Source organism: Dendrobates tinctorius, unplaced genomic scaffold, assembly GCF_039654945.1.
Source record: "Dendrobates tinctorius isolate UK_male_01 unplaced genomic scaffold, ASM3965494v1 ptg000001l, whole genome shotgun sequence".
In the NCBI taxonomy this organism is placed as follows: domain Eukaryota; kingdom Metazoa; phylum Chordata; class Amphibia; order Anura; family Dendrobatidae; genus Dendrobates; species Dendrobates tinctorius.
The window spans coordinates 4,015,783-4,087,871 of NW_027361669.1; the positions used below are offsets into that span (position 1 = coordinate 4,015,783).

At 48.1% G+C, this 72,089-nt stretch overlaps 1 protein-coding gene across 2 annotated transcripts; it reads right to left on the reverse strand.

Annotated features, from left to right (window-relative positions):
- Nucleotides 1–315: 315 nt before the first annotated feature.
- Nucleotides 316–40,172, reverse strand: HSPA4 (heat shock protein family A (Hsp70) member 4). Of its 2 annotated transcripts, none has more exons than XM_073547000.1 (19): nucleotides 40,115–40,172; nucleotides 24,807–24,864; nucleotides 24,416–24,556; nucleotides 23,764–23,886; nucleotides 23,047–23,146; nucleotides 22,809–22,942; nucleotides 14,581–14,825; nucleotides 13,659–13,735; nucleotides 11,499–11,650; nucleotides 11,149–11,255; nucleotides 10,876–11,009; nucleotides 8,378–8,559; nucleotides 8,209–8,295; nucleotides 7,495–7,647; nucleotides 6,383–6,508; nucleotides 5,227–5,334; nucleotides 4,918–5,037; nucleotides 3,567–3,728; nucleotides 316–1,751 (listed from the first exon to the last, which is right to left on the reverse strand). In XM_073547000.1, the coding sequence occupies exons 4-19, from the start codon at nucleotides 23,881–23,883 to the stop codon at nucleotides 1,551–1,553; spliced, it is 2,208 nt and encodes a 735-aa protein (XP_073403101.1). In that variant the 5' UTR covers nucleotides 23,884–23,886; nucleotides 24,416–24,556; nucleotides 24,807–24,864; nucleotides 40,115–40,172; the 3' UTR covers nucleotides 316–1,550. The 2 variants fall into 2 exon arrangements, with proteins under 2 accessions (XP_073403101.1, XP_073402350.1); XM_073546249.1 differs by lacking the exon at nucleotides 40,115–40,172 and adding an exon at nucleotides 39,821–40,098.
- Nucleotides 40,173–72,089: the final 31,917 nt, after the last annotated feature.

Genomic DNA, 72,089 nt, shown 5'->3' on the forward strand with positions numbered 1-72,089 from the left:
TCTTGTATCCCCCCAATGAGACGACAGATAAAGCATTTTTTTTTTTTAATGTGTGAAATACATGCAGGAAAAAAAACGCAGTGTGTTAACAAGTCCTAAAGCAACGGAGTCACTCTGCTTAGGTTTGCATCAGTTAGCAAACGAGGCTTTAACTCCATTTCTCTGCTCCTAAAATGGAACTGGAGGAGAATGCCACACAAACATGTGAACAGAGTGGGAGACAGGGGGCACATGCTTGTCTGTGTAGGGTGACAAAGTATCATAAGACATTCATCATGGTGGAGTAACAAAGCTTCCAATGAATAACGCCACAACTGCAACCCAGCAAGTTTATTTTGTTTTTTCTTTTTCAGACAGGATTCGCTGCAGGTGTTAAAGAGATTTAGTTATAACAACATTAACAATAATAATAAAAAAAAATACAAGTTGTCTTTTCTCCTATCGGATATGAGCTTTAACAAACATAAAAATTATGCTTAAATGTTGCACTAAAGTGTTCTGGAGGGAATCCCCATGTACAACATCGCTACACAATCCTCATGTGCTTCGTACAGGATCCAGTTTTCTCCTGGGACCGTAATGGTTACTAGAAATGGATACCACAAAACAAACGCAAAATATTGTCCCATGTTTAAAATAACATGAAGGATGATTGACAAAACAAGCTGCATTGCATGGGTGCAAGGAAATCCGCACGTTTCAAGTGAATACCGAATTCATTTGCAATTGTACAGTAATTCCGCTGCACACAGGACGAGATGGGGACGTAACGCGCAACAGTACTGCAAAGGACGATTCTTGGCTATGTATGGGATTCGCATCCACATTAGTAAGTTCTCGTAAAGACAATTCATTCTGAGATAAGAGTAGAATCGTGGACAGAACATACCAAGGCTATAACTTTACATGGATGTATGGAAAAATAGAATAATTCATAGATCAAACCAGTTCCCGCTTTTAGGACAATGCACAGAAACGTTACTATCAGAAGACTGCAGCTAGTACTGGGTTTTAGGACACCCATTTCTTGTTAGCCCCAACAAGCACCCAGGCTTCCATGCAAGAGGCTGAGATTACTGCCAGCAACCAGCTGTCAATGGGGAAGATAACGCAGAATACAGAAACCGATGCAAACCATAGCATCTTCTGAGGAACCGAAAAGCAGATGGTATGGAAGTAATAAAATACTTTTCAGAGCCATTAAATTTATTGGTAGACCTTGAGTACTATTGAAGGTAAGCTACAGACCTGGCGTAACTCCAGACACAAGCCTATCGGAAAATGTGCAAGTTACAGCCTTCGCTAAAACTGTAGTAACAAGGACTTACTCTAAAGCAGCGTACAACAGAAAAAGGACTGTCAAACCAATACAAATGTCAAAGGGAATAGATTTAACAAAAATAAAAAAAATGCAGGAAATCGTAGGGATACTAATAAACTACGAGAAATTTTCAGTCATCACTTTTTCTCTGATCAATGTTCCAAGCCATATGAAGGTAACAACTTAAAGCTTTGTTATACTGTTTGATAATAGAAATTGATTATGGAATTTATTCAATGTCCATTTCTGGAAGTTTCTTTTCTGCATCAGAAGCTGAATCTGCATTTTGTTCTGCGCCCTGCGGCCCCGTGCTGCTGTTTGCGTCACTGTCTACTGGTCCGTTCTGCTCTCCGGCTGGCTGCTCCTCTTTTGGAGGTTCCACTTTGGGTTTTGGTTTGGAGACAACTGGGTTGCATGTGCTCATCAATTCCTAAAATAAATCGATAAAAGAGAGAGAAATAATTTGAAGAACTGGTGGAAAACCATTTTTCCCCCCCCAACACACCCCACTCGCAATTCATCAGTGCTGAACTTTTACGAGTTGGTCACACTATCAATCCACACAAATTCACATTTATAGGTTGAGCAGCTTCTTATGGCCTGTTCTACCTTTTCCCCCTTGCACGAACAAAACCGGAACCCCGGTTCCCCTACCATGAAGCAGGGGCTTTACGATAGTGGACCGTGTGCATGTTTTTTGCTTTGCAGCATTTCCACAGTAAAAAGTGAACAATTCAGGTGATAATATCTAAGAAAGTGGGCTCTGGATGTGATCCCTCTGAATTTGGTCTCTAGCCTACAGGAAACCCATAGGTTTGAATTTGTCTGGAGAGAAGGAAATACAAAAGGGCAAGATATATGAAGCCAAATTCTGGCTTAATACGACCACATCTTGTACCACCTTCATCACGTGTGTAAGACACTATGTGACCCAGTCAACAATTGGCTTTGACAGGAGAGGGTGCTTGTCCCAAAGCAAAATTTGGTGAATGTAATCCTGCCAATGGGTGTAAACTTAAAAGCAGTTTAAAGCCTTTAACCTGCACCATATTCCTGAGAAGGATAAGTAAATCTCTATTCACTCAGTGGTTTACAGCAGTATTTCTCAAACCGCGAGATGGACCTCAATAGCTGTTGATGAGGCAGGTTGTTATGGAAGAGATCATATGTTGCACAGCCTCTTCCACGGCTGCAGTAATATAAAAGTTGAGCAACATCTGTCACCAATTCAAGTCCTAATTTAGGAAATCTACTAAATTCAGGATGTGCAAATTGCCTCTTTAGAGTAAAAGTCCTCTTTCTCTCTGCTGTGCCATCTATTGGTAGTAGCGGATCCTACAAGTCACAATCAACCCTTTAACGAGTCTTGTAATATGACTTAGGATAAAAGTCAAATCAGAATCTCAATTTGCAGACACGGTGTTTCGGGCTATTGGCCCTCGTCAGTGCAAAGTATGAGATCTGATTTGGCTAGGTGAGAGGCTCTGGACTGAGGTCTAAGGGGTAAGGTTTCTCCTTGTGGAGAGTGACATACCAGCTCGTTAAAGGGTTGATTGTGACTTGTAGGATCGCTACTACCAATAGGTGGCGCTCTAGAGTAAAAGTCCTCTTTCTCTCTGAAGAGGCAATTTGCATATTACATTTCCCAGAGGAGCATTGCACGGCGAATAAGCCTCCTTACCTTGACAAGCCAGAGCTGGTATGTCACTCACCACAAGGAGAAACCTTACCCCTTAAATTAAAAATTGCATCCTGAATTTAGGTCTAAGCAAGGTTCCACTGGTAAGATATTGACCACTTTTGTGGCCACTTCTGTGTTTTGTATCTCAGATATTAGAAACTGATGTGATGGAGCTGTGGTGTTCCCGTTTGCACCTGGTAATTGCTGATCAGTGCGGGTGTAGGACTCCCATCGATCTGATATGGATCTGATATGGATCGCCTATTCCTCAAGCTAGGTTATCAATATCATGATTAGCAGAAAATCCCTTTAAATTTTAGTATGGACTTCCACTACTGAAGGTGAGGACCAGATATTATCTTAGTCAGTCTGGTGAGGCCTCAGATAATGGAGAACCTCTGGTTTTAAAAATAAACCTGTGTCTCACTTATTACGCACGTGCAGTCTAACCTCCTAATCCTTGATAATCTACAGGACAGGCATATCCCAATGTCATACATTAGAACCGCTAATCATCATGCATCGTCGATAGACATTCATTAAAAAAAAAAAAAAAGCCCTCACTTTTGTTTTTGCTTGTATCTCCATTGTTTTCACCACTGGATCTACAGTAAGGCTCTGCTTTATCTGCAGGTTCATCTTGTTATTCAGCCACTCCATGGCTTCATTTGTGGTCTTCTCAACCTTCTCCATGTCAGCAGCATCTAAATGGTCATATGCTTCTTCCTGCAGCCAGAAACACAAAATCATACTAATCACACCAATGACCAGGACAAAGGAATTTTGTGTGTCTATGATTTTCCCTACAATTTTGAAGGTATCCTGCTCATAATGTGGAATGATCCTTAAGACCAAGTTCACATGTCTAAGACTTGCTGCATATTAGCAGTGTGGAAATGCACCAAGAACAAAAAAATAATCACAGCAATTCCTCCTCCAATTCCCTCGACCATTGAACCCATTTTGTTTCATATTCAATTTAGAAATCTTGTGTGTCTCCAGGTGGTCAGCCATGTCCTCCCCTCTCCCTTGCTGTCCTGCATCTAGCTGCTAAATAGCTTGCTGCACCAGGAGCCTCCCCCCCACTCTGTTCTGTTATCGGACACAAAGATGGTCAAGTCATGCGCCGTTGATCACTTGGTCACCAACTGGAGATCGATTAGGTCAGAAATATTAATCTAGTATTCCCTGTGATCTTTATAAGTCTTTGCATGTAGCATGTGTTTCTGTATGACTGTGAAACAAATGGTACATTTAATAAATTGTCATTTTTACAATCATTCATTTCTAGGCAACGTCTAACTTTAAAGGGAATCGGTCACCCTTTTATGGCCTTTCAGCTGCCGGCATAGACATCGGGGGCTTATCTACAGCATTCTGTAATGCTGTAGATAAGCCTCCGATGTAACCTGAAAGAGAAGAAAAACACGTTATATTATACTCACCGGGGTGGGCGGTCCAGTGGGCTTTGCGGTCCGGTCCGACGCCTCCCTTGTTCATGCGATGACGTCCTCTTCTCCCGTCCTGTAATGGCTGCGGCACAAGCGCACTGCTCTGCCCTATTGAGGGCAGAGCAGAGTCCTACAGCAGGCGTCGGGAGAGGTCCGGCACCAGCAGACTGCAGAATTCTGCTCTGCCCTCAACAGGGCAGAGCAATGTGCCTGCGCTGGAGCCATTTCAGGACGGGAGAAGAGGACGTCATCGCATGAACAAGGGAGGCGTCGGACCGGACCGCAAAGCCCAGCGGACCGCCCACCCCGGTGAGTATAATATAACGTTTTCCTTCTCTTTCAGGTTACATCGGAGGCTTATCTACGGCATTACAGAATGCTGTAGATAAGCCCCCGATGTTTATTCCGGCAGCTGCAAGCCGAAAAAAAGGGTGACAGATTCCCTTTAAGAGCGGATCACATACCTTATTTTTAAAAGCATTAATAACTTTCAGGTAAAGTTGAATTTGTTTTCCAAGCTCTTCAAAGGCTTTTGGTCTGTCCTCAAACTCATGGTAACGTGTCTGGATGGGCTGGCCTAGATTCTAGAAGTAACAAAGAAATTGACACAAGAGGCGACACTGCTCATGTCCAAGTGAAGGCAAAAGGCTTATTCTGAATGACAAGTTTGACACAACACTAATACGTTTCAGGCTTCAGAAAAGAAGTTGTGATTTTTTTTTTCCTTATAATGAACATGCAAGCTAATGTGGAGCAATATAGTTTAGCATTACCTTTAGATCTGTTATTTTGTCTATGTACACTTGTTTTGACTGATCTTCTCCATCTTCATACAACCAGTTCTCAGTGTCTTCCAGCTTCAGAATGAAACTATTCCGATCCTTAAAAAATAGTAAAGGAGAATGACAGGGATACAAAAGAAAGTGTACAAATAAGACAATAATAATGTTCACAGAGTGACAGATTCAGAGACGCCAGGCCTGTCTATCGGAAACTAAACGCATTAACATTAGAGGTTCCTACTGAAAGCTAGGATTATAATCTGCAGACATATCGCAGACATCTCAGAAGGCAGGAGAAGTTTGAGGAACAGTAGGTTTCAGTCTAGAAAACTAACATTGGCTGCATTGCCAAAAAAAAATTGAAAGGGTTAACTATACCATGTATTCACAATGCACTATGGGGTCAAAGGCCATCATTGTGCAGAGCAAGACTACAAAGGAGGTCCAACCTCTTCAGCGATGAGTGCAGATTTTGTCTTTGATGAAATGATAGCCAGAGATTGGTTTGAAGACCACATAGGCAATGCCAGGTCTTCAAGAGGGAAAGTCACACTAATCCGACTCCCAAGATTATGGTGTGGGGGTGGCATAATGTACGGTAGCAAGACTCCTCTATAGCGATCTTTCCAGGTACAATAACAGCTCGGCGTTACATTGGGTTTGGTGGTGGAACCATTGGTACAGGCATTTCTCTAGAAAAACGCCAGATTGCATTGTGCTATTGTGAGCAGAATGTGTGGCCTAAACGTGATACCATGGCCTGCAGTCTCCAGATTTGTCTCCCATCAAGCACATCGGGGACATTAATGGTTTGCGAAGGTGCATTACAAACCAACAAGCTGTGCATGGATAATGTAGGCACTCCATTAAAACAGTTTTCTTCATGTAGGTATTGCAACAGATATGTAAAATGTATGCTTTATTCTTCCACGTGGCAAGTAAGGTCAGGAAGAGAAAGCTTTTTTTTTTTTGTTTCTTTAAACGTACTGCATTTTGAACACGCATATAGCAACTGCAAACTGTTTTGATAATTGGCTATGGCTGCAAGAAATACGGTAAGCCTTGTGTTACGATAAGTAAAAGGCAAATTATTGGATTATTTCCTGAGGTGAATCATCAGCACTGAGTTATAACTAAAGGCACTTACATCTTCATTGACAAACTTCTCATAAACACTGCACAGTTTGTCCCTCATCTCGTAGACATATTCTTCTACCGCATTCTTTGCATCATTTCGTTCCTTCTCCAATTTATCCTGCATGATCATTTTTCCCTAAGGAAGAGAAAGCAACATTTAGGCTTCCAACATTTCCATTGCCAAGGGTGAAATCCGTGCTGATTTGGCACAAAGAATTGTTAGAATACAGATTTTAAAAAACAAACAAAAATTGGTTTTGAATCCATAAAGTAAAAACATCATGCGGAAGAGATTAATCATCCACTCTGCTAGTACTGGCAAATGCAGTGAATTTCCTATGTATATAATCCACACCATACCCAGCTTTTAAGCAACAGATAAATACTGGTATCTTCTCTCCACAAGATCACAAGAACGTGTGCGTATGGGTGACCACCACCATTTACAGTCTATGGGATCAGCCACCACACATGCACCCCAAAGAATAAGAGCACAGGTCATACTTGCGCACAGTGCTCCATTCACAAAAGCGACTTTGGGGCTGGCATCTGACACTCAATGATCACATGCATTTATAAACCATTCTAAATAAAGCCCCAATAGAGCATATATTACAAATGGAGGCAAGAAAATTGAGGGCCAAATCTTTCCCCGATGCTTAAGGCAAAATAACTACTTATCAGATCGAAAAATTGAACCACTTCAAATCAATATACTGGCAAAAAAAAACAAAAAAAAAACCGAAAACAAGACATTATGTATCATGGACATTTGACACTAAAAAGGGATACAGCTTTTTCTTTCGACCCATTTATTAGCAGCACTTCTGCCTATGTAATGAATATTTCTTGACATCTGCTGGATGTTCAGCATGAGCACCATAAGGTGCAGACCGTGACCAACACATGCTGGTCCCTACGTTCCTATGGAGAGTCACTAGCAGTGTATACAGATATGTGCTCCCAGGCTCTCCAATCCAGGGCGATGATGGCAGAGCTCCTGGGCTCTGAAGAGGATAACCAAGCGTCAGAAACGTGTCCCCAGGTATGCTGAGGAGTCTCAAATCCTCCAGGCACGTTAGGACTCTAAATCATTGCTAGATGAGTATGTGAAGCACAAACCTCATTCTCAATAAAAAGGTTTAGGGAGTCCCTTCCGATCTGCCATGGAGGACAGTGCTCGATGGGCAGGTCAATGGTGCTGGTCTTCACTTTGGGTTTTTTGGCTTGAGGAGGCTGATCATTTTTTTTCTCTTTAGGTGAAGTTTGAGTAGTCTAAGAAAAAGCAAAACAGAAGCTTTAAGCATACAACAATGTATTCACCACCCTTGAATTACCGTATTTCAGTTATGGACTTCATTAAAGACTTTCCAAGATACAATATATACTATCATGTTGCAAGAGAAAGTTTCTCTAAATCATTAACTTCTTTTAATAATCAGTTCTGAACTTCTAATGTACAAGTCTGGAAGCAGAAGATACTGAACTATGAAAGGGTGACAGATGAGTGATCCAGTAATTTAAGGCTAATTTTAACTTTTTGTGTAGGAATCTATTACAAATTCTACTGCGCTGTCCGATCATATCGCGACCTGTGTGTAATATACAAAAGTGATGCACGGCATCAATGACAAGATGACACAAAAGTGGTGGGATCCACTGAAGACCTCAATGGGAAACAAGAGGTGACTTTTCAAAGGCAAGTATAGGACAAACAGTTTAAAATTTTAAACTAGAGATAACTTGCAACATAGGTCTAGGCCTAAGCTACAAATCAACACCAACTACTTGTGTCCCAGGTTTGTGTTTCGTGTAATCTCAAAATGTATTAATCACCTCCATTTCTTCAGAACTAGGCTTGTTTTCAGCTTGTGCCGACTGATTCTCTTCTTGCTTTTGCTCCTCTTGGTCAACCTGCATTTTCTAGCAACAGGTGTGTGAAGCGTTAGTAACGGAAATGTACAACGGACTGTTCTAACTGTAGAAAACTGCACATCAGTAGTACCTCCTCATCTTTCGCAGCTTGTTCTGTATCCATAGGTTCCTCTGAATCGTCCGTTTTGTGGACTTCGACAAGAGATGCACTTGAAACGCTAAATATACCGTGGACATTAACGCGTACTTTCACCTTTACCTTGGAACTGGATCCATCAACCTGAGGAACCACCTTCTGCACATGAAACTGACCTGTTAAAACCAAACAGTTAAAATCAGGGTTTATCAAGTCTTTGATAATCAAGGTTCACAAACAGGCAATATGCATAATTCTTAAATGGGTTGTCGCAACTTACCAAGCCATCACCTATTCAAAAAAATGCGTGATAACTGGACTTCTGTGGGTTCCATTGTTGGAACCCCTACTAATCCCAAGAAAAAGGATCCAAAATGCAGAGCAGTAGTTGAGCAGGTGCACCACTCTAATCATTCTCTATAACCATCTCCTGCAGTCTAACAGGCAATGAATGAGACGAGTGAGGTTGCTCGACCACTGCTCTACTCAGACAACCTATTTAAAAAGGAGTTCTCCAGGCTTCAGCTTTATTTCTGAAATTACTGTGACAACAGGTTGCGAAATCCTAATAGCATGCAATGAGCGCACAGTTAAGGCCCCATCTCACATAGCGAGATCGCTGATGCGTCACCGATTTTGTGACGCAACAGCGATCTCGCTACATGTGACACATAGCGGCGACCGCCCCCCCCGCTGGATATCGCTGATCTGCTCGAATGTCCTGGGCCATTTTTTCATCGTTGGCGTCCAGCATGCATCGCTATGTTTGACGCCGACAAGCGACCTAGTTGGTGACGCAGAACTCAGGGACGCAGGCTGGAATAGTTCGGAATAGCTGCTGTGTGACAACGCACTAGCGATCCTTACCAGGTCGCATCGTTGGTGCGTCGTTGAAGAGATCTGCCTGTTTGGCAGCTTACTAGTGACCATGTAGCGACGCACCTGCGATCCCTACCAGGTCGTATCGTTGTCGGGATCGCTGGTGCGTCGCTATGTGAAATGGGACCCTTAGGCTCTCGTTGTTGCCTGCTCGAGCAAGCAATCCCATTACCACCAGAACGCAATATGCATATCTGCAGTCACGTTCTGATTGACAAATATTCCTGCTTTTCTCAATGTTCTAAGAGAATGGGATAAGGTGGTCCCATAGGGTGAGTAATCAGACATGACCTTATGGATTACCCAGTGCATAGCCTAGATTGTAGGTGCTGCTGACTGCTATCTTGAGAGAAGGAAGAAAAGGACACTGCCCTCAACTCAAACCCTGAACAACCCAGCCCTAGATATTCATGTGCTATGGCAATTTCTTACTGTCAAACTATTACTACTTGCCCCTACAACAGATTTAATTTTATGCCACAGTGGGCCAAGTAGATTCCCCCACAAAGAGATTGATTCCTAATACATCAATTCCTCCTACAACTAATACATTGTACGGCTCACCTTATAGCGCCTGATGCGTTCAATTGTTCCATTATATCTCTGCGCTCCTAAATTGCATCAGCTAACCAGTTGCTAAAATATAAATATGTTCTGTTGAGAATGACGTGAACGCTCTGTCACCCCTACATCACTTCTACAGTACTCATATCATCATATTGAACTATTAGTGTTCATTGTTATTTAACTCCCAACACAGCGCCAATTCACTTCAGATGCCCATCACCAGATGGACCAAGAAAGTTAGTAGTAGTATGTCAAAGACACAAGCCGGTATAGTGAAAGCCCCCGGTATGGTGTGCAGTTTCTCGGCAGAGCTACTTGGGTAGAGGTTGAGCAATGGAGGTCCATAGGGAAAGACAGAAAATCCCAGGTAAAAAGAAAAAGACTTGCAGGGGGAAGTACAGGAGGGAAGTCCTGTTAGTAATGACTGCCAGAAAGGAGGAGAGGGAAGGATAACATACTTCAGGGGCCTCACACACTGGGAATACCAGAACTCTGCTGTGTGATCAGATATGGCATCAAGTGACTGATGTAATAGACATCTGCAGGGAGTTACACTACGTAGAAGTGAACGCTATGTTCTCCCCGGCTTTATATGCCCGTGTAGGAATGGAAGCTTTGTTTATGAACATGGATTCTATGAATTGTTTTTTTTTTTTCCTGAGTTTCCCTACTGTCATACTAACCTTGAATGGCACAAAGATAAGCGATCAAAATTTAAATTCTGCATTAAAGGATACATAAAGCATGGCAAATTTGTAGGAACCCAAAAAGAGTTTTAGGATGGTTTCTACAGATATCCAAAGCCTGATTCAGGGCTACGGCTATGAGATGTAGGTTATAAAGTGAAACACTACTTGTAGATCTTGGGGTGTTCTTTCTTCAAGAGTTTTAGAAAGTGGGGTCCTGGAAACTTTTTAGGAAGAATTTATGATTTTTAAAAATTGTTACAAATTATATAAGAAAAATGCAAAAAGTTAACTTAGCATATCAGTCCCACAACTCAACTATGCACTGCAACTACTAAAGACATAACTAGTAAAACTTGCCTAAAGAAGGGTCAGGATATGGAAGCTCTTTGGGTGCGCTGTAGTAAGCATCCAAACTAAAAGGTTCCTTCCTGTAGAACGTAAGCACTTTGGAGAAGGGAGCAGCATGGTTCTTGGGGAACACCTCACAGTCGCTGAAAAACACAATCAATTACACGTTATTACCAAGAACTATTAAAATCATTTCTGGATTGGATGTACTCAAAAGTCCAAATCAGTTTAGCTTAAGAGTAAGTGGAACAGTATGTCAACAAATGATATCCCTGAGCTTACCTTAATCCTTCCTCAGCTGGAGAATTCCACTTCAGGGATATAGGGTATGGTACCAGATCAGTGATGGAAAACTCTCTAACTTTAAATGCTGGAGACAGAATAGCGCACTACAGAGAAAAAGGAAAAACACAAAAAAAAAAAAAAAAAAAAAAAAAAATTTTTTTTAGAATACTTGGTAGGGGGGAGAAAATAAAAAATTGCTCATTCTGATCTCAGATTGCTACAAAACACAGTTTATATCTAATAATAATTACATTTATCATGACTTGTTCCAAGGTAATCCGATACCCAGTCAGACAAGCTGAGACAGAACTATCCGCAGGTGATGTATCCGGAGGTCGGTCACTCACCTGTAAAGCACAGCCTCGGGCTACTGCCTCGTCAGCATTCAGTGTAGTGCTAACTTCTTTACCGAAGAATCGGTTTATTCGCTCCTTGACGGCTGGGATTCGGGTGCAACCACCAACTATTTCAACAGCATAAATGTCTTCTTTCTTCAGTTCTGCACAAGACAAGAAAAACAAAAAAAAAAAATGCAATCTCTACAACTGTCTTGAAAGGCAGGATGCAAAGATTAGTATAAAAGGTCAGGAGAGCACAGTCAATGTTGAACGACTGCTTGAGAAGCAGAAATAATCAGCTCCTTGGATGAGCGTCAGGGTAGTTGCTCATGATCCAGGACCGGCAGCGCTTTGGATCCAGTACGTGTTTGCGTTTATTAAACGCAAGTGAATCCACATGTGATCATTGAACCGTATAGATTCACCGCATCCAATACATTTTATGGGTGACTTCTCTTTCTTCAAGAAAAATTGACATGCTGTGGTCTGGAGAGACGCACCGCATGTCCGTCTCCGTGGATGATCCGTGGGCGTATCTTGACGTATAGTGGGCATGGGATTTCTTGATATCCCATCCACTATTCTGTAACATCTGGCCGCTGCACAAGTATGCAGCGTCCAACCTGTAGCGTTTACTGATCGTGGGCACGTACCCTCAGACATCAGTTGCTTTCCCCCCCCCCCCCCCCTTTTAAAAAAAGCAGTTTAGATCCACTAAAATTCGGTGTTACATAATAGAACATTAGGTGTTCACCCATGTTTCCGACCATGGCCACTTCAGAGTGTCCTAGGAAGAAAAATCTAACCGGTTGTTTATTCTAAAAACTAGCCAGTATGACTTACAAGTATGGTTACCCCATTTAAAAGTTAAATTGTTGTCCCCACAAAGTACATTTTAATTAATACATCTTGAAATAAGTTCCACAATTGGAAGTGTAAAAAAAATAAATAAATCAATCTCCTGCGCGGCAATAATCTTCTAAGTCTGTCCCTGCTATATACTGTTATTTGCAGTGTTCAACTACGCAGAAGTGCTGCAATTCATAAAATCGGCAAATACCACAGCTCCGGGCCAGAGGAGGTCTGCATAGGCCACTTACCCATAAGAGAACATACAGATGAAACAGCAGGAGCTCACATCTGTTTGTGTAATGGAATATATTTACTGGCTTGTCTGTTTTATCACAGGAGTAAGTGTTTCCGCTGAGTCACTAGTCAGGTGAGTTCATCATAAATCAAGCCAGTGACATAGGGGTTACAGCAGTCGCTGGGCTTAGGTCACACACTTGATTTACAATGAGCTCAAAAAGCTAAAGACATGACAGAAACACTCCCTCCTGTGAGGAAACAGACAGCAAAATACATCATCTGAGAAAGTAGCAGCTGTGGGCCCCTGCTGTTTTGGCACTATACTCACTTAAAATAAGAGATTTATGCTTTTCTCCAGCTGTGTTAAAGAACCTAAAAGTGGATCTTATCAAATTTTACAATATGATCTGCATAAATTAAATTTTAGGCCCAATGAAGCCAGTGCACTGAAGATTCAGGCCAGACTGGTTATAGCATCCTAAAATTAAAATCAAGCGAGGGATTTCATGAGGCCAAATGTAGTCAGTCTCTGCCCATCCAAGCTGCACCTTATACTAATGTGAGAGATCTCAGCAGCTGGGTGGACACACTGAGAAGCTACCAACCAAAATGGGCAGATACTGTAGTGTGTAACTTTCATAAAAAGGGTGATCCAGCCATTCTGACATGAGTTTTCAAGGTAAACACACCAGTCTAATCAGGTCTATTTAATAATGTATGCAGCTTCCATTGTGAAATTAGGTAAAAGATCCACTTTAAAGCAAGCAAGGGACTTGCAGATTCTCCAATGACAAGCTGTATGTCAGATCTTTAAGATCAGGTACTTGCAAAGCAGGAGACATGCATAAATAGAAGATTTCCAGAATACAAACAATTTTGCAAAAAAAAAAAAAAATATTTCTGCATACCCTCACGCATTACAACTAGTAAAAGAGTGACGCAAATTCCAAGTTTGCATAATTTCCTAAAAATTACAGAGAAAAGCTTTATTGCGTGAACAAGCAATGGAGCATGAAACCTTTCATTCATTACAAACAAACCCAAGTTTGTTCTACAGCTATAGGGATCCACGCTACTTACTGGCTTGTTCTAGGACACTGCGGAGTGGAGCCTCAACTCGAGATAAAAGACTATCACACATTTCTTCAAAGTGACCCCTGAAATAGAAGGAGAAAAGTATTGAAGTACGAATCCAAAATTACAACAGCCGAAAGAAATTTTACAATGGAGCCATAAACTAAAAGGTGTCTGTATACATTAGGAAAGGGTCTGCAGAACAAACTGATGACGAGCCTCCTTGTGCTTGGGGTAGTGGAGGAGATTACATTTCTATCAAGTGTATGGGCACCCTAGATGTTATGTGTATGACCACCATAAGAGGCGAAATGGTCAGTAAAACTCAACAACTCTAGCTGGAGCTGCCAACAATCTTAAGATTACGTAATTTCTATCGCAGCTAAAGAGGATCTTAAAACCAACTAAGGCTGGTTTCACATTCGCGCTTTTTAAGCGCGCGCACGCACGGCCGGGGGTAGCTCCGCCCCCGAGCCGGCTCTCTGCCCGGCGTGCCCGCCCCTTCCTTGTAGCGCCGCCTCCTAGCGCACAGCGGCGCCTGCGATCGGCGCACCCTATCTTTAGCATAGGGTGCGCAGATCGTGCGCAGGCCGTGCGCTAGTTGCGCTTTGACCTGCGCTGCGCACTTTTGACGGTGCGCCGTGCGCGCCAAAATCCGAAAAGTTTGATTTTGGCGCGCACGGCGCACCGTCAAAAGTGCGCAGCGCAGGTCAAAGCGCAACTAGCGCACGGCCTGCGCACGATCTGCGCACCCTATGCTAAAGATAGGGTGCGCCGATCGCAGGCGCCACTGTGCGCTAGGAGGCGGCGCTACAAGGAAGGGGCGGGCACGCCGGGCAGAGAACCGGCTCAGGGGCGGAGCTACCCCCGGCCGTGCGTGCGCTTAAAAAGCGCGAATGTGAAACCAGCCTAAGACACGCATCATTACCTGTTCATGGATCCAGAGACATCAATATCATTCATAAAACATTCAATATTCAGCGGCAGCTCGGAAGCATTCGCACTCATCAGCTTTTTGAGTTTCTCGCACTCCTGGGCGAGCCGCAGTAAAGGTCTGATCTTAGACTTTATATCCAGCTTGTACTTCTTGCCAAACTCTTCACAGAAATAATTAACCAAAACATCATCAAATTTCCTTCCGCCCACAACTGGATCAAAGGCAGTCGCTAGAACCTATGCAACAGGAAAAAAAAAAAAAAGAAAACAGAAATTTATGGCTATTCGTTAAAAAGGTTTCCGCCTTCACGTAGAATATATAACCCATTTAAAACTAGAACAAAATTCTTCAAAAGCTTAGCGATGTCATCTGGTACCGCAACGGCACAAATTACAATCAAGCGGCAATTAAACTATAAGGCTATGTGCACACGTGTGGAATTCCCACGGAAATTTCCACGGGAATTATGCGAGAAATCCGCATTTTAATTTCCCGCGTATTTCCCGTGGAAAAACTAGCGATTTGCAAGCGTAATTAGCTTGCAGAATACTAGCGTTTTCCAAGTGATCTGTAGCATCGCTTGGAAGAGGAGATTTTTGTGTACTCACCGTAAAATCTCTTAGCCTCTAATTGGGGGACACAGAACCAAGTGTTATGCTGCTGTCCACTAGGAGGCGACACTATGCATAATCTGAAAAAGATTAACTATGGCTCCTCCTCTGCAGTATACACCCCTGGACGGCGTCAGCCTTCTCCAGTTTTGTGCAAAAGCATTAGGTGGAAGTTACCAGAAATAACATAACCATGCCTGTAATAAGGCCACCATGTACGAGCTCAAAGAATAAGAGTACTCAACCGTAACAACGGCCCATAAGGGCAACAGGGTGGGAGCTGTGTCCCCCAATCAGAGGCTAAGAGAAAGATTTTATGGTGAGTAGACAAAAATCTCCTTTACTCTGTCGCCTCATTGGGGGGGACACAGAACCATGGGATGTCTTAAAGCAGTTCCTGGGTGGGAAGCAATGGACGAATATTGTGCAGACAGGTCCCTAAACTTGGGGCACTGCCGCCTGCAGAACCAGTCTACCCAGGCTCGCATCCGCTGAAGACTGGGTATGAACTTTGTAGTGTTTCGTAAAAGTGTGTAAGCTAGTCCAAGTGGCCGCCTTACACACCTGTTGTGCCGAAGCCTGGTGCCAAATGGCCCAGGAGGCCCCTACCGCCCGTGTAGAGTGTGCCGTGATACCAGCCAGAAGAGAATTGTTGAGGCGGTAAGCCTCTTGTATGGTGGACTTGATCCACCTGGCAAGGGTAGCTTTAGAAGCCAGCAAACACTTGCGAACGCCTTCCGGAAGAAGGAAAAGGGAATCAGACTTCCGAAAGGGTGCAGTCCTAGACACGTATATACGCAATGCCCTGACGAGGTCAAGCGTATGCAGAGCCTTCTCCACTATGAACCGGAACCAGGCAAAGGGATGGCAGTGAAATTTCCTCATTGAGGGGAAAGTTGGACACAACCTTCTGAAGGAAGGATGGGACTGTACGGAGAACCACCTTGTCCTGGTGAAAGGCTAGGAAGGGCCGTCTGCAGGATAGTGCTGACAATTCAGACACCCAGCGAAGCGAGGTGATTGCCACCAGAAAAACCACCTTCTGTGATAGAATGCGGAGTGGGACTTCCTTAAGGGGTTCGAAAGGTGGTGCCTGCAATGCTGTCAGGACCAGGTTGAGGTCCCACGTTTCCAGTGGACGTCTGTAGGCGGAAACCAATTGGGAAACCCCCTGGAGAAAAGTCCTTACTTGCGGCTTGTTAGCGATGCGCCTCTGAAAAAGCACTGAGAGCGCTGACACCTGGCTCTTAAGCGAGCCCAGGCCCGATTGGAGAAAGCCAAGGACTTTTGGGAGGGAATAAGGGAGTGGAATTTGGCCGCGAGATTCGCACCAGATGAAGAAAGCTCTCCAGGTACGGTAATAAATCTTGGCGGAGGCCGGCTTCCGTGCCCTGATCATGGTTCTAATGACGTCCGTTGAGAGTCCTGCCTTGGTTAGAACCCAGGTCTCAAGGGCCTCACCGTCAAATTGAGAGCTCAAGTTCTGGTGGTAGAACGGGCCTTGTGACAGAAGATCAGGACGGTCGGGGAGACGCCAGGGGACGTCTGCTGTAAGTTGTAAGACGTCGGCGTACCATGTACGTCTGGGCCAGTCTTGCACGATCAGGATGGTTGGAACTCCGTGTTTGATCTTCCTCACGACTCTGGATATCAGGGGGAGAGGTGGAAAGATGTACAGAAGCTGGAACTGGGTCCAGTCCTGAACCAGGGCATCAGCTGCGAGCGACCGCCGATCGCGTGTCCTGGCCATGAAGTTGGAGACCTTGGCATGAAGATGGGATGCCATTCGGTCCATGTCCGGGGTCCCCTAGCGATGGCAGATCTGTCGAAAGATTTCGGGATGGAGAGACCACTCTCCCGAGTCCATTCCTTGTCTGCTTAGGAAGTCGGCTTCCCAGTTGTCCACACCCGGAATGTGGACCGCAGAGAGTACCGACCTCGTGTCTTCCGCCCAATGGAGGATATGTGCCACTTCTCTCATCGCCTGTGTAATGCGGGTCCCGCCTTGGTGTTTCACACATGCCACTGTAGTGGCATTGTCCGACTGTACTCGGATATGAGAGGCTGCCAGTAAGTGACGAAAGGCTCTCAATACCAGTAAGATGGCCCAAATTTCCAAGACGTTGATGGGCATGTTCGCTTCCACTGGTGACCACTTGCCCTGTGCCCTGTGATGTAGGTGCACCGCACCCCAATCTGTCAGGCTCGCGTCGGTGGTCAGGACCTTCCATTGACCTGAAAGGATTTTCCCGTTGCCAGTGAGGTTGGCTTGAGCCACCAGTGCAGGGACCTCCCGGTTGCCGATGTTAGCCGGAACTCCCTGACAAGGGAGAAAACTTCTGGGACAGGAATCCTGAGAATGGCTAGTTGAAGAGGCCCGAGATGAAACTGGGCAAGTGGTACCGCCTCCATTGCTGCTGCCATCCTGCCGAGGACTCTCATGGCAAGCCGGAGAGATCGGGGGGGAGGGGGGGGGGGGATTGCGGAGGAGTATGCGAACTTCTAGATGGAGAGCCAGTGCCTTGTCTCTGGGAAGGAGCACCAGACCCCTGGAGGTGTTGAATAGCATCCCAAGGAAGGTCAGAGACTGACTCGGGGTAGTCGATGACTTTTGTAAGTTGACTAACCAGCCCAGGCGACTCAGTGTCAATTGTGATTGAGACACTGACCTCACAGTCCTTGAAGGTGGAAGCCTTGATGAGAAGGTCGTCCAGGTATGGAACTACTACTATGCCTTTTGGAGTGCAGAACGTCCATGGTGGCAGCCATGACCTTGGTAAATGTTCTGGGAGCCGTGGCGAGTCCGAACGGGAGAGCCACGAACTGGTAGTGGTCCTGGTCGATAGCGAACCTGAGAAATCTGATGGGCTGGAGCAAATCGGTATATGCAGGTATGCGTCCTGTATGTCTATGGAGGCGAGATATTGTCCTTGCTCCATGGACGCAACGATGGACAGAAGGGACTCCATGCGAAAATGACGAACTTGTACATACTTGAGTTATTTTAGGTCTAGTATGGGCTGGACGCTGCCTCCTTTCTTGGGGACTACGAATAGATTGGAGTAGAACCCTCAGAAACGTTCGGCCGCGGGAACCGGTACTACGACTCCTGCTTGAAGGAGAGAGGAAACCGATTGGTGGAAAGCAAGAGCCTTTTCTGGCGGTTTTCGGTGGAACAGAGAGGAAGAACCGGTTCGGTGGACTGGAAGTGAACTCCATCTTGTATCCGGAAGACACTATTTCCCTGACCCACCTGTCTTCTGTAATAGGCAGCCAGACTTGCTGAAAGAGTATAAGTCGTCCGCCTACGGGTGGGGTGTCTTCTGGAGTTCGTGAGTCACGATGAGGAGAAATTCTGAGGTTTTCCTCCTTTGGGCTTCGCCTGGCCCATTTTCGACTGCCAGTTCCTGTCTGGCCTCTGCGCCGCCCGTGGGTTGTCCCTGCGTGGAGAGCGGTTACGATTTTGTGCTGGACGCGAGGCGGACCAGCCCGAAGAATTCCGAAAGGATCGGAATCGTGTTTGGTTACGCTGTTTGAACGTGCGTTTAGGTTTTAGTTGAGGGAGAGAGGTACCCTTACCCCCAGTGGCTTTGGATATCATTGTGTCCAACTTTTCACCGAAAAGCCGTCCATTGAGGTACGGGAGATGTGTGAGAGACTTCTTTGAGGCCGCATCCGCTTTCCATTCCCGCAGCCAGAGGATACGCAGAATCGTGATGGCGTTTGATGCTATCCCCGCTGCACCTCTTGCGGAATCCAGGGCTGCATGAAGCATGTAATCTGCTACCACTGCTATTTGAACCGCTTGGTCCGACAGCTCAGGATTTGAAGCTTGGAGGCCAGTTTGCAATTTTTTGGCCCAAGCCAGAATGGCCTTGGCCACCCGTACTGAAGCGAACGCAGGAGCCAGTGAGGCCCATGCCGCTTCGAAAACTGAATGAGCCATGCGCTCTACCTGCCGGTCTGCAGCGCCCCTGAGGGTTGAGCTATCTGGCAGTGATAGGAGGGTCTGTGCTGCTAGCCTAGAGACTGGGGGGTCCACTTCGGGCGGATCTGTCCACTCCTTGGTGTCCTTTTGTGGGAAGGGGTACCTAGCCTACAAATATTTGCGATTGGTGAATTTCTTCTCAGGCTGCGAAAACTGCTTAGTAAGGATCGCCTGAAATTTCGGGTGGTTAGAGAAGACCTTAGGTGGTTTCAGAACACCTTCAAAGCAAATCTTGTGTTCTGGGGCTTCTGGGGTTGGATCGGAAATGTCCAGCACCCGATGGATGGAAGAGATGTCCTCAACTAGCGCTGTATTGCTAGGGGGACAAGGGACCAGAGACCGCTCCGTTTCGTTGTCTGAGTCGGAGTCACAGATGCCTTCCAAACCCTGCGTATCGCTGAGGTGTTCCCTGGTGGGCGAGCTGGGGTGAAGGCCTTCTGTCGTCGGGGATCGCTGTGGAGATCTGCGTTGTCTGTCTCTGGTAGGGGACCTGGAACTACGATGTCTCTCCCTAGAGGGGGATGACAGTGTGCTATGGGATGACGCCGAGGAACGCGACGTGTGGGTGCGCTTACGTCTGGGAGAGCCAGAAACGGCCTGTCCCTGAGTGGAGCTGTCCCTTTGCTGGGTAACGCTCATAGCCGAGACATGACCCTGCAGAGCCTGGAGCAACGTGGGGGGGTTAGGTTATCTATGGACTGCGTCACAGACTGCGACATCTGGGTAGCCCATTCCGGCGTGATAGCAGCCGCTGAAGCATTGGTAGGAGCCTCTTGGGGTTCTGACCCCAGTATTCTGGATACAGTCCCGACAGTGCGGGTACGTGCTGCTACTGGGGAGAGTGGTTTTGCAGGCTGTGCAGAATGCATAAAAGCAGTCTTGCCTGGTTCTCTTGGACCTTGAACCCGGCATAGTGCACAGAGTGCGGAAGGGCTGACTATGAGAGGGCCCTACAGGGGAGGCTATGCAGGGAAAAACCTATAGGAGAGCCTTACAGGGAATCCGAATTCACAGCCGAGTAAAAAACCCGAGCTGTGATCTTACCTCACCAGCATGCCCCTAGGTCCAGCGCCGAAGATCCACAGTCCTGTGCCCCCCGGAGACTGGCTGGCGTGGTGCTGCTGATGCCTGCAGCAGAAATGGCTGCCGAGAGGATGAGGAGGGAGAAGAAGGGGGCGGAGAGCTGAGAAAAAGCACGCAGATGTGTAAAAACATGCCCTGTCTCGATCCGCCCCTTCTATGACACTGTAGAGTGTCATATGTCAGCCGGGGGGCGGAGAGGAGGCGGCGACCTCAGCTAGGCCGAAGCCGCGGCCTAAATTAGTTACCGATGCCCAGAAAGGGCTCCAGGCCGGCGCAGAGGTCCGGGAGGGGGTCAGATCTGAACCGGACCCTCCCGGATTGAAAGGCAGGATAGCGGTGGGGCCACAATCGGAAGCGGGGCCCTGTGATGGGTCACCCTGAAGCGCTATGGAGCTGGTGCTGCCGCAGAGACAGGGGCGCAGGGAGCCCTGTGTCTATGTGCCATGCCTGCCCGCACTCCCCCCACGCCCCGGCCCCGACAGGAGCCCACAGCTGGGCTGGGGGTCCCTGGATACTGTGAGCTGCAGATTGCCGTGGTACAGACCCTACCTGAGGTGTCTCAACCTAATTCCCCCAGAGGGGGATTAGGGAGGGTGCTGCTGTTACCATCAGGGGGCTTCTTCCTCGCCCTCAACCCAAGATCAAACGGAATTGGGGAAGGAGGGGGATCTCTACTTCTAACCAGCACCCGCAGGACTGGGGAAGGAGCGAAATGGGGAACAGCCATCTCAACTTCAACCGGGCACCCCATAATAGGGGCCGAGGAAGGAGCCATGCCGGGAGTCTCACAGTAGACCCACTTTTCTTCATCTGTCATCCGGAAAAGAAAAAACGGGAGTGAAAAAATTTCTTTAGGTGTGCCTCCTATGCGACACTAAGCAAAAACTGGAGAAGGCTGACGCCGTCCAGGGGTGTATACTGCAGAGGAGGAGCCATAGTTAATCTTTTTCAGATTATGCATAGTGTCGCCTCCTAGTGGACAGCAGCATAACACATGGTTCTGTGTCCCCCAATGAGGCGACAGAGTAAACTGATTAACAGGTTGGTCACACTCGTCAGACATAGTGTTTGATGAGTGTGACCAACTTTTTACTATGAGGCTGCCTATGCAGCATCAATAGTAAAAAGATAAAATGTTAAAATAAAATTTAAAAAAATGGTGTTTATCTCACCTTCCGACGTCCCGCGCAGCGTTCCCGATCCTCACGATGCTCCCGGCAAGTCCCGTTCCCAGGGATGCCTTGCGACAATGATCTTTGACGATGTCACGGTCTCGCGAGACTGCTACGGTATCGTGAGACCCCTACGTCATCACAGGTCATTGTCGCAAGGCATCCCTGGGAACGGGACTTACCAGGACCATCGCTGAGGCCTGGTGACGCTGCGGGGGACACCGGAAGGTCAGAATAACATGATTTTTTTTTTTTTTTACAGGGATATGGTACCCAGGGCCTGGAGGACAGTCTCCTCTCCTCCGGACCATGGGTACCATCCGCAAATGTTCTGCTTACTTTTCGCATGGTGGGCATAGCCACATGCAAAGTAAGCGGAACAACGCCTTCCTATGTGGGCGGATTTTCCCACGATTCCACACAAAGAATGAACAAGCTGCGTGTATTTTACCACGATGCAATTCCGCTGCGGAAAAATACGCATAATTAGCACAGCATGTGCGGAATGCCATAGGATTGCATGGGATGCTTTTTTTTTTGCGTTTTCGCGGCAAAATGGTGCATTTAAAAACGCAGCGAAAACGCAAAAAAAAAAAGCTATGTGTGAACTCAGCCTAAAGCGTAGGAGAAAAATATTACTTCATCCATACAAAATGGAATCTGTCACCAGGTTGTTGCTGCCTCACCTAAGAGCAGCATAATGTAGGAAAAGACCCCGATTGTTGACGCAGAGCTCACACAGCTCGCCCCTGCCCTGTACATTTTCTATTGACAATGAGCAGTTTATCACAGGAGACGACAGTCAGACTAGGGCTCACGTGAGCTGTAGTCCATGTGATAATTTCCTGATAAAAAAAAAAAAAAAGAGAATGATTGTATAGTGGCAGCAGCACCCAGCCTAATAAGCGACACATCCCAGAAATCTGTGTCTCGGGACCTAACTCAAGGAGTCCTCAGATTACATAGCAAAAACCTGCTGACAGATTCACTTTACTGGAGCTTAAGTTCAATAAACCCCTTAAAGGGTTTCTACCAAGTATGCAAGATATTCCCCATTCATGGGATAAGGTAGAAATTATGGACTGCTGGGGTCCGGCAGGCGCAGAATGAATGGAGCAGAGGTGCACAAGCTCCACCACCACTCTGCTCAGACAGGGCTCTACATAGTCCCACTCAGGATTGTTGGGATGCCCACTTATTAAGAAGTTACCGCTATCCAGAGGACAGGGGCTACATTCTATAGAATAATTCAGTATTTGCCTTGAAGTATGCAAGCTTGTAATCAGGATGCACCTGCAGCAGAGAAGGAAATCTAAATGATATATAAGAGGCGTTCACACACGCAGAGGGCTGGAGCTTACTTACTTTGAGTTTCCCTTTGTTAAAGGCAGAGACAGACACTTGATACGCAGAGTGCCCCATGTCCACAAACACTACAATCCTTGGCTTCTCCTCTGGGGCAGGAAGATCTTGCTTATAGATTCCATAGGCAAGAGCAACTAAATAAACAGAGAAAAAAACGAAACAAAAAAAAAAATTATCAAATAAAAATCAATCACTACAGATATCGGAGATTGTTAATTTTTATTTTGAGGTTTATTACCTGCCGTAGTCTCATTAATTAATCGTAGACAGTTGAGCCCTGCGATCTGCGTGGCATCCATTACTGACCTCCTCTCTGCATCAGTGAAGAAGCATGGAACCTGAACCAACAAACAGGCTTTAGCAACCGTTCTACTCCTGTTATATTGACCCAGAGCCACATCTTGGGTTAAGGTTGAGAACTACAGTCACAATTGTTTGCTTTTACACCTAAACCTCATGGCTTGTCTGGTTAGATTTACATTCTGGGCTTTACACCTCTTGTAACAAGATGGTCACAATCCATACATGCAACACTCAAGAGTTGAGGACACAAATCAACAAGACAGAGATATAGTACTCCGCCAAAGTGAGTGTAGCTAGGGTAGGACAGGGCTCCTTTGGGGTGCGACTACACAGGTAGACTATAATTCATCACAAACTGTGGCGTCCTTTAAGCCAGAAATCTCACTACAGTCCCTGACTGGCATAAGGCACCTCTTCATGAATCAGAAGCGTCTAACTCCAGCACGCCCCCTCGTCAAGACTGGCGTGAACAAGTATGTTACAGTCCGTACCTCTAGAATGGAGCAGGTAAGAGCTTCTGTATGTCGTATCAACTTTTACTTTCAGCTACATTGAATAATGGCTACAAGTCGCCTTCCCAAGATTAAGTTATATTAATCTTCACCAATACACAAAGATCCTGAAACGTTTGGTAGTGCCGGGAATTACTTACAGCAACAACACAGTCAACGACCGGTTTCTTTAAGGCGCTCTCTGCCGTTTCTTTAAGCTTGGTCAGCAGCATCCCCGTCACCTGCTCCGTGGTGAAGTTCTTCTCTTCTTCCAAATACATGACCTAGAAGACACGGCACAGAAAAATTTGCCGGATATTCACATTTTTTTTTACACCATAAATGGAGCTGGAACGTTACGACCCCTGGATTAAACCTTAATGGACAAAGGACAACTAGACCTTTATAAGGTCTTTTCAGATTTAAGTGGACTTTAATTACAAGCAGACTACTGGGGGTCTGGATCCCCATCCCACTCAAGAGGTGCGCATGCTCTTGGCTGGGCATGCACACATGGTGGGTGAACGGATTCAACGGGCTCACAAGCCTATGCTTTCTATTCAATCAGTACCCGGTCATGGATAACCAAAATATTGACTGCTGGGTGCAGAAGTTCTGACCTTCAATGAAGAATATGGAATATCATTCCAGTTAGTGACCCAGTATGTAACGTCTGACCATTTGTAGGGACCAATGACACCAGAGACTACAAATTGCTCTTTATGTGAGGGAGAACACATATGACCAGTATCTGGAGAACTGCTCCCACCTCCCTAGCTCAGTACTTGTTAATGTACGCTCTCCTTCGCTCACCCTTATACCAGCTGAGCCCGTTGGCAGCTCCACAACATCATAGGCCAGACCAGGCTTCTCCGCCTGCACAAAGGGATCAGTGTAGGCCCGGCCATGAAACCTCTTGAAGCCTTGCAGTGTATTCTTTGCATTGGAAATGACCTGCAGGAAGGAGGAAAAAGTTACTCAGCGACTTTTCTCCAAAGCAGTCAGCAGAAGGAAACGCGCGCAGGCGACCATTTGGCAACTATTGCACTTAGTCGGCAGATTTGATTAAATGAAGTCACAGAGGAGAAGCAGTGTAGTATAATTACATTTACTGGAGAAATGGCCTTCATTATCCAGTGTGAAGTGAAGGGAGGCAGAGAGGAGCATTACGCGCATTACCTACAGGATCACAAAGATTACTTACTTGGCTTTTTGCAGCTGCTCCAATAGATCGGTTTTTGGGGCCAAATGAAATACAGGATCTGCAGATAATAAAAGTACCATCAATACATGAGAGCCCTGGCAATTTAGGAGGCCAACAAGATTTGAATACGCTTATAGACCCCCCCAAGCTCCCAATGTATTCCAAAAGGGGGGTCTCCGCTACACTATAGAAAAAGCATGGTCTATATCGCCTTCCTATGCAAAGAAGTTAATAACTGCAATTTACAGAGACAGCATGGAAAGGAAGTCTCTCAGATGAGCCCTGCAAACTGATGAACCTTGGGTGACAAAAAAGCGTTTGGACAATTTTACCACTTGTATGCCACCAAAGGGCAAAATGAAGACTTTGCAGATTTTGGAAAACTCTGATTACAAGTAGGGCTGGGCGATCAAATTACTTTGTAGCCTCTCCTTTGCCAGATTCGGGTTTTGGCCAAAATTGTGAAATTGGTATGAGCTCCGCTCTTTAAAGTTGGGCTAGTTTGTATAAAAGCAGTGTGATTTAGCAAGTTTTGCAGATTAGGAAGCTTCTATCCGTAAAGTGAAGAAGGGAAGTGACAGGATGACGGTCATCTATCAATCCATCCAATCTAGGATTCCATACTGGAGTGTGAGTTAGAGCAGCAGCTTGATCTTTCAAGCAGTTCAGGCCACAATGATAGTGGGAGTTCATCAGCCTGACCCATCTGTATGAAAGTTCAAGCTACTGCATTAACTGCCCGAAAATCAGCTGAACGACCAGTGCTGGACAGATCCAACACCTGGCTACAGGACATTTCATATTATATGCGACTGATGAAATATCTGATAATCCAGCTCCGGAGTCATACTAAAACATATACCATGCCACATTTCCCTGCATACATCATCTGATGTTCTGTAGTGTCAGTATATCATAAACCAGTCACTTTCCCTGTATAATGTATGTAGCGTACGACATGCAGACACCAGATGGGCGATTTATTATAGCGCCATTTATTCCATGGCACTTTACATGTGAGGGGTATACATAATAAAAACAAGTACAATAATCTTAAATCAATACAAGTCACGACTAGTACAGGATGAGAGAGGACCCTGCCCGCGAGGGCTCACAATCTACAAGGAATGGGTGAGGATACAGTAGGTGATGGTAGAGCTGGTCGTGCAGCGGTTTGGTGGATCGGTGGCTACTGCAGGTTGTAGGCTGATGTATCATATACTATGACGAGTTTTTTATTAGTGGAGCTCAAGCGTACATTAGTGCCTGCCTGGTCGGCGTTTATTTTTGAGTCTTCATTATTAACCTTTATACCCCTTTAAACCAAGTGTCAAACATACTGGGCCGATAATAGGGCGTCTGTCTGATCAGGACACAGGTTGGGGGTTGGGTCAATCTTTCCTGGATCAGTGGTCTGACAAGACGTGGGCATATTAGGGAAAATTAGATAACTTTGATTTGAGGTGCTGCATTTTTCGGTACAAAGTTGTTACCATACTATACAACACTAAAGGGTTACTACTGGGTTATAGCGCAGGGGATTCAGATTCTAAACACCCTATACAAAGTTGTGTGCTTGTGCGTGATCTTCGATAAGAGGCCTCTGACTCTCAGAATAGTGAAAAAGCTAACGCCTCGGACCAGGACAAGGCATCACAGGGTGGCTTTGGGGGGGAAACCAGCAAATTCAGAGTGTACAGGTGAAGATAACCCAGCACACTCTTATCAATGTTCATGTGCTGGTTACCATGTGATGCTGTACCCGCACCTAAGGGACAGTTCTGATCAGTATGAAACAAAAACCTATGCATATTTGTATCCTTAATAGTATACAAATTCGATAAATTGATATAAAAAAAAAAAAATCACTATGGGGAAAAAGTGTTTACAGTATTTGAGAATTTTAGTCAAAGTTGCCCAACACTAAATTACAAGTTGTCTAATACAGACCTGAATATTACCCCAATACATTCACACATACAAGATCCACCTGTATTAGAGAGCAAAACCACATACTAATAACATCTATCACAATGGGTGACTTGGCCATTGTGTATTACAATGGCTTGCAAAAGTATGCACGCAGTTAGCATTTTGTGTTTTACTGTCTCACAACCTGGAATTTCACTGCTTTTATTTTGAGTGTTTGCATCAGTTCATGTAAGGGTAAGTGCACACGGTGCGGATTTTGCTGCGGATCCGCAAGCAGAGCACAGTACAATGATATCCAATGGCTTTTAAAAACCGCTGTGCACATGCTGCGGATTTTTCCACCCAGATTTGCTGCAGTTTTAAATCTACAGGATGTCAATTCTTTCTGCGGCTTCCGCTGCGGTTTGACACCTGTTTCCATTGTCCATGTCTTTCGGCAAACTCAAACCAAGCCTTACAATTTGTGTGCTTAATTAAAGCCTTTTTTTCTGTCCACTCTTCACATAAGAGGACACTTCTATGGTGTGTCTGGCTTATTGTGGCTGTATGGACAGATAGGCCAGTCTTTGCTTGGGAATCCTGCAGCTCCTTCAGGGTTATGTAACTCAGCAGTAATAGTAATAAGGCATTACGGAAACTAATATTAGGTTCCTCTGGGTCTCACCTTAATATTGCAGAAAGCAATTTGTAAAACCAGCAGGGTAACAAAATAGTGCATCTAAGGCAACTCGAGATGGTGATAATTTTCCGAGGACAAACAGATCAACTATATAGCGTTGCTATGCAATTGACGATGAACAGACCGTCGCACAACATCCAAGGAATGTGACAGAGGATACAATGGGAATATTACCAGACCGCTTCATCATCATGCAATGCTTTTCAGAAATAACCCAGCTAGCTGCACTATTTCTGAAATCTATGTAACCAGTGTGACAGCACCCACCATATTTACTATCGTGCCATAGATATCCACCTACACAGACATTACCATTCATATACAGTAGATGGCAATTGCTTGATATATGCAGCCAAATAGCAATTCTCATTAGGTGAAGTTTGAAGTGAAGTGTAAGTCACCTAGAAGAGTGGTGAAGCAATGGTAGAGACACAGAAGATCCTCGCATAATTTGCTTTGTTGATTGGTGTGTACAGAAAGTGCTCACTAGAGTTGAGCGACTTTGGTCGGATCGGGTTTCATAAAACAAAATTTGTTTCAGATGAAACTGGTCCGACTAAAGCAAAAAAAGTCGGAGTTTCGTCCGAAACCCGACCCCAATGCAAGTCAATGGGGAATAAAAGTCGGCATTGGGCGGATGACATTCATCCACTCAATGCACTTTTATTCCTCATTGACTTGCATTGGAGGTCAGGTTTCGAACGAAACTCCGACTTTTTTTTGCCCTAGTTGGACCAGTTTCATCCGACTCAAATTTTGTTTTATGAAACCCGATCCGACCAAAGTCGCTCAACTCTAGTCATAAGTATTCAGACCGTTTGCTCAGTATTGAGTAGAAACACCCTTTTGAGCTAGTACAGCCATGAGTCTTCTTGGGAACGATGCAACAAGTTTTTCACACCTGGATTTGGGGATCCTCTGCCATTCTTCCTTGCAGATCCTCTCCAGTTCCATTGGGTTGGATGGTGAGCGCTGGTGGACAGCCATTTTCAGATCTCTCTAGAGATGCTCAATTGGGTTTAGGTCAGGGCTCTAGCTGGGCCAGTCAAGATTGGTCACAGTTGTTCTGAAGCCACTCCTTTGTTATTTTAGCTGTGTGTTTAGGGTCATTGTCTTGCTGGAAGGTGAACCTTCGGCCACGTCTGAGGTCCAGAGCACTCTGGAAGGGGTTTTTCATCCAGGATATTTCTGTACTTGGCCACATTCATGTTTCCTTCAATTGCAACCAGTCATCCTGTCCCTGCAAGCTGAAAAACACCCCCCATAGAATGATGCTGCTACCACCATGTTTCACTGTTGGGGTTGTATTGGGCAAGTGATGATCAGTGACTGGTGTTCTCCACACTTACCGCTTAGAATTATCACCAAAAAGGTCTATCTTCGTCTCATCAGACCAGAGAATCTTTGTTCTCAGTCTGGGAGTTCTTCATCTTTTTTTTTTAGCAAACTCTATGCGGGCTTTCATATGTCTTGCACTGAGGAGAGGCTTCCGTCGGGCCACTCTGTCATAAAGGTCCGTTTGGTGGAGGGCTGCAGTGATAGTTGACTTTGTGGAACTTTCTCCCATCTCCCTACTGCATCTATGGAGCTCAGCCACAGTGATCTTGGGGTTCTTATTTACCTCTCACACCAAGGCTTTTCTCCCACAAATGCTCAGTTTGGCTAGACAGCCAGGTCTAGGAAAACTTCTGGCTATCCCAAACTTCATCCATTTAAGGATTATGGAGGCCACTGTGCTCTTAAGAACCTTGAGTACTGCAGAAATTCTTTTGTAACCTTGGCCAGATCTGTGGCTTGCCACAATTCTGTCTCTGAGCTCCTTGGCCAGTTCCTTTGACCTCATGATTCACATTTGGTCTGACATTCACTGTGAGCTGTGAGGTCTTATATAGACAGGTGTGTGCCTTTACAAATCATGTCCTAACAGTTTAATTAAACACAGCTGGACTCCAATGAAGGAGTAGAACCATCTCAAGGAGGATCACAAGGAAATGGACAGTATGTGACTTAAATATGAGTGTCTGAGCTAAGGGTCTGAATACTTATGACCATGTGATATTTCAGTTTCTTTAATAAATTTGCTAAAATTTCTACATTTGTTTTTTTCAGTGAAGATGGGGTGCAGAGTGTAGATTAATGAGAAAAAAAATGAACTTTTTTGAACTTACCAAATGGCTGCAATGAAACAAAGCGTGACAAATTTAAAGGGGGTCTGAATACTTTCCATACCCACTGTATGATCATGGAAAAAAAAAAAAAAAAAAAAAAAAAAAAATCACAATGAAAACACAAGGCAATTGAATAGTTATTAGTGATGAGCAAACGTGCTCGGGTAATAATAATAATAATAAATTTTATTTTTATAGCGCCGACATATTCCGCAGCACTTTACATTTCAGAGGGGATTTGTACAGACAATAGACATTACAGCATAACAATAATCACATACAGTAGATTATAACAAATACCAAGAGGAGTGAGGGCCCTGCTCGCAAGCTTACAGTCTATGAGGAAAGAGGTAGACACGAAAGGTGGGTGGTAACAGTTGCCCTGATTGTATGGACCAGCCATAATGTTAAGTGTGTAACAGTACAGACACAGAGGGCTAATGGATGCATAAAGCATGTGGGAACATGATGCTGGGAACCTGGTTATGGTAAAATTTTTGGCTCTGCCACACAGGGATAGGTTAGGTTAATGTGTTGAGGCGATAGGCCAGTCTGAATAAATGCGTTTTCAGGACACGCTTAAAATTGTGGGGACTGGGGACTAATCGTATTGACCTGGGAAGTGCATTCCAAAGAATTGGCGCGGCACGTGTAAAGTCTTGGAGACGGGAGTGGGAGGTTCTGACTATTGAGGATACTAACCTCAGGTCATCAGCAGAACGGAGGGCGCGGGTAGGGTGGTATACTGAAACAAGGGAGGAGATGTAGGGTGGTGCTGAGCCATGGAGGGCTTTGTGGGAGAGGGTAATAAGTTTATACTGAATTCTGGAGTGGATGGGTAGCCAGTGTAATGACTGGCACAAGGTAGAGGCATCGGTGTAACGATTGGTGAGGAATATGATCCTGGCTGCAGCATTCAAGACAGATTGGAGAGGGGAGAGTTTTGTAAGAGGGAGACCGATTAGAAGAGAGTTACAATAGTCGAGACGAGAATGAATAAGAGAAACAGTAAGAGTTTTTGCAGAGTCAAAAGTAAGAAAAGGTCGAATTCTAGAAATGTTTTTGAGGTGCAGATGACAAGAGCGAGCCAGTGATCGAATGTGGGGGGCAAAGGAAAGCTCGGAATCAAGTATGACCCCAAGACAGCGGGCATGTTGCTGGGGAGTAATAGTGGAACCACAGACGGAAATGGCAATGTCGGGTGTAGGTACATTAGTAGCGGGAGGAAATACAAGGAGTTCAGTCTTTGATAGGTTCAGTTTCAGATATAGTGAGGACATGATATTAGACACAGCGTTTAGACAATCGCCAGTGTTTTCTAGAAAGGCTGGCGTGATGTCAGGAGAAGAAGCGTATAATTGGGTGTCATCAGCATAGAGATGGTACTGGAAACCAAATCTACTGATTGTTTGACCAATAGGGGCAGTGTACAAGGAGAAGAGGAGGGGGCCTAGAACCGATCCTTGAGGAACCCCAACAGTAAGAGGAAGGTGAGAGGAGGAGGAACCGGCAAAAGAAACAGTAAAGGAGCGGTCGGAGAGATAGGAGGAGAACCAGGAGAGAACGGTGTCCTTGAGGCCAATGGAACGGAGCATAGTGAGGAGGAGCTGATGATCCACAGTGTCGAATGCTGCAGAGAGATCCAAGAGAATTAGCATGGAGTAATGACCATTTGATTTAGCTGTTAGCAGATCATTAGAGACTTTAGTGAGGGCAGTTTCAGTGGAGTGTAAAGAGCGGAAACCGGATTGGAGAGGGTCGAGAACAGAGTTTTCTGAGAGATAGCGGATAAGACGGGAGTGGACCAGGCGTTCCAGGAGTTTAGAGATGAAGGGAAGATTAGAGACAGGTCTATAGTTAGCGGCACAATTTTGGTCGAGGGATGGTTTTTTAAGTAGTGGATGTATGATGGCATGCTTAAATGAGGAGGGAAAAATACCAGAAGAGAGAGAGAGGTTAAATATTTTAGTTAGGTGAGGGGTGACAGCAGGGGAAAGGCACTGGAGGAGATGTGACGGAAATGGGTCACTGGTGCAAGTAGTTGGGCGAGAAGATGCAAGGAGCCTGCTTACTTCTTCTTCTGTGACTAGTTCAAAATCAGAGAGTGAGTTAGATGCAGTGGGGGAGGGAGGACAGTGCATGGTATGAGGGGATTTGGAGATAATTTCCTGTCGGTTCTGGTCAATTTTTTCTTTGAAGTAATTGGCCAGATCGTCAGCTCGGAGCTCAGTGGTTGGGGCCTGTACTCTTGGATTGAGTAGAGAAGGTAAGGTGCTATCCAAGCATGCTCGGGAACGGAGCGATTTCAGCGTGCTCAAAAAATATGTTCCAAGTCCCCGCAGCTGCATGGTTCGCGGTTGTCGAACAGCCGCAACCCTTGCAGGGATCAACTGTTAGGCAATCCCTACATGGATGGCGGCTGTCGCACAGTTGGCAGACATGAACGCATGGGGACTCGATCAAAATTATCGAGCGTGCTGAAGACACTTGGTTAGCACCTTATCTGTGCACGTTTGCTCATCTCTAACAGTTCTATGTGCTATACAGGCCCAGTCATTTAGTCAGTACCAATTGTGCTTCTCAGGTTCATCTGTTGAGGCAGGCATGTAGAATGAATCACTTGGCCACAGGCCACAGACATTTCTCAGAGCCTTTACATCTTAGTATCAAAAGCAAATGTCAGATAAAAAAAAAAAATACAATCCATGCTCATGAAGATCTGCTGCTAGCTGACAGAAGATCTCATAAGGAATAATCTAATAAATGGCTAATGAGCAGAGAAAAAAAACAAAAAAAACTAACATTGATCATAAGGGACGGGATAATCTAACAAGTCAGCTACAATGCTTGTATAGCAGAGAAGCCTTGATACCAGTGAGATAAGTCATGTTCAGATGGCAAAACCTTATATCCAAGATATTCAAGAAAATGTGTCCAGCTTTTAGCCAAATGGCACAGGAGCAGAGCCGATTTCCTACACACTAACAAGCTCTGCATGCGTGTCACCTGGAAGACCTAGACGACCACCACTTGTGATCAGCTCAGAATTACAAGCTCTAATCAAATTTTACAGGTGGTATCAAAATTTAAGATCAAATATAATCAATATGCCCATTGATGTAAAGGTAGACCTCCCCGATTTATCATATATACTGTACACCATGTCAATATGAGTCACGGACCTGTCCCAGATCCAGCTTCTCCTGAATGTGCTGATGCAACTTGCAGAATGGAATATCTAAGGGATAAAGGCTTATTAAATGACACAATGAGAAACCATTCCTAACTTGTCGAGTGGCAACCTTCCAGCCACATGGTGATTTAGAAAGACACCGAGGTAGGAAATGCCCATCATGCTAATCCCCTACACATCTGCTGCAGCTTGTGTCTACATGACACACTGTTCCAAAACACTGGTACTATTTTTTCCAGGTCCGTGCTTAAACATGGGTATATGAATGAGGTCTTAAGCCCCCGTCACACACAGCGAGATCGCTAGCAAGATCGCTGCTGAGTCACAAGTTTTGTGACGCAACAGCGATCTCACCAGCGATGTCGCTGTGTGTGACACTTATCAGCGACCGGCTCCCCCGCGGGTATCGCTGATTGTCCTGGGCCATTTTTTGATCGCTAGTCTCCCGCTGGCCAGCACGCATCGCTGCATGTGGCAGCGGGAGACCATCGATCAGCGAGCTCCCAGAGCTTTAAGCAGATGCTGGGAGCTGGTATCCAAGGTAAATATCGGGTAACTAAGCGCGGGAGTCGCTTAGTTACCCGCTATGTACCTTGGATACCAGCGTGCTCGCATTGGGAGCTAGTATCCATGGTAAACAGCGGGTTTCTAAGCTCCGCACACACTTAGTTACCCGCTTTTTACCTTGGATACCAGCTCACAGCGCCACCACGTTGGTATCCAAGGTACATAGCGGGTAACTAAGCGACGCGCGCGCTTGTTACCCGCGTTGTCGCTGGTCCTGATCGCTGGTGAGATCTGCCTGTTTGGCAGCTGACCAGCGATCATGTAGCGACACCAGCGATCCTGACCAGGTAATATCGTTGTCGGGATCGCTGGTGCGTCGCTCTATGCAACGGGGGCTTTAGGGAGTACAGACAGCAGAGGTGGGTACTCATCTGTTAGCCATAGATAGTACAAAGATGACCCCCCCAACCCTGGATAACCTGTCCTGCAGTACATGGACCAGGCATGGCTTTATAAGAGCACTGTCTAACCTAGTACTTCTCCTGTGGTTCTGCTGCAGAAAATACAAACAGCAAGTGGCCAAGTCAGCAAAGACTTCAGTTTTCTGGCGTAGGACACATTGCAAAAGCACAGAACTATGGTGGGACAAAGTATGGTTACACCCTCACCTCTCAAATTCTGCAAAAGTGACAGTGTTTATTACACTGTGGTGCAGGTCACTAAAAGTGCATAAAAATGAATTTGATGCATTGCAGTCCAGAGAACCTTTCATCAAGACTAGCGTCTTTATAAAAAAAAAAAAAAAAATGAGGTATATACAATGGGGAAAATAAGAGTTTGGTACACTGATTTTTCTAGTTTTCACACCTACAAAAGAAATAAAAATATGGTGAGGTCTAATTTTTATCATACATACACTTCAACTGTGAAAAACAGAATCTAAGAAAACAAAATCCAGAAAAATCAGCCGCAGAGACTCAAACATAATATATGAGCACTCCCAGATGCTCCAATAACATCTGAGTGTACTCTGATAAGATGTTATCTGAACACGTTCGCTTATCATTACTAAGGACAAAATTGTAGACCTGCACACGGCTGTGATGGGCTACAGGACAATAGGAAAGCAGCTTGGCGAGAAGGCAACAACTACTGGCACAACTATTAGGAAATGGAAGAAACAAGATGACTGTCAATCTTTCTCGGTCTGGAGCCACGCAGGATCTTGCCTCAAGGAGGATTCTGAGAAAGGTCAGATATCAGCCCACGACTACACAGGAGGACCTGGTCAATGATCTGACGACAGTTTCAAACATTTCCTTTAGTAACACACTACGCTGTCATTAATTAAAATCCTGCGGGGTATGCAAGGTCCCCCTGCTCAGGCCAGCACATGTCCCGGCCCATTTGAAGTTCGCCAATGACCATCTGGATAATCCAGAGGAGGCATGGGAGAAGGTCATATGATATGAGACCAAAATAGAAGTTTTTGGCATCAACTCAGCTCGCCGTCTTTGGAAGAAGAAGGATCAGTACAACCCCAAAAACACCTTCCCAACCATGAGCCATGGTGGGTAAAACATCATACTTTGGGTGTGCTTTTCTACAAAGCTGACAGAACAACTGCATTGTATTGAAAGGAGGATGCATGGGGTCATGTATCGTGAGATTTTGGCCAACATCCTCCTTCCCTCAGCAAGAGAATTGAAGATGGGTAATGGCTGGGTCTTCAAGCATGACAATGACCCAAAAGACACCTCCAGGGCAACGAAGGAGTGGCTCCGTAAGAAGCAATTTCAAGGTCCTGGAGTGGCCTTGCTTGACTCCAGACCTGAACCCAACAGAAAATCTTTGGAGGGAGATGAAACTCAATGTTGCCCAGAACTAGCCCCGAAACCCAAAAGATCTGGAGAAGATCTGTATGGAGCAGTGGCCCAAAAGCCCTGCTGCAGTGTGAGCAAACGTGGTCAAGAACTACAGGAAACGTCTGACGTCAGTAATTGCAAACAAAGGTTTCTGTACCAAATATTAAAGTTCTGTTTTTCTATTGTAACAAATACTTCATGCAATAAAATGCAAATTATGTAAAAACCATACAATGTGATTTTCTGTTTTTTATTTTTAGATTGTCTGCCACAGGTGAAGTGTACCTACAACAAACATTAGACCTCTCCATTCTTTGTAGGTGGGTAAACTTCCTAAATCAGCAGTGTATCAAATACTAATTTTCCCCACTGTACATGCTGAATGGAGACAGTGATTGTTGCCTATGTGAAAGGGCCTTAAAGCAGTCTGTCAGCAAACTATGACTGTTCAAACCAAGGACAGGCGCTCAGTGCACCCTTGGCGTGACCATTTAGGTGCACCTTCCTACCTGTTTCCCCATCTCCATCCCCCTCAGGCGCTATAAAAGGCAGAGCTGTCAAATGAGGAGGGGCTGGGTCATCCAGACAGTCCCCAAGGCATCTATGAGCCAAGTGCAAGGCTGTAACAATACTAGATTAATTAGAGCGCATAATGTTCCTCTGCGGCTATATAATAATGGGCTATAAGGCAGAGGTCCCAATACTGATTTGTACCTTGTAATGTGGTGTTGCCCCAAATTCCACACATTTGGGGTGTGTTTGAGTGCAACTACATGCCATTTTATTCCTTGAGACATTTTAGAAAAGTAACAGCTTGTTACCTTGCATCATCATATACAAAGCACTGACACTTTGATTTGCTCGGACAGCCTGTATAGGGTGGTAAATGGCCTGCGGCTTCGATCCTTAGGGCCCCGTCACAGATAGCGACTCACCAACGATATCAACTCGTCATAATCGCTGGTGAGTTGTCACACAGACAGCTTCACCAGCGATCAGCACCAGTGACGCCGCGCACTTTAGTTACCAGCGCGCTGATGCAGGGAGCTGGTAACTAAGGTACACGTCGGGTTTCTAAGGGGCGTGCGTCACTTAGAAACCCGATGTGTACCTTGGATACCAGCTCCCTGGCATCAGTGCACTGGTAACTAAGGTACACAGAGGGTTTCTAGGCACTGCCTGGTGCTTATAAACTCTGCGTTTACCTTAGTTACCAGTGCGCTGATCTCACGCCTGTCACACGCAGCGATGCCTGCTGGCCAGCGGGAGTCCAGCGATAAAAAAAAAATGACCTGGCCATTCCAGGACGATCAGTGTCACACACAGCGATCTCGCTGGTGAGATCGCTGTTGCGCCACAAAACTTGTGACTCAGCACGGGGCTTTAGTCTTATTTATAAAGCACAGGCACTTTACTTGCTAGGATACCGTATAGAGGACAACTAACAAGCTACATTTTTTGGTCCTAATGTTTATCCATGTGTGAGATTGTGGTTTATCTCTAATTGTAAAGTAAAGCTATGACATAAATATACACTGAACGACATATCGCTTGTTTGGATTCGTATATACTGCAATCTTGGAGGTGTTGATTTTGGTATACTGTGCTTGCAATATAGGTTTCTGTTGATTATTGGAACAAGAGGAATTTACGCTTTACTTACCCTTTTTTCACATGGTGATCTAAATATATATGGTAGATTCGGCCCGATATCCCTTGATCTTTTAAAAACACAGAACTAGGGTCATATAGGGATAGAAAAAGGACAGCCATCGAGTAGGGGGCGCCATTTGTGCCATCATATAGGGCGACGACCTTCGCGGTAAGGTAGACACAGAGGAACATTGCTACCTATGGTACATTAACTTGTGTGATTATTTAGAATTGATCGATATGCTTTAAAATAGAAAAATAGAACAAACATGTTTAAAAAAAAAAAAAAAAAAAAGAAGTGAGATTAAGGTTTGTTTGTTTTTTTTTTAAGGGATTTGATAATTTAATTTATGACCTTGGAAATAATACACAATTTTCTATTATGTTAGTGATCTGCCAGCTGTCCATCCCAAGACTGCTTTAGCAGGCAAGGAAATCAATTGCCCTCCATTGAAAGGATGAGTTTCATCCAGGAATTTATTCCTAAAAATTAAATTGCATGCTTCACCTTGAAAAACTTGTATTTTAAGAGATAAGATACCCTGTTCAAATTTGAAAAAAATAACGTGTGGGCACAGTGGTTAGATTCCCGAGGCCTTGCTTCCCTAACCCCGACATTCAAAAGACGACTACTGTCCCTAATAACTAAATCTGACGACTCCTAAACTTAGTAGACACACACCCCTTACAGCTTAGGGTTAAGCACAAAGCTCTCTGCGGAAGCCAACATACGCATAGAGACATGGAGGGATATATACCCAGAGGAAGGGGACACGTCCTTGAGTCGCATGTGTGTTGGGGTCTTCTACTCAATAACATGTACACACGACTGACCTTTTTTGCTTCCTTGTGTATCGAGTTGGGTACGGGATGGGAAATTTACAGTGCAAAAGTTTATTGTAGAACCTCCTGGACTCAACGGTGAATAGGACGGATATCTCCTTGGAGTTTACTGGAACGTCGTTTTGCAGGACACGCATTGGGTAAGAGAATGGGGTTGGGTGGTATTTAGAGGCCTTAGCTTATGGTGAAAATTTTGAACTATTTTTTTTTTTTTTTATGTTCAATAAAAATATGGTTGAAAAAAAAGTTGAACAAGTAGGTGGGAAGGCGCCTTAGACTGCAAGTGCCCCAAAAGTCTGAACATTTACTTTGTATCTTCTTTTAAAGGGACTATCATGCTCAATCAGCTTATTATACAGTTGATCAGCCGCCCATGAAAACCAGCTTGGGCAAGCAGGGGATGGCCAAGGTGGAGGTAGCCGGCTGCGTGTGATAGATGTAGTTTCCATACGGGTGCAGGCTGGGGCAGTCTATGCATGCATTTGGTGCACCTGACTAGGCTACAGCCGCCTCACGCTCAGACGTTGGGCATCCATCACCAGTTATTTTAGCTACAGCCCTTTGATGCATTGTTTTTGTTTACATGTTGTACATTTTGCAGACCAAAATTAAAAAGGGCACAAAAGTCTTACCTGAAATGGTCATGTGGTAAAACCAGTGCTAACCACTAAGCCACCGCACTAATGCTACAATACAATGGTTTGGCTTTCATTTCGGGGGGAGGGGCCTTTCTTTTTCCACCCCACTTTTATAGATGCCAGGTTTTTCGAGGACTGATTTGACCTCTTCAATTGTTCCACTGAAGGTGGGATAGGTTGTTTATTCCACTTGTTGGGAGGCAGAGGACACAGTACGGTAATTCTGCCATGTTCCCCACTACAGGAATCACTGAGAGCAAACGACAAATTTAAAACTGGGGTCGTTATGAAGGTGGCAACACAAAAAAACAACACAATTCAGATACTTTGGGGCTGCGGATTTTTACAGCATTTATTGTGCAGTGAATATGACCCAGGAATGATTCTCCGGGTCACTGAGATCACAGCCGCACCAAGCGTAAAGCGGTTAGTCAGTGACTAATCTAAATTTGTATTTAAAATAAATAATGCACCTGCTGCTTCGGACATTGGTAAGGTTTTTATGGATAAATAGGTTTATTTTCTCTATTTTTAATTGCTTTATTTTTAAGTCCCCCATTGTTGATTTGAACCTGATCGCTGTGTACAGCATCGTGGTATGTAGAGACAATGAGGGTCTCCGCATGAAGCCCACATGGGGACCCGAGTACCCAGAACTACAGACAAAGCAGGACCACCGCACAACCCAGGATCTCAATGTGCAGCCTAAGGCTGGTTTCACATTAGGGCTTTTTAAGCGCACGCACGGCCGGGGGTAGCTCCGCCCCCGAGCCGGCTCTCTGCCCGGCGTGCCCGCCCCTTGCTTGTAGCGCCGCCTCCTAGCGGACAGCGGCGCACCCTATCTTTAGCATAGGGTGCGCAGATCGTGCGCAGGCCGTGCGCTAGTTGCGCTTTGACCTGCGCTGCGCACTTCTGACGGTGCGCCGTGCACGCCAAAATCCGAAAAGTTCGATTTTGGCACGCACGGCGCACCGTCAAAAGTGCGCAGCGCAGGTCAAAGCGCAACTAGCGCACGGCCTGCGCACGATCTGCGCACCCTATGCTAAAGATAGGGTGCGCCGATCGCAGGCGCCGCTGTCCGCTAGGAGGCGGCGCTACAAGCAAGGGGCGGGCACGCCGGGCAGAGAGCCGGCTCGGGGGCGGAGCTACCCCCGGCCATCCGTGCGCTTAAAAAGCGCTAATGTGAAACCAGCCTAACATGCATGTCTGTAGGCCTCTGATGATCATACAGGTGACCCCTGTCAGTTAATTAGGTCCTGCATACACATGGGGGGCCCAATGATCATATACTGTCCTGTGATTGGTAGCTAGTGGTTCCTCAGGGGCGGTCCCACAGGGCATATGGCAGCAGGCCACACAGCAGCATGACAATGAGGGCCAGACGTAGTGTCCCTACCCTAACCAGTGGGGGGCGCAGTGTGCCGGGCAGCAGCACAAGGAAGGCTCTGGACATGCTGACATGGCGGCAGCAGCAGGCTGGAGCCCACCGCGGACATGTGCGGTGACGGGCAGCATGGCGGCGCCGGCTATACTCACGGGGTGCTGCGGTCGCTGTACTCATTGGCCACAGTCTCGATCCCTCCAGCTCGGGCCACCGCTACGTAGCAGCTCTGAAAGCCCAAATCGATTCCTACCACCGACATGACTGCAGCCCGACACCCTGGCAGCGGACAGCACGGGGGATGCGGAGACAGCCGCACTACACTCCGCCGCGGGAGATGAATGGAGTGCTGGAAGATCTCGAAAGATCTCGCTGTCAAAGGAGGAGTAAAGGAAAGAACAGCGCCGGCAGATCTCGCGATACGTCCGACGTCATAACCTCGCTCTAACCTGACCAATCGGCTCCTCCCTGCGCCTCAGCTGGACCAGTGAGCGTTTCGTAAAGTCGTGACGTCACTGGGATGAGCGGGAGGCGCCTGGTGACTAAGCTCCCTCCTCACGCTTCGATTTTCCTTTGAAGGGGACGGGGCGGGGCTTCCTCGGAGACGCCGCCGTTGTGTGCGTCATACGCTCGTTGATGCAGTTGCTACGGATACTGCAGGGATGTGGGAGTAGCCCCGCCCTCCGAGGCCGTGACGTAGCCATTGCTAGAAATAAGCTCTGGGGCAAGTGATGGGGATGGTTGAGTGTAAATCTGCATAATTCATGCTAATAAATGCTAATTGTCAGCAGGCTGAGGGGAGCCGCAGCCATGTGTGAACAGGCATAGGCACTTAACCCTTTGTAGGCACAGGTCTCTTTTTTCTTCCAAAAGCCATTCTTTTCTTTTTCGCCAGCATTGCTGGATGTCACAGAGGGCTCATATTTGTCCGCAGAAGATATGATTTATTCTGCCATAAATTACATTCTCTTCATTCTGTGGTCAACACGATCGTGGCGCTACCCAATGTGTGATGTTACCTTACGGTGATCGTGGCGCTACCCAATGTGTGATGTTACCTTACGGTGATCGTGGCGCTACCCGATGTGTGATGTTACCTTACGGTGATCGTGGCGCTACCCAATGTGTGATGCTACCTTACGGTGATCGTGGCGCTACCCAATGTGTGATGTTACCTTACGGTGATCGTGGCGCTACCCAATGTGTGATGTTACCTTACGGTGATCGTGGCGCTACCCAGTGTGTGATGTTACCTTACGGTGATCGTGGCGCTACCCAGTGTGTGATGTTACCTTACGGTGATCGTGGCGCTACCCGATGTGTGATGTTACCTTACTGTGATCGTGGCGCTACCCGATGTGTGATGCTACCTTACGGTGATCGTGGCGCTACCCGATGTGTGATGTTACCTTACGGTGGTCGTGGCGCTACCCGATGTGTGATGTTACCTTACGGTGGTCGTGGCGCTACCCTATGTGTGATGTTACCTTACGGTGATCGTGGCGCTACCCAATGTGTGATGCTACCTTACAGTGGTCGTGGCGCTACCCAATGTATGTGAGTCGCCCCGTCCCAGGGCTGTGGGGTACTCGGTACCGGGCCAGTGTCAGTGGGATGCATCACAGCAGCGGTGACCCGTTCCGTGGCCCTGGGCGCCCAAATCAATGGTGGAATGTATACGTAGTTAATGGAATACTTCATGATGCCACCTGTGGTGTTTGGCAAGCAAGGTGTTAAGCCAACGCTGCGTACAGATCCTCTGGGGCTGATGGTGTGTTACAGCACAGATGGTGTAGCTCCCCACAGGTGAAGCTGTAACCACAGGGCAGTGTAGATGTGGGGACACTTTGATGGTGTAGTGTCCGGCGCAAGGGATGTGAGGAATGTTGGTACCCAGATGTAGCGGTGCTTGCGCACAAATGAATGGAAGACACCAGGGCTTGCAGTTCCAAAGCTTTACTCACAGTTCGTGGTACACACTGGTGCCTGCCTCCGTGCCGTGTCCTCCGGGGCAGAGACTCAATCAACCTCCCAGGTAAGTCAGGCTTCTCCTCTTCAACACTCCGCCAACATGTACCTTCGCTGAACGACTCCTCTATTGCGCCTTTTAGTGTTAAGAGCTCCAGTACCATGGTACTCTGAAGTTCCACCTGTCAGATGTTCCTAACAACTCTACTTGTATGACAGACAGCTGTAGCCTCTCTCAGGGACTCCCTTCTCCAGAGTCCTGGCTCTCTATTCAGTTGCTGTTGTGCCCCAAGTCTTAGATGGGAGTAGTGCATTTACAGCCAACTACTCCACCGGTGTCTGCTGCAGAACCATAAGTGTCCATACAACCTCGGGGACCGGGCCCCGGCCTTGCGCTGAGAACCTATAGGCAGGGTTCCTCTTCCAACCCACAACTCCTCTCTGTTCTCCTACTCCTTCGTTCCGCGCTGTTCCTTCTCTCTCTTATGGAAGCTTAGGTTGCAGTTCTACGTCTTTCTCCTTCTGTTCCTTTCCCGTGCTAGCTGGCTCAGATCACTGAGGCAGCTGCAGCACTCCTTCCTCCATCCCTTCCTCCAGGGATCCCCACTCCTCCCGAGTGGCCTCCTCTCAGACTGACTTCCAGACTGAACTCTCAGACTGATCTGTAATTCTAAACCTTCCAAACCCTTTATATGAATCTCAACTCCACCCACCTCCCAGCACATCTCGTGTTACGAAGCAAGAACCCACGAAAGGTGCTCTGCTACCCTCTAAGCATGAAGCCGCAATGTGGTCAGTGCTGAACTATCCTGTGTGTGGGGTGCAGGTGTTGGAGTATGGAAAAGAGTTCCCAACTTACCTAGGTGGTGGGGCACCACACCTTAGGATAAGGTGCAGTACCTCTGGCGACTGAGCCCCAGGGGCGCCACATATGATGTTATCTTACGGTGATCGTGGCGCTACCCAATGTGTGATGCTACCTTACGGTGATCGTGGCACTACCCAATGTGTGATGTTACCTTACGGTGATCGTGGCGTTACTCAATGTGTGATGCTACCTTACAGTGGTCGTGGCGCTACCCAATGTGTGATGTTACCTTACGGTGATCGTGGCATTACCCAATGTGTGATGTTACCTTACGGTGATCGTGGCACTACCCAATGTGTGATGCTACCTTACGGTGATCGTGGCGCTACCCAATGTGTGATGCTACCTTACGGTGATCGTGGCGTTACCCAATGTGTGATGTTACCTTACGGTGATCGTGGCGTTACCCAATGTGTGATGTTACCTTACGGTGATCGTGGCGTTACCCAATGTGTGATGTTACCTTACGGTGATCGTGGCGTTACCCAATGTGTGATGTTACCTTACGGTGATCGTGGCGTTACCCAGTGTGTGATGTTACCTTACGGTGATCGTGGCGTTACCCAATGTGTGATGTTACCTTACGGCGGTCGTGGCGTTACCCAATGTGTGATGTTACCTTATGGTGATCGTGGCATTACCCAATGTGTGATGTTACCTTACAGTGGTTGTGGCGCTACCCAATGTGTGATGTTATTTTACGGTGATCGTGGCGCTCTCCAATGTGTGATGTTACCTTACGGTGATTGTGCGCTATCCAGTGTGTGATGTTACCTTACGGTGATCGTGGCGCTACCCAGGGCCGGTTTTAGGCAAAGTGGGGCCCTTGGCAAAGTTTAGAATGGGGCCCCAAATGTTAACATATTTCACATCACACAGAAGCATTTCGATTGTATTTACATGCGCTGAGTTCAGGCCGCTAAATGAGTGTGATGGACAAAATTGAAGAAGTCGTTCAATACTTGTTTCCCGGCCTCTTTCCACCGTCTGAGAAAGAATGATAGGGACAGAACAATCACTAATGGATCACTAAGGGAGTGTGCACACATTGCGGTTTTTGCTGCGGATCCGCAGCGGATTTGGTCCTGCGGATCCGCAGCAGTTTCCATGCGGTTTACAGTACCATGTAAACCTATGGAAAACCAAATCCGCCGTGCACATGCTGCGGAAAATTCTGCGCAGATTTGCTGCGGTTTATTTTCCGCAGCATGTTACTTCTTTTTTGCGGAACTGCAGCTGCAGTGTACGTTCCGGGACATACAAATCAATCAATCTCTCATCCGCACTGCCAAACCGCACTAGAACCTGCATCAAATCCACTGTACACATGCTAGGAATCCGTAGGAAAGATGCATGTGTTTTACCCTGCGGTTTCTGCCAAGAGATATGGATTCTCTGCAGAAAAAGCCGCAGACTAATCCGCAACGTGTGCACACACCCTAACAGATCACCATACAGTAAGTATCATGTTATCAGCACCACATCTACAGTTTACACCCCATAGTCCTCCATATAATATAATCTGCCCCATGGTCCTCCATATAGTATAATACACTCCTCAGTCCTCCATATAGTATAATAGACTCCTCACAGCCCTCATATATTAAAATACACTGCTCAGTCCTCCATATAGTATAATAGACTCCTCACAGCCCTCCATATATTAAAATACACTGCTCAGTCCTCCATATAGTATAATATACTCCTCATAGTGCTCCATATAGTATAATGCACCGCCATAGTCACCCATGTAGTACAATTCACTTTCCATAGCATAATGCACCCCATAGTTCTTCATATAATGTATTCCCCATAGTCCTCGATACAGTATAATGCAGCCCACATATAGTATAATGCAGCCACCCCATAGAGCATAATGCAGCCAACCCACAGAGTATAATGCAGCCTCGCCATACAGTATAATGTAACCCCCATAGAATATAATGCAGCACCCCTCCCAGGTCCTTTATACACTTGGATATCCTGACCCGGAAATCCCAGCAGCCAATCCGGGTAAGGTGGGGGTTATTTGAACCTGCTTCCTCTTTCCTCTGGCGCCTGGTTATTGTTTAAGCTCCTGCTTCTGTGACCCAGGCCCGTGTCTATTCTGTGTGCACTATCTGCACGTCCGTGTCCTTGCTCTCTGCCTGTTGCTCTGTTGTGCCTCCTGGCACAAGCTCAATCCCTGTACTCTGCCTGTGTACTCTGTTGTGCCTCCTGGCACCAGCTCTATCCCTGTACTCTGCCTTGTACTCTGTTGTGCCTCCTGGCACCAGCTCTATCCCTGTACTCTGCCTGGTGCTTTGTTGTGCCTTCTGGCACATGCTCTGCTATACTCCTGTGCTCTGTTCCGTATGTCCGTTCCTAGTGCCCCAGTGTTTGTCAGTCTCCTGAGTTATCCTTCTGTTCCATGTCTCTCCCGCTATCTGAGCCATCCCTCTTGGTACTGGCTACCATGGTATTAGAGATCCCTAGGCCTGTCCCTGACGATCCCTGTATAGGGGTTGGTCTTCACTAGGTCGGCTCACCCTGGGCAATCTATTCCACGGTCCAGAGGGTCCACTCTTATAGCTCGCCTCACTGAGGCGTTACAGTATACAGCCCAGCCCACCATGATATACAGCACAGCATGGTATATAGCCCACCATGGTATAATACAGCCCACCATGGTATATAGGCTGTATACCATGCTGGGCTGTATACCATGGTGGGCTATATAATACAGCCAAGCATGGTATATAGCCCCCCAGAATGGAATAATACAGCCCAGTATGGTATAATACAGCCAGCATGGTATATAGCCCTCCCAGCATGGTATAATACAGCCCAGCATGGTATATAGCCCCCCCCCGAATGGTGTAATACAGCCCAGCATGGTATAATACAGCCCAGCATGGTATATAGCCCCCCATAATGGTATAATACAGCCCAGCACGGTATAATACAGCCCAGCATGGTTTATAGCCCCCCAAAATGGTATAATACAGCCCAGCATGGTATATAGCCCCCCAAAATGGTATAATACAGCCCAGCATGGTATATAGCCCCCCCAGCATGGTATAATACAGCCCAGCATGGCATAATACAGCCCAGCATGGTATATAGTCCCCCAGAATGGTATAATACAGCCCAGCACGGTTTAATAAAGCCCAGCATGGTATATAGCCCCCCAGAATGGTATAATACAGCCTAGCATGGTATAATACAGCCCAGCATGGTACATAGCCCCCCCAGAATTGTATAATACAGCCCAGCACGGTATACTACAGCCCAGCATGGTATATAGCCGCCCCAGCATGGTATAATACAGCCCAGCACGGTATAATACAGTCCAGCATGGTATATAGCCCCCCCAGCATGGTATAATACAGCCCAGCACGGTATAATACAGCCCAGTATGGTATAATACAGCCCAGCATGGTACATAGCCCCCCCAGAATGGTATAATACAGCCGAGCACGGTATAATACAGCCCAGCATGGTATATAGCCCCCCCCCCGAAGTGTATAATACAGCCGAGCACGGTATAATACAGCCCAGCATGGTATATATCCCCCCCCCCAGCATGGTATGATTAAGCCAAGCACAGTATAATACAGACCAGCATGGTGTAATACAGCCCAGCATGGTGTTTAGCCCCCCAGAATGGTGTAATACAGCCCAGCATGGTATATATCCGCCCCCAGAATGGTGCTATACAGCCCAGCATGGTATATAGCCCCCCAGCATGATATGATACAGCTGGGCAGGGTATAATATAGCCCAGCATGTTATATAGCCCCCCAAGAATGGTGTAATACCTCCCAGCATGGTATATAGCCCCCCCAGAATGGTGCTATACAGCCCAGCATGGTATATAGCCCCCCAGCATGATATGATACAGCCGAGCATGGTATATAGCCCCCCCAGAATGGTGTAATACAGCCCAGCATGGTATATAGCCCCCCAGAATGGTGTAATGCAGCCCAGCATGGTATATAGCCCCCCCAGCATGGTATGATGCAGCCGAGCATGGTATATAGTCTGCCCCCAGAGTGGCCCCACAGTCCAGTACTCACACTGATTTAAAAAAAAAAAAAACACTCCTAACCTTCTCCTGGTGCCTGCGCTGCTGGCTGCTCCTGTCTCCTCCTGCTCTGTCTGGCACACAGTGAGAGCTCGAAGACGTCATCGCGCCCCCCACTGTGTCAGAGCCTGAGGCAGAGCGGGGAAGGATGGGAGGGGGAGCATCAGCTGACGCTCTTGCCTCCATCACTACCTCCTTCAACGCGGCGGGAGTCGGCGCTGGGGGGCAGGCGGGCCCCCCTGCCTCACAGGGGCCCCATAGCGGCTGTGTGATGTGCCGCTGGCTGGGGGCCCCTGGAGGAGCGGGGGCCCTAGGCAGCTGCCTGGTCTGCCTGCCCCTAACGCCGACCCTGGCACTACCAAATGTGTAATGGAACTTTACTGTTCTGGTTCTTGTTTCACCAGGTTCCAAGAGCTGTATGAGTTACGGAGCTGTGTGACAAGATGTCATCTTCATTGCTACATACTGTGAGAGGTTGACACTCTCAACTGCTTCACAAGGTAGACACATGAACAGTTTTGGTAGCAGATCACCTACTGGTTTTTTTATGGTCTGCATAAAGCCTTTGCAGGGTTCAGCAAAATAAACAGAGCCTTTCTGGTGTAAAAGTAAAACAAAGCTACAGTCGAAAAGAGTCCTTTCCCTGCAGGATTCACCTGCAGACCGCACACAACGTCTTCAACTCCTCCTGTAGCCAAGGCAAAACACCCACTGACTCTCTAGATGGACTTTTTAGGCTAGACCATGTGATGATCACCTGACCGTGACATCATCTCAGGTCTTCTCAGTACATTACACATGCCGGTTTCAGCTCTGCAGGAGGAGTTATGGTGAGCACCCACCCACTCTGTGGTACCCACATAAAACCATCCCATGCATACAACTTCAAATTAACCCTATCAACACGTAGTGTGCCGTAGGAAAAATATACTTGTTTCACATCGCCGATGCTAATATGCATAGTGACACATATTTCCCCTCATACACTGTGTCAGTGACCCTGTCACATACTCCTGGGGGCGCCACATAATCCTGGAAAGGCTGATCCAGCTGGCAGAGGTATCTGGATGGTTCCATGATGAGAGGCTCGGTCAGCCTGAAGAGGAATCCAGAGTGTCCAGAGGGATTCAGGATAGGGAACTGCCAGCAGAGGATTCTGAGGAGACAGAGGTAACAGTAACAATACAAAGCAACAGTCTTCGGATCGCAGAGCAAAGCAGAGTGTGGCCTGAGCAGGAGGCAACGATCCTACAGAATGAACACATTGCCCAGGCACCTCCCCCAAGGGAGGATGCCTTTTATGCACAGAGCATAACAGCACAAACAGCCCTAATAGAGAACAGATGCCCTGCTACTTTAAGTATGTGGAGGAAGCGGGGCACGCCTCCTAAGAGCATTTCCAGGAGACCTGCCAAGGGGATGCAGGTTCCTAGCAGAGAACGGAGCCGCCGATTGTCTGGAGCCACGGATAGGGTGAGTGACGTGCATAGCGTTGGTCTCCCTGTCCATGAGAGACGGGGCCTGCGGCTGAGGGCATGACACCTGGCCTTTGCTCTACATGGAAACTGAAGTCTTGAAGGGCTAGTCACCTGGGCGCTCTTACCCTTCTTGTCCATTAACCATCACACAGGGGCATGGTTCGACACTAGCTTAAACCTACAGCCTAGAAGGTAATATTTCAGTGTGTCCACGGCCCATTTTCTGGCTAAGCACTCCTTCTCAACCATTGTGTAGTTCTTCTTGCAAGAAAACAGTTTCCGGCTCAGATATAGGATGGGATGCTCTTCTCCATTTATTTCCCGTGACAGCACGGCTCCTAACTCAACTTCTGAAGCATTGGTCTGGACCACGAATTCTTTGCTAAAATCTGGTGCGTCAAGAATCGTATGCTTGCACAGACCTCACAAGTTCTTGAAATGCCATCTCTGTGTCAGGAGTTCATTTCACCATTGTCAACTTGGTGCCCAAAAGTAGATCCTTTAATGGTGCGGCAGTTATGGTGAAATTTCTGTTAAATCACCGGTAATACCCCACAATCCCAAGAAACACCCGCACTTCTTGGAGAGTGGTTGCGGCCACTTCTGAATTGCCTGTATGTTATTTAACTTCGGCTTGATTTCACTTCTCGCTTGATTTCACTTCTCCCGACGATGTAGCCTAAGTACCTGGCCTCTTCCTTCCTTATGGCACACGTCTTTGGATTTATGTGAAATCCAACTCTCCTCAATGCATTAAGGATTGCCTGTACCTTTGGCTGATGAATACTCCCATCAAGGTTGAAGACGACAATGTCATCCAAGTAGGGAAGCTACTGCCCGGCTGTGGCTCTGCAACTGTAGACGGCCCAGTGAGCAAGCCACTGTCTGGAACAGTGATCCCAGTGCAGCCACTTCCCTGATAACCCGTGAGGGATAAACTGTGAGTAACGCTGACCGGGGTCAGTAAGAGACTTTGTATGCTTTACATGGTAACGCTGCATGCGTGCTGGACATGGCACAGCCTGTGTGCCCACAGGCCTGAGAGAGCGAAACTCTACTATGGACATTAACAATTTGTCTGTCTGATGTAAGACTGTTTGCCTTGTGTTCCTGTGACTTTGGTTTATGAAGGAAATAAACCACACAGACTGTTACTTTAAGCAAAAGTGTTCCTGTGTGCCTCAATATCACAGCCAAGTGAGTTAGTCCCCGTCCACTCATGTGGCAGATCTCTACAGTAGGTAGGATCCTGCTTCAATTAATAACGCCACAGGCTGGAGGGTGGAGTGCTTGGTCAGAGAGCAAATATGCAAATAAAAGACTGGCACTTCCAAATCAGAAAACTGTAGGGAACAGGTGCGAATTAGGATTAGCTATCTCTGTACATAAAAAAAAATAAAGTTGTACTCTGTAGTGCTCAGGCATGTAAATATGAATTATGAATAGCATTACTGCTGTAGACAATAAGAAAAAAATCGAGACAGGGCATCTGACTAAACATTCTTCTCCACAAGATGTAAGTGCAATTCAAAGTTAAAACAGGCGAAGAAGAATACCCACCTGGCTTGGCGGGGATTCAACTGCTGGGTGGACTGCAGGAAGGTAAGATTTTTATGGTCCGTGTAAATTATCACCGGAGAGCTGGCACCCTCCAGTAGATGTCTCCACTTTTCAAGCGCCATCTAGATAGCTCGAAGTCTACCTTACCCAATAGTATAATTTTGCTCAGCCAGCGAAAACAGTTTGGCACCGACAGATGAGCCCATCTACTTTCAAGAGAAACTGCTTGTTGTGATTTAAGGTGACATAGCACTGGAGAACTCGCAAAGCCCTCATTCTAATGCTGGAAGATTTAAGGTGACATAGCACTGGAGAACTCACAAAGCCCTCATTCTAATGCTGGAAGACTGACACTGCCTACTCAGACCAGTCTCTGACATTGACACCATTCTTGGTTAAGGTGGAAGACGTCTGCAACGGCGTGATAATGGCTTGGCAACAAGACTAGGGTCAAAGACATTGGAGGCAGAGCTTTGGCCTTGACGTTGGCTAGGCATTTGGAAGCACAAAGCGGTCCCTAATGAAGTATCTGACCGGAAGACCTGTCAATAACCGGCGCGTGTAGACACAGCCATGGAAGGCCCAAGAGAACAGAATTAATCTATCAGGATAGCACTTAGAAGGAGATCCTTTGCTGTGCAACGATCTGTAGCGTAATTGGCAGCGTAATGAATTGAACTAGTTTAGCCAGGAGTTTTCTGTGTATGGAGGCAACTGTCAGAGGATGATCCGGTTGTTGGGTAGGGAGCTGAAGTCAAAGGAAGATCCAAATGTATGAAGTTGTGTGCGGAGCTGCAATCCAGATGGGCAGAGATGGAGAGGGACTTCTGCCAAGTAACTTCAGACATTAGTCTTGGAGAGCACTCTGCTGGGGTTTACCAATCTCACTGGGCACTTGTGAACAAAATGTCTCTTGACTCCACAATACATACAAACGTTCTCTCTATACCTCTGCTTTCGTACATTTACAGAAAGTGTAATCCACTCAACCTGCATTGGTTCATAAGCTGGTGATGTAACTTGAGGTAGCAAAGGAGCCCCAGAAGTTGGAGCCAGTCTGGGAGGTCTTCTGGCATGAGTAGACTCTGAAAATTGTTCCAGAGTTTGCTCATGGAAATGGATCCTGGTGGCCAGGTGTATAGTGGCATTCATCGAGGAAGAAAAGTCTCATCCAGGCAGCTCATCCTTAATTTGACCCAGACAGAAGGTTGCCACTAGAGTTTCTTTGTTCCAAGCCAGCTCCATTGCCAAGGTACAGAAGTGTAAGGCATACTGGGCCACAGTATCAGTGCTCTGCTTTACACTCAACATTGCGGGTCTCAGGACCACGACGCTCTCAAATAGGGTTTGCCCAGGCCAGGGCTTGTCCAGACAACAAAGAGACCATATACAGTGGGGAAAAAAGTATTTAGTCAGCCACCAATTGTGCAAGTTCTCCCACTTAAAAAGATGAGAGAGTCCTGTAATTGACATCATAGGTAGACCACAACTATGAGAGTCAAAATGAGAAAACAATCCAGAAAACCATCTTGTCTGATTTGGCAAGATTTATTTTTCAAATTAAGGTGGAAAATAAGTATTTGGTCATAAACAAAAGTTCATCTCATTATTTTGTTATAAATCCTTTGTTGGTAATGTGGGGAGGAGGACTCCCATAGGGTGACTGGGCTGGAACTAAGGGGACCGCCATCAGGGTTTCTGAAGAAACGACATCGGGGGGGCAACAAAGGGAGAGAGACGACTGAAGGTTGCCGGGCGACTGAGGGTGGAGCAAGGATAAAAGGAGCAAGGGGCGTGCTCAGGAGGCAGTTGGCAGCGGGGCTGACAGGAGAGAGGAGTCCGTGCGAGATAGAGGGAGACGGTGTAACGGGCGTTGTGGAGTTGAGAGACGAGCAGGGATCTGTGAGGGGTAAGCGACTTACTCACCGACAACTTTCTTGTGCTCGATCGATACCAGGAGCCGCCCGCCGTCCATGTTCAGTCAGTCCCTCGCTCCGTTGCAGCTGGTCCGCAACCCCCAGCCGCTGCTGTCACGATACACCCACACGTTACAGCGGCCTGGACGCTGCCTCCTTGCCTTTGCCCCCGGCTGCAGCCCTCCCATCACCGACTTCAAGGAACGCCATCTCGCCATAGGCGGCACTAGAGGCCTACGTCCCATGTATAGAGGAGCCCTAGTGAGAGGCCGGCCAACCGTCACCCTAGAAACTGCGACATAGCTGCGCTCTGGGAACAGGAGCCAGCACAGATCCTTCAGGGCCTGTTGCACCCCAGCGGCACAGATTCTTCAAGGCCTGTTGTGCCCCAACAGCACAGATCTTTCAGGGCCTGTTGCACCCCAGCGGCACAGATCCTTCAGGGCCTGTTGTGCCCCAACAGCACCAATCCTTCAGGGCCTGCCAAGCCCCGACCATCACTGGATATCGAGGCACCCGGGTAGCCGCCTCTGCGACCTCTAAGCGGCCCACCTGTGATCCTGAAAGACACCTGGAAGGATAAGTTGGCTATAGGAAATAAGGACCCATAGTTTTGGCCGCACGTGGTCTATGACACCAGGATTAGCCGGATTAGCTGTAGTTTCGATAATAAAAGTGTGGTTAATGTTATTGAGTCCCTGCGTGGACAGATTGTTGTTAATCCTTTTGTTTACTCAACATAGCCCCAGTGGCTTCAATTTATAAACGCTGATTTCACAAACCACACTCAGTCTCGTGTCTCGTCACTGCATCCTGAGAACCTGCTGTACCCTACAGTAATGACAGAGGTCAAACATTTTCTTGGCACACTGTCATGATCCATGCTGGATCAGGACTGATAAAAAGTACAGGTAACCTTTTTTTTCTTAAGCTGTGCTTAAGTTTGGTTTTTGCCCCCGGTGGCCATTAGGATTATTGCAATGTGGTGTCGTTTGTTCTAAGTTTGCCCCCGGTGGTGGTGAGCGTCATTGCACTCTGGTTTCTTTAGTTAAGTGCACATGATTATAATGCAGGTGTGATTGCTCGGGCTCTGCTATAAAAGAATCACAGGTGTTGCAATCAGTGTTGGTGATAGTGTTCATTTCAACCATCCTTGGTGGAGGAAGGAGCTGGAGAGCGTTCCTTGCAGCACTGTCTTAGCCCTGGTGTGGAAGGAGTCATAGGGGATTTCCTTGTAGCTCTGACAGAGCTTGGTGGCAGCGATTCAGGAGGAGAGCTGCATTCTGGTGGTGGACTCTGTTGCCAGGAGCAAGTGCAACAGAGTAAAACTAAGTGGTATTTCCCTGTTTGTGTTTTTCCTTAGTGTGTATTAGTACAGCGGTGGGGCCAGTGCCTGCGCCACCCAGCTCCCTAGGAAGGGATAGGTGTAGGGTGTGCTAAGGCGACAGGTTCCTGATCGGCGCCCGGTGCGGAACCGGCATAGGGAACGTTAGGAGCGTTAGGGACACTGACTCAGGGGAGTGCAGGAGGTCTCCACGTCCCCTTTCCCTATCGCAGGGCCCACCATTGTAACTGTTTCCCCTTTCCCCGTGTCTTGTTGCTTTAGTTACTGGCCTGCAGGCCGTGTCACACAGGACAGTATCACGTGCCGCGTCTTGTTGTTTTAGTTACCGGCCTGCGGGTCACGTCACACAGGACGGTCATCGTGACACACACACTGTTGGTGGTATGTTGGCCCATTCCTTCATGCAGATCTCCTGTAGAGCAGTGATGTTTTGGGCCTGTCACTGGGCAACAAGGACTTTCAAATCCCTCCAAAGGTTTTCTATGGAGTTGAGATCCGGAGACTGGCCACTCCCTGAGGTTCATATGCTTCTTACGAAGCCACTCCTTCGTTGCCCTGGCAGTGTGCTTGGGATCAGTATCATGCTCAAAGACCCATCCACTTATGATCTTCAATGCCCTTGCTGATGGAAGAAGGTTTGCCCTCAAAATCTCACGATACATGGCCCCATTCATTCTTTCATGTACACGCATCAGTCGTTCTATTCCTTTTGCAGAGAAACAGCCCCAAAGCATGATGTTGCCATCTCCATGCTTCACAGTAGGTATGGTGTTCTTTGGATACAACTCAGCATTCTGTCTCCTCCAAACACGATGAGTTTTGTTTCTATCAAACAGTACTACTTTGTTTTCATCAGACCATATGACATTCTCCCAATACTCTTCTGGATAATCCAAATGCTCTCTAGCAAATTTCAGACCGGCCCAGACATGTGCTGGCTTAAGCAGGGGGAAATGTTTGGCACTGCAGGATATGAGTCCCTGACAAAGTAGTGTGTTACTGATGGTAGCCTTTGTTACGGTGGTCCCAGCTCTATGCAGGTCATTCACTAGGTCCCCCCGTGTGGTTCTGTAATTTTTGCTCACCGTTCTTGTGATCATTTTGACCCCACGGGGTGAGATGTTGCGTGGAGCCCCAGATCGAGGGAGATTATCAGTGGTCTTGTATGTCTTTCATTTTCTTATTATTGCTCCCACAGTTGATTTCATCACACCAAGCTGCTTGCTGTCATGCCCGTAGCCGCGGCTCCGGCCTCCCCTGAGCAGGGAGACCAGCGCCTATCACGCAGCTCCTGTGGTACTGATCACCCTGTCTGTGCCTCTAGACAATGAACTGCTCCTTTCTCTGCTAGGAATCGGCATCCTCTTGGCAGGTCTCTTGGAAATGCTCTTAGGAGACGCACCCCACTTCCTGCACTTACTTAAAGCAGCAGGGCACCTGTTCTCTGTTAGGGCTGTCTGTGCTGTGATGCTCTGTGCATGAAAAGCATCCTCCCCTTAAGGGAGGTGCCTGGGCAACGTGTTCAGTCTGTGGGATCATTGCCTCCTGCTCATGCCGCACGCTGCTGTGCTCTGCAATCATAAGTCTGTTGTTTTGCTTTATACTGATATCTCTATCTCCATAGAATCCTCTGCAGGCAGTTTCCTATCCTGGATCCCTCAGAACCATCCGGATACCACTACTGGCTGGATCAGCCTTTCCAGGATTCTACGAAGCTTCTAGGATTCTCTCCACCGGCAGAGCCAGTATTCCACAAGTCTGTTCTATCTGGTCTGTACGGGTTGTCCCTCTGGTCCGGGATTAATGGCATTTAGGTCTCCTGTTGTTGTCACGGGGGAATACCTGTATAGGCGTATACCTTACCCAGAGCTCTACTGCGCAGTACAGTGTCGTGATCCAGAGGGTCTTCCTCTCAGGCACCTTTTCCCTTTTGTCAAATCTTCTTTAATAAATATCCTTGCTTTATGAAGCTCATTGACTCTTGAGTATCGGGTATGCAGCTGCCACTGCATCATCAGTGGTCTAGTGAGTCCACTATACCTCTTCACGTCCTGTGGGCATAACACTTGCCTATTGCAGATTCAGTCTTCCCATCCTGGTGCAGGGCTACAATTTTGTTTCTGCTGTCCTTCAACAACTGTTTGGTCTTCACCATAGTGGAGTTTGGAGTGTGACTGTTTGAGGTTGTGGACAGGTATCTTTTATACTGAAAACACAAACAGGTGCTATTACTACAGGTAATGAGTGGAGGACAGAGGAGCCTCTTAAAGAGGAAGTTATAGTTCTGTGAGAGCCAGAAATCTTGCATGTTTTTAGGTGAACAAATACTTATTTTCCACCATAATTTGCAGAATAAATCTTGCCAAATCAGACAAGGTGATTTTCTGGATTTGTTTTCTCTTTTTGACTTTCATATCTATGGTCTACCTATGATGCCAATTACAGGCCTCTCTCATCTTTTTTTTTTTTTTTTTTTTCTTTTCAAATAATTTTATTGGTTTTTAGTAATCAAACAGGGTAAGGGAAGGAAAGTAGGAAGGGAGGAAAGGGAATGGGAAATAAAGAACCTTGTACAGGTACCGAAAAAATTTAAAACTAGAGAACCCACAAATAGGCATTAAATAGCATATAGCGAATAACAACATAAAAGGAAAAGAAAATCGCCACGATGGTGGAAGAAAGTTGAGGTTCCTAAGTTTTCGGACATACTTGATAAGATAGGCCAACATAGCGATTTAGAACGAAGATTTGCGATTAACAACAATCACATCCACAAATATACAAAAAAATGGAAGACTTGGAACAACAAATTCCAAATAGACCTATTAAAATGTATTATATTTTGAGGCCTAAGCATGGCCGTTGTAGTACCGGGATGTTGTATCTCCTTCCAAGAATGTTACCTCTCTCATCTTTTTAAGTGGGAGAACTTGCACAATTGGTGGCTGACTAAATACTTTTTTTCCTCAATGTATGCTATCTTAGTTTGGTTCGAAGGAAAGATGTGAACCTGGAGTGTAAAGTGGATCTTACGTTGATTAATGAAACCAGGTGTAATGCACTGGCCTGGGATGGAGTAGTGGTATTGCAATCACTAGGGGCAGCACCAGCAGCTAGAGTAGTCAGGAATAGCCAAAGGGTCACTACACAGGAGCAGCAATGTTGTTTAAAGAATCAGCAGGTGGCGTAGTGAGGAATAGCTAAGGGGTTGGTGCACAGGAGCAGCAAAGTAATTTAATTTATCAATGAGTAGTGTAGTCAGGAATAGCCAAGGAGTTGGTACAGTGGAACAGCAATATAGTTTAATCTTCGACTTAAGGAATATTTGAAAGGAAGCTTGATTAAAGGCTGGTAGCTCAATAATCTCAAAAAGAGGGAAGAGCAATGCCAGGTTTATGTAGGGTGTTCAATCAGGGTGGAACCAATCAGGAACTTAGGATGGAGACAATAAGTAGTTCAGGGTGCAGATAATCAGAAACAACACAGGTAGCAAGGAATTGTCCAGCGAGCTTAATAGCTCAGAGGGAAGGGCTGCTGCCTGGTGGACAGGAGCTGCTGGGTTTGAATCCAAACACCGGGGTTCACCTTAGGGTTTCCATGAAACCAGGATGGAAGTGGAAGCTGGTGCTTAGCAGTTCCACCAGAAACTGGAGCATAAAGCAGGTCCCTTGTAGAAGCTGACTGTCCAGAAGGGAGCTGGCTGGACATTGCAGAAACTAAGGGTAGGGCGGACATAGCAATGTAGCAATGGACAGATCCTGCAGCTGGGTTGCCACCACATTGATGGTCTGCATCAACTGGTCCTGATCCTCATGTTGAGAATGGACCTCCTCGTACTACACTTGTACAGTGTGCTTGGAATCCCTGGGTCCAGACTTGTGAGCAGGATCCATGGCCTAAACGTAATGTAATGCTGGTGAGTGTGTATCCACTATGCCATGGCTGTGCTTACCTAGAAGGGACATAAGTAAGTGACTACCAGGTATTTGCTAAAGCCTCTGATGGTGAGGATAGGCTTGGTCGCTGGTAGTTACCAGGTACCACTTTAAGACAGTCCCTGAATCTGCAGCACCTGACTGGAATGTCAGAGGTTCAGTATGAGGTACAGAGGGCCAAAACAGAGGCATTGTCAGGGAGTCTGAGGTTGATGCAGGCAGCACAGGATCAGTAAACGTAGCTGAGGTCAGGAGCTGGGAGGTCAGGTAGGATGGGAAAACTAGCCAGATCGGTAATGGGAAGCGGAATACTGAGGCAAGCATAAAATGTTTACTAACAGGGTAGGAACAAACATTTAAGCTGGGAGTGGTAGGAGGAGCTGCCTGATAAAGGTCCTGTTAGCATGGGATAGGCCAGGAAAGCTAACCTGTGCAGGACACAGCAGGGTTAAATTACTGCAGAGACCAACCACACACACCCTAAAGCTAGATGAATGCAGCAGTGCTGCAAAATGCAGGCTCAGCGGGATGACCTGGCGCATGGAGAAACTGCAAAGTAAGTAGAAGGATGCTGAGGAGGCATGCGCATTACACCAAATTGGCATGAGAAAAAAATAGCAGATCTGCACTGCCCCCTAACATTAGTCCAAGTGCTGTCTGGTAAAACATCGGATAGCACTTGACCGTGTTATATATGTAAGCGATTTCTTAGATATAAATGCGTATGAGGGTCAGAGTTCAGCTAAGGAGGTCTGCAGTCAAGCTGGAAATTGTGGCCATGTAGTAAATCATAAAATATGGCTGTGAAACTAGCGTTAAGCTTCGTTGCCATCTGGCATTGGAATGGACAATTTTCATCCAGCATCTCACTAGTTTTGAGTGACAAGTGTCATGATTCCTCCCATCTGAGTGTCTGGACACAGTGAATAACAGCTCTGCTGTCCAATCTAGGAATGAGGCGTGCTGAGCTGGCAGTATGGTGATGGACAGCTAAGCAATCCAATCAGATAATGGGGCGTGCTAAGCTGTCAATATTTGGAGTGATAGTTTATCCATTCAATCAGAACCAAAGTGTGCCAGGGCTTCATCCATGTGTCTCTTATCCAGAATAATTACCTGGCTATTTATCCAGCTCGCTGCCTTTGATGGCTGCCAATTGTAGCTTTGCTCTTGAAGTGTGTGTTTCCTCTGCACTCCTTTTTGGTAATCTGATCTTTGCTTCTTGACCTAGGAGCATCCTATTGCCTTTTGTCTTGATCTGCTACCTTCTTGGAATATTGACCTTGGATTGTTTCCTGACTATGCCTTTTTCTCACCCTCTGTTTATGATATACTTTTTTGGCTTTTGACCTTGGACCTCTTGACTACACAACCTCAGAGAATGTGCACACATTGCAGATTTATTGCGGATCCGCAGCGGATTTGCCGCTGCGGATCTGCAATAAATCCACAAGTGTTTATCAAAACAATGTTAACATACGGAAAAAAAAATTGCTGTGCACATGCTGCGGAAAAAAACGTGCAGATTCGCAGCACTTTATTTTCCGCAGCATGTCAATTCTTTTTGCGGATCTGCAGTGTTTCTGCACCCATTGACTTCCATTGAGTCAGGCAAATCCTCAGCAAAACCGCAAATGTAAAAAAGATCTGCGATTTTGCTGCGGTTGAAATGCTGCAGATTGGAAGGAGGGAAGTGTGTGGGCAGAGTGTGGGCGTGACTGTGCTTGTATGTGTGCGGGCGGGGTCTGCGGGGCTGTGTGTGTGTGTGTGTGTCCTTGTGTGTGGGTCTGTGTAGGCAACCATTGTCTGATGGGACTACTGCTCCCATTCGGCAATGAATGCTCACAATGACAGCATTTCCGCTGATGGGAACGTAGTCCCATCAGACAATGGCTGTGATCAGTAGTAAGAAAAAACCACATACAGAACATACAACATATAACATACAACACATAACATAGAGTACATACTTACTAATCACCTAGCCCCCGATGACCTCATCTACTTTAATAAAAATAAAATAAAAAAACAACCTATACTTACCTTTTTGCCGTAGTCCAATTATTAGCGAGTGTCCAACAATCTCCGGTGTAGGTGCGCTACACGGCCTCCACGATGCACTGACAGTGGAGGCAAGCTGATTGGGCTGCGGCACTGACAGATGGGCAAGACTCCAGCGAACCCGGCTGAGGCATGGCAGGGGACCCAGCTGTCACTGACCGACGAGCACGACTGAGGCACAAGCAGGCGGGCACGGCTAGGGCGGGCACGGCTGAGGCAGAAACAGGAGGCTAGGAAGGCCAGGCACATGCAAAGGGCACACGAAGCAACAAAGCAAGGCAAGAAACAAGGCAGAGCTTAAGCAGAGAACGGAACCAGGAACAGAAGCACAGGCAGAAACACAGGACGGAATCAGAGCAAGGAAGGACTACAAGTCAAAGCAGAGCAGAGGCAAAACATGGCACGACGGACAAACACAAGACAAGGCACGAGACTAAGGCAGAGTACAAGCACAGAGCATGTGCAGAGACGCACGACAGGGCAAAGTGCAGGGGCACAGAATACAGAAAGCGACCCAGCAGACCAAGCAGCCACGCAGGGAAGGAACACAATCCTCAGGCCCTGACCATAGGGAAAGGCGGTCTGATATAGGGCATTAGCACCTCCACTTCCGGGTCAGGACCAGGGGAGAACTTCCAGTTCACTCCTCCAGGATCACAGAGAGCAGTCACATGATCAGGAATTCCAGACATGTAGAGATGATTGCAGAACCAGACAGTGCTGGAACCTAGGAAGGACACATGATCAGGGGATCTTGGAACACAGAGGTGATCACAGAAGGCAGAGCAGAAACGCAGGCATCTTCCAGCCCAACAGTCATGAGGTGAGTTTGCACACTGCTCTAGGGAACATGCAGGATAGCAGACATGAGATGCGCGTGCACACCGCTCCAGGGGTCATGAGGCAAAACAGACATGGCGGACATGACAGACATGGCGAGCATGACAGTACCCCCCTCCTTAAGCCCTCTCTTACCGGGGCTAGAAAGAAGAAAAAAAAATTCCTCGGCAGAAACCAGAGTTAGTACAAACCACTCCAACAATGTTGATCCGACATCTTGAAACGGACACCTGCACCGGTCAAGATACAGGAGCCGCGGACGAGACACGGAGATCCAGTGGGGAGGACTGCGGGTAGACAAGCAAGTCTTCTTACTCTGGCTGCCATAATTTCCAAACGAGTTCAGAGGACAGGGGCCGGGTCTGATTCACATCAGAAGAGTGGCCGGGGTACCGCCATTTTCCAAGCGAGTTCAGAAGACATAGACCAGATCAGATTCTTCATCAGAAGGGTAGCCGAGGTACCAGCGGAGTGTATGGCCTGAGTATTCTGTCACGAGCGTCAGCTTACGCTGAGTCGTTTTTCTTTAGAGAGTGGACCCTCTGGGCCGTGGCACCCACCCACCTAGGGCGAGCTGACCTTGTGAGAAACCACCCCCTATACAGGGAGTGTTAGGGGCAAGACCAAGGGGGTGAGCCACCACGACAGCTGGAACCAGACGGCCGGCTCACGGAAGCAAGACAAGGCGAAACAAGACGTAAGTTCAAGATAACTTCATTACGGAACACTTCAGGGTAATAACAGGTGCAAAACGTAAACACACAGGGAACACATAACAAGGTGCGTGCAGGGCACGCCAAGGTCCAAGGCATGGTACGTGCAAGATGGTAGGCAGAGTCACGGTGACGTCGGACTCCCAACAGCAAGCTACGATCAACCGGGACATCAGGTTCTGTAGCTCTGATGGCGATCGGCAGGATCTGGGCATCCGGTAAGCAAACCAGGGTTCCGATGATGTCAGACTCCGGACAGCAAGCAAGGATCAACCGGGACATCAGGTTCTGTAGCTTTGATGGCGATCGGCAGGGTCCGGGCATCCGGTAAGCAAACCAAGGTTCCATGCAAGAAGACAAGACAAGTTAGAGGCATGATGCATGTTAAGGAACACGCCAGGGTCAGATTCAAGGCAGCGTCCTGCGCATGCAGAGAGGCATGCCAGTGTCAGGCACAAGAACGGAGGCCTGCGCGTGCAGAGGACACGCCAGGGGCAGGTACAGGGGCGGAGGCCTGCGCTTGTAGAGGGACACGCCAGGGACAGGGACAGGTACAGGGACGGAGGCCTTGACGTGTAGAGGGACACGCCAGGGACAGGTACAGGGACAGAGGCCTGCGCGTGTAGAGGGACACGCCAGGAACCGGTACAGGGACGGAGGCCTTGACGTGTAGAGGGACACGCCAGGGACAGGTACAGGGATGGAGGCCTTGATGTGTAGAGGGACACGCCAGGGACAGGTACAGGGACAGAGGCCTGCGCGTGTAGAGGGACACGCCAGGGACAGGTACAGGGACCGAGGCCTGCGCGTGTAGAAAGACACGACAGGTACGGGGACGGAGGCCTGCGCGTGTAGAGGGACACATCAGGGACAGGTACTAAGACGGAGGCCTGCGCATGTAGAGGGACACGCCAGGGAAAAGGATAGGACCTGTGCGTGCAAGAGGGCGTGACAGGTTACATGGCAAAACCTGCGTGTACTATTATAGAAGCACGGGGAGGTATGCTAAGGGGCAGGCGAGGACCTGCGCGTGCTTTAGAGAGCACGTAGAGCACAGTGCAGACACAGTGTGAGGTGAAAGGAAGCACAGAGAGCACAGCTGGGGCACTGGCTAGCTGATAGGGCTGCGGCACTGACAGACGGGCAAGACTCCAGCGAACCCGGCTGAGGCATGGCAGGCGACACAGCTGTCACTGACCGACGAGCAGGGCTGAGGCACAAGCAGGCGGGCACGGCTAGGGCGGGCACAGCTGAGGCAGAAACAGGAGGCTAGGAAGGCCAGGCGCATGCAAAGGGCACACGAAGCAACAAAGCAAGGCAAGACAAGAAACAAGGCAGAGCTTAAGCAGAGTATGGAACCAGGAACAGAAGCACAGGCAGAAACACAGAACGGAATCAGAGCAAGGAAGGACTACAAGGCAAAGCAGAGCAGAGAGCAAAACATGGCACGACGGACAAACACAAGACAAGGCACGAGACTAAGGCAGAGTACAAGCACAGAGCGTGTGCAGAGACGCACGACAGGGCAAAGTGCAGGGGCACAGAATACAGAAAGCGGCCCAGCAGACCAAGCAGCCATGCAGGGAAGCAACACAATACTCAGGCCCTGACCATAGGGAAAGGCGGTCTGATATAGGGCATTAGCACCTCCACTTCCGGGTCAGGACCAGTGGAGAACTTCCAGTTCAGCTCCTCCAGGTTCACAGAGAGCAGTCACATGATCAGGGATTCCAGACATGTAGAGATGATTGCAGAACCAGACAGTGCTGGAACCTAGAAAGGACACATGATCAGGGGATCTTGGAACACAGAGATGATCACAGAAGGCAGAGCAGAAACGCAGGCATCTTGCAGCCCAGCAGTCATGAGGTGAGTGTGCACACTGCTCTAGGGAACATGCAGGATAGCAGACATGAGATGCGCGTGCACACCACTCCAGGGGTCATGAGGCAAAACAGACATGGCGGACATGACAGACATGGCGAGCATTACGGTACCCCCCTCCTTAAGCCCTCTCTTACCGGGGCTGGAAAGAAGAAAAAAAATTCCTTGGCAGAAACCAGAGTTAGTACAAACCACTCCAACAATGTTGATCCGACATCTTGAAACGGACACCTGCACCGGTCTAGATACAGGAGCCGCGGACGAGACACGGAGATCCAGTGGGGAGGACTGCAGGTAAACAAGCAAGTCTTCTTACTCTGGCTGCCATAATTTCCAAACGAGTTCAGAGGACAGGGGCCGGGTCTGATTCACATCAGAAGAGTGGCCGGGGTACCGCCATTTTCCCAGCGAGTTCAGAAGACATAGATCAGATTAGATTCTTCATCAGAAGGGTAGCCGAGGTACCAGCGGAGTGTATGGCCTGAGTATTCTGTGACGAGCGTCAGCTTACACTGAGTCGTTTTTCTTTAGAGAGTGGACCCTCTGGGCCGTGGCACCCACCCACCTAGGGTGAGCTGACCTTGTGAGAAACCATGCCCTATACAGGGAGTGTCAGGGGCAAGACCAAGGGGGTGAGCCACCACGACAGCTGGAACCAGACGGCCGGCTCATGGAAGCAAGACAAGGCGAAACAAGACGTAAGTTCAAGATAACTTCATTACGGAACACTTCAGGGTAACAACAGGTGCAAAACGTAAACACACAGGGAACACATAACAAGGTGCGTGCAGGGCACGCCAAGGTCCAAAGCATGGTACGTGCAAGATGGTAGGCAGAGTCACGGTGACGTCGGACTCCGGACAGCAAGCTACGATCAACAAGGACATCAGATTCTGTAGCTCTGATGGCGATCGGCAGGATCCGGGCATCCGGTAAGCAAACCAGGGTTCCGATGACGTCAGACTCCGGACAGCAAGCAAGGATCAACCGGGACATCAGGTTCTGTAGCTCTGATGGCGATCGGCAGGGACCGGGTATCGGGTAAGCAAACCAAGGTTCCATGCAAGAAGACAAGACAAGTTAGAGACATGATGCATGTTAAGGAACACGCCAGGGTCAGGTTCAAGGCAGCGTCCTGCGCATGCAGAGGACACGCCAGGGGCAGGTACAGGGGCGGAGGCCTGCGCGCGCAGAGGAAATGCCAGGGATAGGTACAGGGACGGAGGCCTGCGCGTGCAGAGGACACGCCAGGGACAGGTACAGGGACTGAGGCCTACGCGTGTAGAGGGACACGCCAGGGACAGGGACGGAGGCCTGCGCTTGTAGAGGGACACGCCAGGGACAGGTACAGGGAAGGAGGCCTTGACGTGTAGAGGGACACGCCATGGACAGGTACAGGGACCGAGGCCTGCGCGTGTAGAGGGACACGACAGGTACAGGGACGGAGGCCTGCGCGTGTAGAGGGACACACCAGGGACAGGTACTAGGACGGAGGCCTGCGCGTGTAGAGGGACACGCCAGGGAAAAGGATAGGACCTGCGCGTGCAAGAGGGCATGACAGGTTACATGGCAAAACCTGCGCGTACTATTATAGAAGCACGGGAAGGTATGCTAAGGGGCAGGCGAGGACCTGTGCGTGCTTTAGAGAGCATGTAGAGCACAGTGCAGACACAGTGTGAGGTGCAAGGAAGCACAGAGAGCACAGCTGGGGCACTGGCTAGCTGATAGGGCTGCGGCACTGACAGACGGGCAAGACTCCAGCGAACCCGGCTGAGGCATGGCAGACGACACAGCTGTCACTGACCGACGAGCACGGCTGAGGCACAAGCAGGCGGGCACGGCTAGGGCGGGCACGGCTGAGGCAGAAACAGGAGGCTAGGAAGGCCAGGCACATGCAAAGGGCACACGAAGCAACAAAGCAAGGCAAGAAACAAGGCAGAGCTTAAGCAGAGTACGGAACCAGGAACAGAAGCATAGGCAGAAACACAGAACGGAATCAGAGCAAGGAAGGACTACAACGCAAAGCAGAGCAGAGACAAAACATGGCACGACGGACAAACACAAGACAAGGCACGAGACTAAGGCAGAGTACAAGCACAGAGCGTGTGCAGACACGCACGACAGGGCAAAGTGCAGGGGCACAGAATACGGAGAGCGACCAAGCAGCCATGCAGGGAAGCAACACAATACTCAGGCCCTGACCATAGGGAGAGGCGGTCTGATATTGTCACGGTCCCCAGGCCCTGTCACGCACCTCACCGGTCCCCAGGCCCTGCCGAGCACCTCACCTGGCCCCCTGTCGCGCGCGCTCATACTTACCATGCGCTGCAGCCTCGCTCCCTCCAGCCCCGGCCTCGGCGTCCTCCTCTGACCAGCCCGCGGCTGGTGACGTCATTACAGGCTCTGCGCAGGCGCCGTAGGCCATGGCCGGCTCTCTGCTTCTGATCCTATCTCCGGCGGTGCCCTGACCCGGTAGCACCGCCGGACCAATGGGGGCACAGCTGCGTCTATATCAGGCCGCCCTCCCCTAGTGGATGCGCCTGATCGTTGTTGTGCTACAGCATTCTAGGTCCTGTGGTCGCTGTGCATCAGGCTGCCACCTTCTGATTTCTTTATGCTTCCTTGCAGTCCTGCCTTCCGTGTCCGTGCCCGCTGTCTAACTCCAGTCCTGCTTCACGTGTCCGTGCCCGCTGTCTAACTCCAGTCCTGCTTCACATGTCTGTGTCCGCTGTCTGACTCCAGTCCTGCCTAACGGTGGTACCGCCTGCTGTCTTGTTCCAGTCTACCCTACTCGTGTCCATTTAGGCTGTCCGACTTCACTCTCGCTCTCCTGTGTTCATCACGACACTCCATTCCGAACCGCCCCTTTTGGTACCGGCTACAGTGGCATTCGAACCCCTGGACCTGCTCCTAACGGTCCCTGTATAGGGGTTGGGTCCACCTGGTTGCTCGTCCGGGGTCCCTTTGATGCCACGGTCCAGAGGGTCCACTTCGGGAATCCCACCTTGTCTAACGGGGAGCTAACAGTACGATCAGGCCATGGATCCCGCCGGTATTTCTGCTCCCGGTCAGAAAGAGTTGCTCTTTTTACGGGAGAACCAGGGGCGCATCATTTCGGTAATGAAGTCCATGGAGTCCCGCTTGTCTGCCCTTCAGGCTGCCGATCTGGGGAATGCTGCACAACTGGCCAGTCTTCAGCAGGAACTGGGCCAGCAGCGTGACGCTCAGTCTCATATCCTGTCTTATATGGCCTCGGTAGACAACCGTTTGGGGGACCTCCAATCCACCGCTGCAGCCTCGGCTGCCATCCCCGGTCCCGCTTCGTTCCCCTCTCCTCGCCTGGCCAAACCACCCTGGTACAGTGGAGACCCCAAACAGTGTAGAGGGTTTTTAAACCAATGTAGTCTGCATTTCGAGCTTCAGCCTAACCAGTACCCCTCCGATAAGGCCAAGGTGGCCTTTATCATGTCCCATCTGGAGGGGGAGGCCTTATCTTGGCTAAACCCTCTCTGGGAGAGGGATGATCCCATGGTCTCTAAGATTCTGTTTTTTCTGGACACCTTTCGTAAGGTGTTTGATGAGCCAGGACGGGTAGCCTCTCTTACTGAGTCGCTTTTCAACCTTCACCAGGGCACCCTGACGGTTGGGCAATATGCTATTCGGTTCCGCACCATGTGTTCCGAACTGGGGTGGAATAATGCGGCATTGGTCTGAGCCTTTTGGCGTGGATTGTCGGGCAGGATAAAAGATGAATTGGCGGGTCGGGATACTCCCACCACTCTCGAGGACCTCATCTCCCTGGCCACTCGAATAGACCTCCGGTTCCAGTAGCGTGCTCGGGAGTTAGCTAGGGACAGGAGACCCATCAGGCCGGTCCCGACTGCTAATCGGTCCTTTAGTCCATGACTAGCTGGTTCTGTTCACACTCCGCCTCCTGAGCCCATGCAGGTAGACCGGGTCCGGATGGCTGAGAGACGTCAGAAAGAGAGACGGAAGCAGGGTCTCTGTCTTTATTGCGGAGGAGCATCCCACTTCATCCGCTCTTGTCCTGAGAGACCGGGAAACTCCTCCACCTAGGCCAGGTAAGAGAGGCCTTCCTAGGTGATAATGATTCCTCTCAAGCTCTCACATTATCCGTTCTTTTACTTTCAGGAGGGAGACGAGAGTCCGAGGTGGCCTACGTGGATTTGGGCTCAGCAGGCAACTTCATCCGGCGTGAAGTAGTGGACAAGTATCGGATTCCCGTGGCTACTTTGAGGAACCCTCGTGTGATTGCTTCCGTTGACGGCAGACCGCTACGAGAACCCATTACCACGGTCACAGAAGAGGTTGTTTTGCAAGTCGGCACCCTCCACAGAGAGAGGGTGGCCTTCTACGTGTTGCCCGATCTGTCTCATGCCATTCTTCTTGGTCTTCCGTGGCTACGTACTCATCAGCCGGTACTCAACTGGTCGTCCGGGGAGGTTTTGCGCTGGGGAGACTCGTGTCAAGGCCGCTGTCTGAATCCTATTCGTCCGGCCATTCCCGTACGTCCACCTCGGGAGCTCTCGGGGCTTCCTTCAGCCTATTGGTCCTATGCCGATGTCTTTGACAAGAAGGAGGCGGAGGTCCTTCCACCACATCGGTCCTTTGATTGTCCAATAGAGTTAATCCCTGGTTCTATTCCTCCTAGGGGTAGGATTTATCCACTGTCTCCCGCAGAAACCGCAGCCATGTCTGAGTACGTCAAAGAAAACCTCACCAAGGAATTTATTCGGAAGTTGTCCTCCCCCCGCAGGAGCAGGTTTCTTCTTTGTTAAAAAGAAAGACGCTTCGCTGCGCTCATGCATCGACTATAGAGGTTTAAGCAACATCACTATCAAGAACCGGTACCCACTCCCACTCATCCCGGAGTTGTTTGACCATCTCAGAGGGGCACGGATCTTCTCCAAATTGGACCTCAGAGGGGCGTACAACCTCATCCGCATCTGTGCTGGCGATGAATGGAAAACCGCCTTTAACACCCGTGACTGTCACTATGAGTACCTGGTGATGCCATTCGGTCTGTGCAACGCTCCGGCTGTGTTCCAGGAGTTCGTCAATGAGATCTTTCGGGATCTTCTGTAATCCTGCGTGGTAGTATACTTGGATGACATCCTTGTCTTCTCCTCAGATCTTCCATCCCATAGGAGAACTGTCCGCCTGGTTCTTCAGCGTCTTCGGGAGAATCGTCTGTGCGCCAAGATGGAGAAGTGCTTGTTCGAGCAAACCTCACTACCATTTCTGGGCTATATTGTCTCTGAAGCCGGTCTGCAGATGGATCCCGAGAAACTGTCCACCATTCTCAAATGGCCCCGCCCCGTCTGTCTAAAGAGCCATCCAACGTTTCCTCGGGTTCGCCAACTACTACAGACAGTTTATTCCGCACTTATCCTCGCTCTCCAAGACAATCTCAGTCCTTACTCGTAAGGGGACCTCTCCAAACTCCTGGACGTGCCATGTTTTGTCTCTGCTTTGCTTTGCCTTGTAGTCCTTCCTTGCTCTGATTCCGTTCTGTGTTTCTGCCTGTGCTTGTGTTCCTGGTTCCGTACTCTGCTTAAGCTCTGCCTTGTTTCTTGTCTTGCCTTGCTTTGTTGCTTCGTTTGCCCTTTGCTTGTGCCTGGCCTTCCTAGCCTCCTGTTTCTGCCTCAGCCGTGCCCGCCCTAGCCGTGCCCGCCTGCTTGTACCTCAGCCGTGCTCGTCGGTCAGTGACAGCTGTGTCGCCTGCCATGCCTCAGCCGGGTTCGCTGGAGTCTTGCCCGTCTGTCAGTGCCGCAGCCCTATCAGCTAGCCAGTGCCCCAGCTGTGCTCTCTGTGCTTCCTTGCACCTCACACTGTGTCTGCACTGTGCTCTACGTGCTCTCTAAAGCACGCGCAGGTCCTCGCCTGCCCCTTAGCATACCTCCCCATGCTTCTATAATAGTACACGCAGGTTTTGCCATGTAACCTGTCATGCCCTCTTGCACGCACAGGTCCTATCCTTTTCCCTGGCGTGTCCCTCTACACGTGCAGGCCTCCGTCCTAGTACCTGTCCCTGGTGTGTCCCTCTACACGCGCAGGCCTCCGTCCCTGTACCTGTCGTGTCCCTCTACACGTGCAGGCCTCGGTCCCTGTACCTGTCCCTGGCGTGTCCCTCTACACGCGCAGGCCTCTGTACCTGTCCCTGGCGTGTCCCTCTACATGTCAAGGCCTCCTTCCCTGTACCTGTCCCTGGCGTGTCCCTCTACAACCGCAGGCCTCCGTCCCTGTCCCTGGCGTGTCCCTCTACACGCGTAGGCCTCCGTCCCTGTACCTGTCACTGGCGTGTCCTCTGCACGCGCAGGCCTCCGTCCCTGTACCTGTCCCTGGCGTGTCCTCTGCACGCGCAGGCCTCCGCCCCTGTACCTGCCCCTGGCGTGTCCTCTGTGCGCGCAGGCCTCCATTCTTGCACCTGACTCTGGCATGCCTCTCTGCATGCGCAGGACGCTGCCTTGAACCTGACCCTGGCGTGTTCCTTAACATGCATCATGTCTCTAACTTGTCTTGTCTTCTTGCATGGAACCTTGGTTTGCTTACCGGATGCCCGGACCCTGCCGATCGCCATCAGAGCTACAGAACCTGATGTCCCAGTTGATCCTTGCTTGCTGTCCGGAGTCTGACGTCATCGGAACCCTGGTTTGCTTACCGGATGCCCGGATCCTGCCGATCGCCATCAGAGCTACAGAACCTGATGTCCTGGTTGATCGTAGCTTGCTGTCCGGAGTCCGACGTCACCGTGACTCTGCCTACCATCTTGCACGTACCATGCTTTGGACCTTGGCGTGCCCTGCACGCACCTTGTTATGTGTTCCCTGTGTGTTTACATTTTGCACCTGTTGTTACCCTGAAGTGTTCCGTAATGAAGTTATCTTGAACTTACGTCTTGTTTCGCCTTGTCTTGCTTCCATGAGCCGGCCGTCTGGTTCCAGCTGTCGTGGTGGCTCACCCCCTTGGTCTTGCCCCTGACACTCCCTGTATAGGGCGTGGTTTCTCACAAGGTCAGCTCGCCCTAGGTGGGTGGGTGCCACGGCCAAGAGGGTCCACTTTCTAAAGAAAAACGACTCAGTGTAAGCTGACGCTCATCGCAGAATACTCAGGCCATACACTCCGCTGGTACCTCGGCTACCCTTCTGATGAAGAATCTGATCTGGTCTATGTCTTCAGAAAATGGCGTTACCCCGGCCACTCTTCTGATGTGAATCAGACCCGGCCCCTGTCCTCTGAACTCGTTTGGAAATTATGGCAGCCAGAGTAAGAAGACTTGCTTGTCTACCCGCAGTCCTCCCCACTGGATCTCCGTGTCTCGTCCGCGGCTCCTGTATCTTGACTGGTGCAGGTGTCCGTTTTAAGATGTCGGATCAACATTGTTGGAGTGGTTTGTACTAACTCTGGTTTCTGCCGAGGAATTTTTTTTCTTCTTTCCAGCCCCGGTAAGAGAGGGCTTAAGGAGAGGGGTACTGTTATGCTCGCCATGTCTTTCATGTCCGCCATGTCTGTTTTGCCTCATCGTCGACAGGAGCTGGGGCAGTCTTATCCCAGAGGTCCGCTTCGGGTCGCCTATGCCCCTGTGGATTCTTCTCAAAAAGCTTACTCCTCATCCGAGTGCAATTACTTGATTGGTGACCGCAAGCTTTTGGCCATCAAATTGGCATTGGAGGAGTGGCGTCACCTTCTGGAGGGAGCTGTCCACCTGTTTGTTATTTACTCGGACCACAAGAACCTTGCCTACCTTCAGTCTGCCCAGAGACTTAATCCTCGACAGGCCAGATGGTCCTTGTTTTTCGCTCACTTTGATTTTGAGCTTCACTTTCGCCCAGGGGACAGAAACACCAAAGCCAATGCCCTATCCAGAGTCTTTCAACCGACGGAGGTTGGGGAGGAACCTTCCGACATCATCGAACCCACGAAGATTATCACTGTGACACCGTTGACTCTGCTTTCTCCACCTCCAGGCAAGACTCTCGTGCCGGAGAATGCCAAAGACAGAGTTCTGCTGTGGGGGCATTCCTCCCGATTGGCGGGTCTTGCCGGAATTGGGAAGACCCTTGCTCTCATAGCTCGGTATTATTGGTGGCCAACTCTCCGCCAAGATGTGATGGACTTCGTTGCCTCCTGTTCCTCCTGTGCTAGGAATAAGACGCCACGTCGGTCTCCGTTTGGTCTGCTGCTTCCTCTGCCGGTACCTCCCAAGGGGGAGTTACCTTGGGATAATATTGCCATGGACTTTATCACTGGTCTGCCCCGCTCTTCAGGTTGTACGGTGATTCTAGTGGTTGTGGACCGCTTCTCCAAAATGGCACATTTCATTCCTTTGAGCGATCTTCCCTCTGCACCCAAGTTGGCCAGGATTTTCGTCCATCAGATTTTCAGGCTTCACGGCCTACCTCGACGGATTGTGTCTGATCGTGGAGTCCAGTTTACTGCTATGTTTTGGAGAGCACTCTGTAAACTTCTGGATATATCCCTGGATCTTTCATCTGCCTATCATCCGCAAACCAATGGGCAAGTAGAGCGAACCAACCAGACGTTGACTACATACCTTTGGCATTTCTCCAACGCCCACCAGAATGACTGGGTTAATCTACTTCCATGGGCGGAGTTCGCCTACAACAATCATGCCGGCGAATCCTCAACCAAGTCGCCCTTTTTCGTGGTGTTCGGCAAACATCCTAATATACCTCTTCCTGTAGCCACGACCGCCGAGGTACCGGCAGCCAACTCTGTGTTCCAAGAATTCTCTAAAATCTGGTCCGAGACCAACACGGCCCTCAAAAGGGCCAGTGAGCGGATGAAGAATCACGCAGACAAGAGGAGGTTGGATCCTCCACCGTTTCACATCGGGGATAAGGTCTGGCTCTCCTCCAAGTACGTCCGGCTAAAACTGCCCTCTTACAAGCTGGGCCCCCGGTACATTGGTCCTTTTGAGATACTGGGACATGTCAATGAAGTCGCCTACAAATTGAGGTTGCCTGCTTCGCTCCGCATCCCGAACACCTTCCACGTCTCTCTTCTGAAACCTGTGGTACTAAATCGGTTCCATCCCTCACCTTGCCCTGCTCCTCAGCCGGTGGGTTCTGATGCCACCTTCATAGAATCATAGAATCATAGAATCGTAGAGTTGGAAGGGACCTCCTGGGCCATCTGGTCCAACTCCCTGCTCAAAGCAGGATTCGCTAAATCATCCCAGTCAGATGTCTGTCCAGCCTCTGTTTGAAGACTTCCATTGAAGGAGAACTCACCACTTCTCGTGGCAGCTTGTTCCACTCATTGATCACTCTAACTGTCAAAAAGTTTTTTCTAATATCTAATCTGTGTCTCCTCCCCTTCAGTTTCATCCCATTGCTTCTAGTCTTTCCTTGTGCAAATGAGAATAAAGTTGATCCTTCTACAATGTGACAGCCCTTTAGATATTTGTAGACAGCTATTAAGTCTCCTCTCAGTCTTCTCTTTTGTAAACTAAACAATCCCAAATCCTGCAACTTTTCCTCATAAGACAGGGTTTGCAGACCGGTCACCATTCTGGTTGCTCTTTTCTGAACTTGCTCCAGTTTGTTCATGTCTTTTTTAAAATGTGGTGCCCAAAACTGGACACAATATTCCAGATGAGGTCTGACCAAAGAGGAGTAGAGGGAAATAATGACTTCACGTGATCTAGACTGTATACTTCTGATAATACATCCTAGAATTGCATTTGCCTTTTTTGCTGCTGCATCACACTGTTGACTCATATTCAGTCTGTGATCTATTAGTATAC

Bases quoted from the DNA above. Each gene is read 5' to 3' on its own strand.
- HSPA4 (XM_073546249.1), bottom strand. From the start codon at position 39,927: ATGTCGGTGGTAGGAATCGATTTGGGCTTTCAGAGCTGCTACGTAGCG. The intron at 8,560-10,875 runs GCAAGTTTTACT...TGGTTTTAACAG, and splicing joins ATATCCTGACCCTTCTTTAG to GTCAGTTTCATGTGCAGAAG. The intron at 6,509-7,494 runs GTTTGTGCTTCA...TCTCTTCCTTAG, and splicing joins ACCTTTTTATTGAGAATGAG to GGAAAAATGATCATGCAGGA.